The sequence below is a fragment of the Pelobates fuscus genome, chromosome 1, assembly GCF_036172605.1.
Source record: "Pelobates fuscus isolate aPelFus1 chromosome 1, aPelFus1.pri, whole genome shotgun sequence".
Taxonomy (NCBI): domain Eukaryota; kingdom Metazoa; phylum Chordata; class Amphibia; order Anura; family Pelobatidae; genus Pelobates; species Pelobates fuscus.
The window spans coordinates 240,665,075-240,737,163 of NC_086317.1; the positions used below are offsets into that span (position 1 = coordinate 240,665,075).

Consider the following 72,089-nt stretch of genomic DNA (forward strand, 5'->3'; position numbering starts at 1 on the left):
AGACATTTGGGGACACTAAGACACTAGGGACACTGAGAAACATGGGAACACAAACACTGGGAGACTAGAGGACACTGGGAGACATGGGGACACTGAGACACTAGGGACACTGGCTGGGAGGTATGGGGACACAGACACTTGGGAACACCGGGAGACATGGGGACACTGAAACATTTGGGGACACTGGGAGACATGGGGACACTACAGATACTGAGAGACATGGGGAAACTGAGACACTAGGGACACTTGCTGGGAGACATGTGGACATTGGTAAACATGGGGACACTGGGAGCCATGGGGACACTGGAAGACATGGAGGCACTGTGTCATTAGTGTCTCCGTGTCCCAATGTGTCTCTCAATGTCTCTATGTCTCACAGGGTCCCCTAGTGTCTCAGTGTCCCCAGGTCTCCCAGTGTCCCATAGTGTATCAGTGTCCCCATGTGTCCCCTAGTGTCTCAGTGCCCCCATGTTTCTCAGTGTCTCCAAGTGTCTGTGTCCCCAGGTCTCCCAGTGTCCCTTAGTGTCTCAGTGTCCCAATGTCTTCTGCAGCCTTTCCCCTCACCCCCACTTCCCTAAGCTGTAGGCTGTCTCTGCAGGCTGGGAGCTGCTGTCTGAACTCTCTGTGCTGTGTAGCTGCTCCCCCGCGGATCAGTGAGTAGAGAGAGGCAGGGGGGGATATTCTGTAACTTCCTATCCCTGCCTCTCTCCACACACACTGACCCCTATTGGCCGGCGCTGGTATTGCAGAGTAATCTCTGTTTATACTGAGAAAAATATCTGCATTTGTATTGCGATATTACTGCAATACTGGCACGGCCAGGCAGCCTCAAATACCATCTGGGTCAATAAAATACCAGTCAGGAGGAAAACCTAAGAGTAAAAAAAAAAAAAAAAGAAAGAAAAAAATTCTTCAGAATGGGATAAAAAATCTTCAGAATGGGATAAAAGTAGTAGTAATTGGCCAATTACACTTTTGGCGCAATTTTCAAATTAACATAGCCCTATTTAACCCCTTAAGGACACATGACATGTGTGATATGTCATGATTCCCTTTTATTCCAGAAGTTTGGTCCTTAAGGGGTTAAACAACCCCTGCCAGGTTACTACTTTTATCCCATTCTGAAGAAGCCACTTATGGTGAAACGCGTTTATGGTTATTAATTCTGTATTTTATTGTGTATTTTAGATCAATAAAAGTTTTTTGGCTACTTTATTGTACCAATCCTCTTTTTATTGCACTCTCTATGCACTTTAAACTTTTTTTTTACCTATTCCTGGCATTTTAACCTTTCCTGGTTACTTTTACTTCCACTGGCAATTTTAAAGTTCCACTACTCCAAGAAATCCTAGGTGGGGATCATACCACCAGCGCCTATCCATAGAGACCTCTGCTCTATCTTTGTGAGTATTATTTTATTTCCTCTACTACTCTCTTAACCTATCACAATTGAGAGCACTATTGCTGCTTTTTATTTTTCTATATTGGAGCCTTGGATCACCAGACGGTGCTGACGGACGTATCGCCGCTACAAATCCTATAAGCGGGGATTATACCGCTGTACGCCATCCACACCAGAGCTGGCCATAGCTCCCTCAAATGTGAGTTTTTTACCTCTTCTTATCTGCACACTGAACCACATCAAAATTGAGAGCACTATTGTCGCTTTCTGTCTTTCTTTTCCGAGTTCTGGACTACCAGACGGTGTTAACGGAGACCCCCTCCCTACATATCCCATAAGCGGGGATTATACCGCTGTATGCAATCCACACCAGAGCTGGCCATAGCTCTCTTGAATGTGAGTTCTCTACATTTTGTTACCTATCACACCCTGAACTTTCATACTATACCATTAGTCGCCTCTACCTCTCTTGTATTTACATATACGGAACGGTCTACACTAGACGCATCCACAGAGGAACTCTATCAAGTATCCTAGACCATCTATTGGCACCCTAGCAATACTTTACTGGACTATCTACCCTTAATTGGCGCAGCCCTTCCATATCTTTTTGTATCTATCCACCGAAGGACCCGAGGGGTTTTCCTTCATTTGGGTTGCTGCCTACCTTGACTAATTTTGTGATTACTAGCGCTGAATTCTTTTTGTGTTTACACATACATACATACAGACACACACACCAGGGCCGGACTGGGAGAAAAATTCGGCCCGGGCATTTTTTTATCACAGCGGCCCACTAAGAAGGGGCGGGGCAGAGAGGGTGTGTTTCGTCATCACTAATGACAAACACGCCCCCTCTCAAAGTGAGCATGTTGGTTCAATGCTATTCCAGGGCAGACCATGCGCAGAACTCTGCTAAAGAGCTCTAGCATGAGAAAAAATGCCCTGTATTTGTTCTGCACAGTGCAAGCAAATTTAATAAACATGCTTGCACTGTGTTTCCTTGCAACTTGTCTCTGGTATCTCTATAAATTGATACCAGGAGACAAAAGGAAAGAGTATTGTGCATGTGTTTGGAACCTGCTTGTGGGATTGCGTGTGTGTAGAGTGAGCTGATTGTGGTGTGGTATTGTGTAATAAGGTCGGTTTTAGTCGTGTTGTGTTTTTGGTGTAATGTAGTGCATATGTGGCTAGGGGCTGTAGAGAATGTGTGTATAGGGGATGTAGTAAGTGTGTGCATACAGGCTATAGTGTGTCTGTGTGTATATAGGTGATGTAGTGTTTGTAGGGATTGTAGAGAGTGTGTGTTTAGGGGTGTATTATGTGTTTGTTTACAATGAATCTAGTGTGTTTATAAGGGATCCAGAGTGTGTATTTTAAGAATGTAGTGTGTGTGTATACAAGAGTCAAGTGTGTGTTTGAAGGACCCAAAATGTGTAGGAGATCTAGTGAGTGTGTGTATATAACGGATTCAGAGTGTATAAAGGGATCTAGTGTGTGTGTATATGATCCAGAGTTGGGTAAGGGATCTAGTGTGTGTCTGGAACGTAATGTGTTTAGGAGTGCAGTATGTGCGTGAGGGGTGCTGTTGTGTAAATAAATATATATATATATATATATAAAATATATAAATATGTTCGGAAGTATTGTGTGTGTGTGTTTGGCGCAGTGTGTATGTGTGAGGGGTGCAGTGGGTGTCTGTGAGGGATGTAGTGTGTATGTGATGGATGCTGTGTTTGAGGGGTGCTGTGTGTGATGTGTGTGTGGCTGCTGTGTGTGAGGGTGCTGTGTGTGATGTGTGTAAGGGTGCTGTGTGTGAAGGGTGTGAGAGTGCTGTGTGTGATGTGTGTGAGAGTTATGTGTGAGAGGGCTGTGTGTGATGTGTGTGAGAGTGCTATGTGTGAGAGTGTTATGTGTGAGAGTGCTGTGTGTGAGAGTGCTGTGTGTGAGAGTGCTGTGTGTGAGAGTGCTATGTGTGAGAGTTATGTGTGAGAGGGATGTGTATGATGTGTGTGAGAGTGCTGTGTGTGATGGGTATGAGAGTGCTGTGTGTTAAACGGCTGTGTGTGCTGTGTGTGATGGGTGTGAGAGGGCTGTGTGTGATGTGTGTGAGAGTGCTGTGTGGGAGAGTGCTATGTGTGAGAGTGTTATGTGTGAGAGTGTTATGTGTGCGAGGGATGTGTGTGATGTGTGTGAGAGTCCTGTGTGTGATGGGTATGAGAGTGCTGTGTGTTAAAGGGCTGTGTGTGCTGTGTGTGATGGGTGTGAGAGTGCTGTGTGTGATGGGTATGAGAGTGCTGTGTGTTAAAGGGCTGTGTGTGCTGTGTGTGATGGGTGTGAGAGTGCTGTGTGTTAAAGGGCTGTGTGTGCTGTGTGTGATGGGTGTGAGAGTGATGTGTGTTAAAGGGCTGTGTGTGATGGGTGTGAGAGTGCTGTGTGTTAAAGGGCTGTGTGTGCTGTGTGTGATGGGTGTGAGAGTGCTGTGTGTTAAAGAGCTGTGTGTGATGGGTGTGAGAGTGCTGTGTGTTAAAGGGCTGTGTGTGCTGTGTGTGCTGGGTGTGAGAGTGCTGTGTGTTAAAGGGCTGTGTGTGATGGGTGTGAGAGTGCTGTGTGTTAAAGGGCTGTGTGTGATGGGTGTGAGAGTGCTATGTGTTAAAGGGCTGTGTGTGCTGTGTGTGATGGGTGTGAGAGTGCTGTGTGTTAAAGGGCTGTGTGTGATGGTGTGAGAGTGCTGTGTGTTAAAGGGATGTGTGTGCTGTGTGTGATGGGTGTGAGAGTGCTGTGTGTTAAAGGGCTGTGTGTGATGGGTGTGAGAGTGCTGTGTGTTAAAGGGCTGTGTGTGCTGTGTGTTAAAGGACTGTATGTGATGGGTGTGAGAGTGCTGTGTGTTAAAGGGCTGTGTGTGAGAGTGCTGTGTGTTAAAGGGCTGTGTGTGCTGTGTGTGATGGGTGTGAGAGTGCTGTGTGTTAAAGGGCTGTGTGTGATGGGTGTGAGAGTGCTGTGTGTTAAAGGGATGTGTGTGCTGTGTGTGATGGGTGTGAGAGTGCTGTGTGTTAAAGGGCTGTGTGTAATGGGTGTGAGAGTGCTGTGTGTTAAAGGGATGTGTGTGCTGTGTGTGATGGGTGTGAGAGTGCTGTGTGTTAAAGGGCTGTGTGTGATGGGTGTGAGAGTGCTGTGTGTTAAAGGGCTGTGTGTGATGGGTGTGAGAGTGCTGTGTGTTAAAGGGCTGTGTGTGCTGTGTGTTAAAGGACTGTGTGTGAGAGTGCTGTGTGTTAAAGGGCTGTGTGTGCTGTGTGTGCTGGGTGTGAGAGTGCTGTGTGTTAAAGGGCTGTGTGTGATGGGTGTGAGAGTGCTGTGTGTTAAAGGGCTGTGTGTGATGGGTGTGAGAGTGCTATGTGTTAAAGGGCTGTGTGTGCTGTGTGTGATGGGTGTGAGAGTGCTGTGTGTTAAAGGGCTGTGTGTGATGGTGTGAGAGTGCTGTGTGTTAAAGGGATGTGTGTGCTGTGTGTGATGGGTGTGAGAGTGCTGTGTGTTAAAGGGCTGTGTGTGATGGGTGTGAGAGTGCTGTGTGTTAAAGGGCTGTGTGTGCTGTGTGTTAAAGGACTGTATGTGATGGGTGTGAGAGTGCTGTGTGTTAAAGGGCTGTGTGTGAGAGTGCTGTGTGTTAAAGGGCTGTGTGTGCTGTGTGTGATGGGTGTGAGAGTGCTGTGTGTTAAAGGGCTGTGTGTGATGGGTGTGAGAGTGCTGTGTGTTAAAGGGATGTGTGTGCTGTGTGTGATGGGTGTGAGAGTGCTGTGTGTTAAAGGGCTGTGTGTAATGGGTGTGAGAGTGCTGTGTGTTAAAGGGATGTGTGTGCTGTGTGTGATGGGTGTGAGAGTGCTGTGTGTTAAAGGGCTGTGTGTGATGGGTGTGAGAGTGCTGTGTGTTAAAGGGCTGTGTGTGATGGGTGTGAGAGTGCTGTGTGTTAAAGGGCTGTGTGTGCTGTGTGTTAAAGGACTGTGTGTGAGAGTGCTGTGTGTTAAAGGGCTGTGTGTGATGGGTGTGAGAGTGCTGTGTGTTAAAGGGCTGTGTGTGATGGGTGTGAGAGTGCTGTGTGTTAAAGGGCTGTGTGTGATGGGTGTGAGAGTGCTGTGTGTTAAAGGGATGTGTGTGCTGTGTGTGATGGGTGTGAGAGTGCTGTGTGTTAAAGGGCTGTGTGTAATGGGTGTGAGAGTGCTGTGTGTGATGGGTGTGAGAGTGCTGTGTGTTAAAGGGCTGTGTGTGATGGGTGTGAGAGTGCTGTGTGTTAAAGGGCTGTGTGTGATGGGTGTGAGAGTGCTGTGTGTTAAAGGGATGTGTGTGCTGTGTGTGATGGGTGTGAGAGGGCTGTGTTGTGTGAAAAAAAAAAGTAGGCATTATGTCCCCCCCTCCCTTCTTACCTTTAGCCTGGGAGGGGGGGACCGGCACGCTGGTACCTGGGAGAGAGAGGGGGGGGACCGGCAGAATCACACCACAGAATCCCTGGTGGTCCAGTGGTGAGTGAACTCTAGCCTGCGGGCTAGAGTTCACTCTCGCGAGATCCGGTCGTTGCCATGGCAACGCACCGGATCTCGCGAGAGGAACCCGGCGGAGCTGCAAGATAGAGCTCCGCCGGTCCTCTCCCTTCCTCCCCAGCCGCAGGTCTATTAAAGTGGCCCGGTGAGGGAGATCTTTGATCTCCTCACCGGCCCTTCATGGCACACAGCGGGCCGGCGCTCGGATAGTGCCGGCCCTGCATAGACCGGCAGGGGAGATCCTGGGACTTCCCCTGCCGGCCTCGGCCCCACGGCCACCGCGGCCCACCAGGCATTTGCCCGGTGTGCCCGATGGCCAGTCCGGGCCTGACACACACACATACATACACATATACAGGCAGACAGGCACACACATACATACAGACACACAGACAGGCACACATACAGACATACACACACAAGACACATACATACAAACAGACACACACAGACATGCATACAGACACACATAAGACATACATACAAAGGCACATGCACACAGACAGACACAAGACTCCCTGGTCTTCCTCCCGCGCGGCTCTCAGTGTTAGCTGGGAGGAGTGACATGCAGTCACTTCCTCCCAGCTCGGTGATGTAATCACAGGGGGCACGGTCGCGCTGTTAAAGCCCCCAGCGCTGACCGGGCCCCCTTACAATCCACATCCATTGGGTGGCCTTGACAGCATGGGCCACCCGATGGAACCCTCCATATGCGGCCCCGGCGGTTTGCAAATGGTGATGGCAGTACCCGGTCGCAGGGGTACCGCCGGCTCGCACCCGCCCGCCTGGTCTCTCAAAATTAGAAAATCCCTACCGCCCACCTGGAATCCTGAAACGCCCACTAGTGGGCGGTAGGGACCAGGTTGACGACCCATGACTTAGACAATTGGTTTAAATTAGTGAGTTCACCTTTTCCCAACAGATTATGCTATTTATTTAAATAATAAAGTAACAGTATTTTCTGCTCACGGAGTCTCCAGCAAGGAAAGATGGCGTCTTAGAGCTCTAGTAAGCACATTAAACATTTGCCCATCGCAAGATTTATACCTCCTGTATTCATTTCAGATTTTCAAGTCTACCCATAGGTGCTATAGGTTGAGGGGAGGCATATCTATAGGAACAATATGTGACCTCCCCCTTGTGTTTCAGACCAACATCAATCCAAATAGAAACTTTTGATTTTATTTCCTCTTCTGTGCTTGCCACAGAAATAATGATTGCATTCATTTTTTTTGTCAATCTAATTGTTATTGAGTTAAAGAAAAGGTAATTACAGGCATTTATATATTCAAAACAAAGATGTGCATATGTTGCATAACTGGTACAGTCGTTAGGTATTTATTTTTTGATTTAACATATAACATGGCATGGGTGCAGTAGCTTAAGAGCAAAATAATAAAATAGGCTAAACATGCTAGGTTAACTATAGACTGGTAGATCTGATCAGCTAGGAAGGCAGTTAGCCAACGCCCCGGCTGGGCTTATAACTTCCACATTGGTATGAAAAAACAAGAAAAAAAAACAACTTGTTTACTCGTGGAGGCCAAGTTCTTCCCATCTGGGTTAGTGCAGAAGGCCTTGTATGGTGTGCTCTTCGGCCGATTTGGCTGATGCCTTGGGGTTGATTCCCAGTTGGCCCTAGGCCTAGGTGGGCATGGAGTAGGTTAGTCAGGTGCCTTTGAGGTCGACTTGCCTGTAAGAGGCCACATAGGACTCACTACGTGATGTTGCTGTTTCCCTTCCAGGGGCACAGTATCCACCATAGTCATCTTCCTCCTTTCCTCCAATGCAGCCCAATAGGTGTTAAAGATCATCTCTAGTCAGCATGATATGGTGCCAGGCCTTGTGTCTCCGTAGTGAGTGCATCCGCCATCCTGTTTTCACAGCTATTCGGCACCCTCTGTGCAATCATGGATCAGACCAGTGTAGCTTGTGGAATGCAGGTGAGTATCGGCAACAGTGGGTTGTGTGGACTGTGATAAACCCCACCGGTCCTGAGGGGGGATACCCAATATGGCCGTGATACAGCCCGCTGCATACCGATGTGGAGGTCGCCAATCCCAGCCATAACTCAGCTAGGCCTCAATAGTACCGGGCCACTTCTCCGCCACAGTATGACATAAAAATGCACCGACTGGTACCCAAAGTGCTCCTAACACCACTTGTTGTGAGTTAAAGTTGATTGCACCTCGGTATAGGTCAATTAGTGGGTATTAGAGCAAAGTATGTGAGGAGCTCTAGTCCCATGTGTCCGCTCTCCTAGGCAGCCAAGCCCTGCCCCCATAATGATTGTATTTATGAATGTGTTGCAATTTTTCAGTTCCTTACATATGTCACACTTCCTACTTATAACCTAATACAACAGACTTCAAAATTCCTTCCAAACTGCCTAAGCTGAGCTATGTATATATATATATATATATATGTGTATATATATATATATATATTATTATTATTATTTTTTTTGTAAGTTATGCTTTCCCCATTCTTACTATGTACAAAAGAATGCATGATAATTTATCTGTGGGTTATTATTAATGTTTCATTTGAATATGACACTGGAAAACAATTATTCTCCTGAATGCTAATAGTCATCAGCATATCAAAAGAAACCACTATCTATGAGGGGATATAGGCATATGGTAGGTTAGGCAGTTAATTTAAATTGTTGCTTAGAGGCAACTCGTGTGTAACATCTCACACATTGCAGAGGAGCTCTGGTGTCACAGCTTCAAAAGAGAAAAATTCATGTTGTAAACCTTCTGACATCTATTACATTCCTATACATTTCAATTAACCCCTTTTGACATCTACCCTATACAATCAAGTTGACCACACCACCTCTACCAAGTAGCCAATTCATGTATGCACTGCACAAATCACACTAAATAATATTCTATAGTGCAACAATGAGTTATGCACCCTTGGCGTAACAAATGGCATTTATCAAATCCTGGAAGACAGCTGGTATATTACAGAATTCCAATGACAAGACCGTATACTCGCAATGTCCACTTTTGGTTTTAAAGGCTATCTTTAGTTAATGACCATGTTTGATTCTTGATTCTTAACCTATCATATTTTCAGTGATAAGCGGAATGGGATAAACATTACAGATAATTATCTTATTTAATCCACAGTAATCTATGCATGGTGTTAAATCTCCTTCTTTCTTGGAAATAAAAATTAAACCAGCAACTGCAGGTGAGGGAGACACATGGATAAAGCCTTTTATTAAGGCCTCTTAGATGTACTCCTCCACAGTAAGTTTTTTTTTTCTGATAGGACAGAAAATAGGAGGTCACTGTACAATGTGATCTGCTGTCCATCACATTTTACTTTGCCAATTGTTCAGGATTGATTCAGAACAATGTAAATTATTACTTTAGTAAATTATTACTTTACTGAGAGGGTAGGGGATGCATGGAATAGCCTTCCAGCTGAAGTGGTAGAGGTAGGCATAAGGCTATCCTAACTATAAGATAAGGCCAGGGACTAATGAAAGTATTTAGAAAATTGGGCAGACTAGATGGGCCGAATGGTTCTTATCTGCCGTCACATTCTATGTTTCTATGTTTTCGCAGAGATGTCTCTTGTAACCGCAATAATGTCCCTTGGTGCAGACCCTATACAGCAACCCAGTGGCCAAGGTGGTGGGGGGACGTTTCACCTCTGTCCCATTCAACATCTCCAATGGCTCCAGGCAGGGCTGCCCCCTCTCCCCCCTACAGTATTGAGAGTCTAGGTAGACCTGTACGATGTATGAGAAGTGTGTAGTTTAGGACTGGCTAGGCACAAGATGATAAAGAGTAACATGCTTGGCTATTCTTTAGCATAAACAATAATAAAACATACTAAGTATGCATGTATGCACAACTAAAAAATAAACATGATGTGTATGCATGAAAGAATTGCCATAAAGAAGACTAGTTAGGTGTGCATGATTAGATGAAAACTCGCTACACTAATAAAGAAACCTGTGACACTTGAAGAGAGACAGGAGGCAAATAACAGGGGGCACCTCGGGGTAAACAGGTCAGCAACATCTACATGGTCAACATTTAAGTCCTTTTAAAATCAAAATAAGCACACTTCTCTCACTTCTGGTGCATGATTCCATTGATTGAAGGTGGTGTAGTGGGTGAGTACCCACCAATGCTCCTCCAGAAAAGGTTGACGACTGGGACCTCAGAGGCTCCAAATGACCATCATGGTTCCACTGCTTGCTAAGGCTTTGCAGGCTGCTGCAGGGTATGTTTAGAGGGCTCTGGGCTCCTTAATTTTGGTCTGGACCCCAATTTTGCCCAAAATTCGGCACATAGATGGTCAGATGCTTCCATGGAGTCCCTCACAGGGGGTACAGGAGCGCACTGCATTGTGGTCACTGCTGGATTGCATACGGTCGCCATCTTGAGGGTTCCGTCAGCGAGTACAAGGTCTGTAGATCCCCAAAAACGCACAAACTGGAGTGCCACAGGATGAGAATGGGGTTGCCTGGAGTCCGGGGTCCAAGCCAAAGCTCCAAAAGCTGGGTAACGTGTGGAGAGATCGGCCGCTTCTCCGTCACTTACTTCACCCAGTAGACCGCAGCATGGCACATGAGCAAAACTATCAGAGGTGCTCAGGAGTGCCCCTAGATTGATTGCACCTCAGATCCACAAGGTTACTCAGGGTTAGGGTCTCTAACATCCACCAGCTCTGTGATGTCGTCATGGAGGAGTGTCAGAGGACTCCAGTAGCAACCTGTGAAGCTCTGGTGAACTCCATGCCCATTAAGGTTAAGGCAGTGCTGGAAAATAATGGTGGTCACACAAATTATTGACACTTTGGGCCCAGTTTGGACATTTCCACTAAGGGGTGTACTCACGTTTGTTGCCAACGTTTTAGACATTAATGGCTGTGTGTTGTTATTTTAAGGGGACAGCAAATTTACACTGTTATACAGGTTGTACACTTACTACTTTACATTGTAGCATAGTGTCATTTCTTCAGTGTTGTCACATGAAAAGATATAATAAAATATTTACAAAATGTGAGGAGTGTACTCACTTTTGTGAGTTACTGTATATGACATATTTATATTAAAAAATATACTTTTGTGAAAACTGTAACATTAATAAATAATACAAAAATACATACAGGAGATTGAGAATGAAATCGAGAGAAACGAAAACCATGAAATTATAAAACAAAATAATATCAGTATAAAGAAAAAAACAGAGAAATTGGAAGAACAAATTATAGTAAATAAAAGTAAAAAGCTAATAATAGATAAATGTAAACAAAGCTCCGGGGCCTGACCATGAATACTTAACCCCTTAAGACCGCAGCCAAATGTACAAGTTGTGATCCAAAAAAACGTAAACAAAACCTGGCATTTGCGCTATATGTCTGTCCAACCATAATTCACCTCTTTCATATTAAATGCACCCCCCATTATTATATATCATTTTATTCAGGGGAAACGGGGCTTTCGTTTAACATCAAATATTTAGGTATGGAACATAATTTAATATGAAAAAAATATTTAAAAAATGGGAGAAAATAAGAATTTTTTACATTTTTTTAGTTCTACGTGACATTCTAACTGTGAATGTCATAATACTGTTTGCTTTTACTGCAATACAATACACATATTTGTATTCAGCGATGTCTCGCGTGTAAAACAGTACCCCCTATGTACAGGTTTTATGGTGTTTTGGGAAGTTACAGGGTCAAATATAGCGTGTTACATATTTCAGTTTTTTTACATTGAAATTCGCCAGATTGGTTACGTTGCCTTTGAGACCATATGGTAGCCCAGAAATAAGAATTACCCCCATGATGGCATACCATTTGCAAAAGTAGACAACCTAAGGTATTGCAAATTGAGTATGTCCAGTCTTTTTTAGTAGCCACTTGGTCAAAAACACTGGCCAAAGTTAGTGTTAATATTTGAAAATGCAAAAAACTAATTTGAACGCAAATTTTGGCCAGTGTTTGTGACTAAGTGGCTACTAAAAAAACTGAACATACCCTATTTGCAATACCCTGGGTTGTCTACTATTGCAAATGGTATGCCATCATGGGGATAATTTTCATTCCTGGGCTACCATACGATCTCAAAGGCAACCTGGCGAATTTTAATGTGAAAAAACTGAAACGCAAACCTTATATTTGACTCTGTAACTTTTGAAAACACCATAAAACCTGTACATGAGGGGTACTGTTATACTCAGGAGACTTCGCTGAACACAAATATTAGTGTTTCAAAACAGTAAAACGTATCACAACAATTATATCGTCGGTGTAAGTGCCATTTGTGTGTGAAAAATGCAAAAAATGTCACTGTCACTGACGATATCGTCGTTGTAATATATTTTACTGTTTTGAAACACTAATATTTGTGTTCAGCGAAGTCTTCCGAGTAAAACAGTACCCCCCATGTACAGGTTTCATGGTGTCTTGGAAAGTTACAGAGTTAAATATAGTGCTAGACAATGTAATTCCCTGAACTTTTGGCCTGGGTTGGCAGGCAGGTCCTGCAAATTGTAATTAATAAAATGACCTAATTATGTAAAATTATTACATAAATATATGCGTAGAATTATTATATATATATGTGTGTATATATATATGTGTGTATATATATGTATATAATTTTTTTTAATTATTTTTATTTATATATAGGTATATACATAGTGATATATACGTATATACTTATGTATATAGATATATATATTATTTCGTTCTACATGTATTTTGATATCAATATATATATATTAATTTTAAAATACAGTTAGAACGAAATTACGCATGTTTATATATTTTTTTTTCATTATTTTTTTATTATTTTTTTATTTATTTTTTTAACGTATTTATATATTTATTTATTTTTTATTATATATAAATATATATATAATGAAAATTATATATATATTTAATCAATATCATTGTACGTGTATTTTGATATTAATATATATATATAATTATGTATATATTAATATTAAAATACACGTAGACAGTGTATGCATATTTATGTGTATGTGTGTATATGTGTGTATATATATACTTAGATCATATATATAATAAATATATATATGATCTAAGTATATATAATTTATTTTTACACTGTTTTAACATTTTTTATTTGTATTTCAGACAGCAGGGGGAGTACCTGTCATTACAGGCACTCCCCCTGCTGGCAATGCCTTGGACGGCTATGCCGTCCATGTGATCGCGGGGTCCTCGCAAGGACCTCGCGATCACATGGCCCTGGGCGGCTGAAGAGGACGCAGGGGGACTCCCTGGGCTCCCGGGTAAGTCCCCCATACCGCGATCGCCGGCGTGGGATCGCCGGCGACCGGGTAAGTACATAAGATCGCAGGACGTACTATGCCGTCCTGCGGCTTTTAGAGCCACCAAAATAAGGACGGCATAGTACGTCCTGCGGTCTTAAGGGGTTAAAGGACCACTATAATGCCAGGAAAACATACTCGTTTTCCTGGCACTATCCACCCTCAGGGACCCCCTCCCGCCGGGCTCTGGGATGAGGAAAGGGTTAAAACTTACCTTTATTCCAGCGCCGGGCGGGGAGCTCTCCTCCTCCTCTCCGCCTCCGATCCTTCTATTCGGCTGAATGCGCATGCGCGGCAAGAGCTGCGCGCGCATTGAGCAGGTCGCATAGGAAAGCATTTACAATGCTTTCCTATGGACGCTTGCGTGCTCTCACTGTGATTTTCAGTCAGTCAGTGAGACAGCCACTAGAGGATTTGGAGGCTGGATTAACCCTTTTATAAACATAGCAGTTTCTCTGAAACTGCTATGTTTATAAAAAAAAAAGGGTTAATCCTAGAAGGGGTGAAACCTGGCACCCAGACCACTTCATTAAGCTGAAGTGGTCTGGGTGCCTAGAGTGGTCCTTTAACCCCTTAAGGACACATGACATGTGTGACATGTCATGATGCCCATTTATTCCAGAAGTTTGGTCCTTAAGGGGTTAAGGAGCTAAGTATGGAAATAAGTTAACCTCTTTTTTTTTTTTTAAATTCAGGATTCTTTTCTTTCAGGAATTAACACTACATGCATTCTTTTTTGGAACCTGGAGGAATTCCAGTCTACTTGGCAGGACTGATTGTGTGTGTAGATTTGCATGATTTGGACTTTTTGCACATTGACACTTTATACATAGTAGCACTTTTGGTATTTGTTTTCACAAAAAAAAAAAGTGTTGCTTGGGTAAAAAAATATATAGTTATAGGGTGTATATGGTAAAACAATATATACGGTATTTATAATTGTTTTTGCATGTTTTGTGCCATTTTATTCCTTTCTCAATTCCTAAAATAACTTATTTACAGAGGCCTCCTGCTAGCAGATCGGATGCAGAGATAAATGTGGAGTAATCTGTGGAAGGAGTTCTTTGCGATAGGTGTTAATGGCTCTAATTGATCCACTCAGGGCCGGATTAACATAGGGGCTGATGGAGCTGCAGCTCCAGGCCCAGGCCCAGGCCCATGGAATAGGCCCATTGGTTTTTAAAAAAAAAAAAAAAAAAAAAAAAAAAAAAAAATTTTCCCTTTTTTTTACACACTACTCTTAGGGTTGCCAGGTATTTCTAATGTATTTCTTAGGGTTGCCAGGTATTTCTCATAAGTATTTCTCAGGCATTTGAGGCTGCCTAGCCGGTATTGCAGTAATACTGGCAATACAAATGTCTGTCTCAGTATAAACATAGATTATTCTGCAATACCAGCGCCGGCCAGTAGGGGTCTTTCTTTGTGTGGAGAGAGGCAGTGATAAGAAGTTACGGCATCTCCCTCCCTGCCTCTCTCTACTCACTGATCCGCGGGGGAGCAGCTCAGTCCAGACAGCAACTCCGAGACATGGGGACGCTGAGACATTGGGACACTGGGGAACATGGGGACCCTGAGCATGGACGTCCGCAGGAATTTTTCCGATCGGGTGGGGGGGGGGGGCATAATTGTAATGACATCCATGCTTGGCCCCTTTTTGACAGTGTCATGAAAGGGAAGGAGCATAGTCATTTTCACATAAAGCAAGGATGAATAGCGTTTTCACAACTATGGTGTCAGGAATATATGTTTGTATTCCTGACACTATAGTGTTGCTTTCATCAAATTACAGGAACATTCTTGTCACCATAACAACTTTATCTAAATGAAAATGCTGTGATGCAAGGAGGCCCCTGGGTGCTCTTTCTTTGAAGGGGTGAAACCGCTCTCAAATGGTTTACCCCCAAAGGCGTCCTTCAGCTCCAGATCTCCAGGTCGCTCAGTGGTATTCGACTTCTGAAACAGAGTGTCAGGAAGTGCAGATTGACGTTGGGCATGGGTGCCGCTGATTGGCTAGAGTAGTCAGCTGACACTCTAAGCCAATCGCTAGTTCCCGATTCATAAAAAGGTTTTACGTTTTTATGAATGGGGAGCTACTGATTGGCTTAGAGTGCTAGCTGACCCATCTAGCCAATCAGCGGCACCCCTACCCAGCGGCCCTCTGTGTTTCCTGACACTCAGTAAATAAAAGTGAACACATTAACACTGATATTGTTTGTTTTTACCTGGGGAGATGAGAAGGTCCAATGTTTCCCTGCGAGGCCCAGGTACCAACGCCTTATGATGTGGTGTCCAGAATCAAGTGCTCCAATCTCATTTTCTTCTCCTTCATTTGACACAGTCTTCTTTGTCTTCTGAGGCTCCTTCTGCTCCTTTACCTTTCTGCTACTTTCTGCTTATTTTGCGCCCTTCTGCTCCTTTCTCTTTCTGATCCCTTTCTGCTCCTTGGTGGCCCTTCCTGCTTCTTGCAGACCCTTCCTGCTTCTTTCTGCCCCTTCCAGCTTCTTGTGTCTCTGTGCACGTAGTGTCTCTGTGCCCGTAGTGTCTCTGTACCCGTAGTGTCTCAGTGTCCCCTAGTATAAAAGAAAAAAATCTCAGGCACTCACTGTGATAGCTTTAAGCTGGTTTATTGTACACCGCAACATTTTGACCTGTACCCAGGTTTTTATCAAGTCTCCAGTGTCCCCTATATATCACAGTGTCTCAGTGCCCCATGTCTCCCCGTGTCTGTCACCCAGTGTCCCCAAGAGTCTCAGATTTCCCAGATCTCCCAGTGTTCCCTAGTATCTGTGTCCCCATGTCTCCCAGTGGCCCAATGTCTCTCAATGTCCCCTAGTGACATGGGGACACTGGGAGACATGAGGACACAAACACTAAGGGACTGGGAGACATAGGGACACAGACATTCCCCCTTTTTGTGTATGTTCGCCCTTTCGGCCTTTTTGGTTATGTGATTTGTGTCAGTAGCCCACCCTTTTACCGCATCCATAGACTTCCTGCTTTACTGGACACTGCTGTTAGGGGGTATGGGTTTACTTGAAAGATGAAAGCATGAGATTAGCAAAGGGTATGTGTTTTCTCATAGTTGCATCCTATGAGTTTCCCTACAGCATCATCTCCATCAGTTACATGACGCTTAGGAGGTAGGACTGTTTTAGTGTTTTTGGTCAATAAGATTTTGTAATTAGGCCCATCATAATTATCAGCACCAGGCCCACTGGGCTCTTAATCCGGCCCTGGATCCAGTTGTTTCCTTTATAAAGTAGCCCATTGCATTGCGCCATGTAACAAAAGTAGTTCTATGTTTGCAAACAGGTTATATTAATTGCTCCTAGTGTGTGGATTCACTCTTTGTGTTGTTTATTGTAATAATCCCCATTGTGCACACAGCATACAGGAGGAGCTCCCTTTCACACCGGTCTGACTAGTTGGGAGCAGGACACCTCCCAGGGAGGGAGGGAGGGACTGCTATACACTGAAATCCCAATAGGGCACGGGGGCTTGGTGAGAGATTAGAAAGAGAGGGGCCGTGAGGCAGCCGACATCATGTGTGGGAACAGTAAGTAAACTTTAACTGGGCCCATAACATAATATGTGTGATAGAACGTTAAACACTTTGGAAAGCTCAGTACTGTCACCCACTGCAGATTTCAATGGTAGCTAGCGCATGTCTTAGAATGATGTACGTGCTCACTGGCAATGGCAATACACCTTTCTGCACTGCCCCCGGTACAGTTTTGTTTTGTCTAAAACGCAAAACTGCCCCTGTACCTCGTTGGTAAAACCCCTGAACAGGTCATATAGATCTGAGGTCTTGGGGGTTATTCAAAGTGCCTACTTAGCATAGAACACATAATGCAGTTGATTTTTGTTTCTACCACGGAAGAAAATATATATGGCATTAAATGCAAAAATTAATTTATATCATCACCGATTTCTATGTAGTGGCCACGTATTTTAAAATATATCCCCTAGTACAGCACGGCAGCATATGTTGGCGCTATATAAATATGAAAGAGTGTCAGTGCTGAAGCTGCTGCATAGGACTTGTTTAGTATATTTGAATTCTTCTCTCTGACCTTTGACCATCTAGTGATTAAAGTTTGACAAAATAAAAGAAACATGTCGGGTTCCATTAAAAAACAAACAAACCTGGCAGCAATTTGTATGGCAAACTATATAAAATTTTGTTATGAAACACCCTTACAGGGAGACTTGGGTTTTTAACACCTTATATTGTGAAGGAAATCATTTGTATAAAATGATTCATAAGGAGCAGAGAACTGGTTGTTCGAGTTTACAGAAGGCCAAGTGATACTCAGTAATACACTATGCAGCCTGTGACATTCACTTTGATTTACCTTCACTAAAGGAAGAGGTAGCTATTCAGGGATAGTGTCCTATGCCCCCATTATCAAGTGAAATCCCTTTATCGGTCACCAAAGCTATGTGTGGCCTCACTTAAAACAACATTCTGTTAATAATTACAGCCTGTGTATATACTAACGTTGCATCCCATCGAGACCATGAAATGGAAAAGATTGATGCATCCCACACAGTCAGTGCCAAAGCATTGCTGTCCTGCTTAGCTATATCCCCCTCCCCCATTACCACTGGCCCTGGAGTGTTGGTCTGTCCACTAAGCAGGTCTCCCAGTACCTCCCTCATCAATGGCATATCTCTTGCACTGACCTCTTATTTAATGAATAGTTCTTTCCACCCCCACATCTTTATGCGATTATATGCATTGCCACAAACTTCACTCGTCACCATTATACTAATTGCCCTGGAATTCAGCCTTTTCAACTACTTATTAATATATAGGAATCTTTACATCACCTCACCCAACACCAACATCCCAAAATACAGGCCGCTGTGGTTATTTGATGTAGGAATGTCAGAGTTGGTCTACCTACCTTGGTGTGTGTGTGTGTATATGTATGTATTTATGTATGTGTGTGTATATATATATATATTTCAACACTAAATTGGAGATAATTGAAAGCCAAACTGCAAAGATTGCCCAATGGCAGCTGTGACTATAGTAGAGCTGGATATGTTTTTTCAAATCCATTACTTTAGCCTATATTTTGACATTTGGCTTTAATGCAGTACAGTTCAGTATATAGTGAATAAGCACTACTTTGTTTTATCTTTTGCTTCTCTACATCAGTCTTGCACAGTCAGTCACTCTAATTTTATTTTAATTGTAAACCTCATTGAGGGACCAACAGCATGCGTATATGCTGCACCGACTCTAACTAGAACTAAAGAGATGCATTGCTGAGTTGTAATACCCTTTTAATTAAAGGGACACTCCAGGCACCCAGACCACTTCTGCCAATTGGAGTGGTCTGGGTGCCAACTCACACTACCCTTAACCCTGCAAGTGTAATTATTGCAGTTTTTATAAACTGCAATAATTACCTTGCAGGGTTAACTCCTCCTCTAGTGGCTGTCTACTAGACAGCCACTAGAGGGCACTTCCTGATTCATAGCACAGGTTTTCTGTGCTATAGCGTCGCTGGACGTCCTCACGCTGTGTGAGGACCTCCAGCGTCGCTAAAATCCCCATAGGAAAGCATTGAAAGCATTTTTAATGCTTTCCTATGGGAAGGTCTAATGCGTGTGCGCGGCATTGCTGCGCATGCGCATTAAGTCTCCCCCGCCAGCGGGCGTAATCTGTCTCCCCTGCCGGATGACGTAGGGATGGGGTCTTATTTCAGCTACTACCACACCTAGCCATACCTCCCTGGCTGAGATTCACGCAGCATCCTTACACACTTCCTGATACACAATCTACATGTTGTAGCTTTCCTTATTAGTGTGTTTAATTTAGAATGTCTAATTTTTTGCTCTGTTAATTGACTGCTGGAGCCTGAAGGAGACTTATGTGTCTGATGAGTTAAGGAACATGATAGCGTTAGGAATGCAAACATGTCCCCCCTACTTCTTTTGGTTTCTACAAAACTGTAATGTTTTATATTGCAGGGTTAAATCTAAAAGGGCACCTGGACAACATAATTGCTATGAAGTGGTTTGGGTGCTTTTAGTCATCCTTTAACCCCTTAAAGGGACACTCCAGGCACCCAGACCACTTCTGCCCATTGGAGTGGTCTGGGTGCCAACTCCCATTACTCCTAACCCTGCAAGTGTAATTATTGCAGTTTTTTATTAACTGCTATAATTACCTTGCAGGGTTAACTCCACCTCTAGTGGCTGTCTATTATTTTTCAATTCTTTCCTATGGGGAGCGCTAATGGCAATGCGCGGCATTGCCGCGCATGCACATTACGTCTCCTCGGCCGGTGGGAGGGATCAGTCTCGCCAACCGGCCGACGCAATGCAGAGGAGGAGCGGAACGGAGGAGGAGACAGCAACGAGGGACATTGCCGCTGCCTCAGGTAAGTGACTAAAGGGGTTTTCACCCCTTCAGTAACCGGGGATTGGGGGGTGGGAGGGAGAGGGACGGATTGTTTTCCTGGCACTGGAGATTCCCTTTAAGGACCAAACTTCTGAAATAAAAGGGAATCATGACATGTCACACATGTCATGTGTCCTTAAGGGGTTAAAGGTCATTAACAAAGCAGGAGATAAGATCATCTAAAGCAATCAAACTCAAAGTTTGGCAAGGGCCACATAAACAAGGTTTAGGTTTATGTGGGCCGCAAAAAAAATACCTTACATTTTCATAGAAACGTAGGTTTATTTTAAAAAGTACAGTATAAAAAAACCCACAGCACCCCCCTCTACTAAATCCCAGTCCCCTCCCCTACTAAACCACATCATGCCCCTCTACCACCCTGTGCCAAATCTGATCCTCCCGCTGACACACACATATTTACTGACAGACACACACACACTCACACTCACTGACAGATACACCCACACACTCACCGACAGACACACCCACACACTCACCGACAGACACACCCACACACTCACCGACAGACACACCCACACACTCACCGACAGACACACCCACACACTCACCGACAGATACACTCACCGACAGACACACCCACACACTCACCGACAGACACGTACTTGCTGATAGACACACACACACACACACAGAGAGACACTCACACACTTACACATTCTTTTCTATATTGCTCCTTACCTTTTGGAGCCGATGTGGGGCCTCTCCCTGGGGTTCTTCTTTCTGCTCCTCACTGCTCCCTTGCGCGGTTTAGTGATGCCGGGTGCCAGAGTATGAAGTCATAGTCCGGCGCCCGGCTTCACTTCAGACGGCGTGCGCGAGGGAGCAGTGAGGAGCAGGAACACTGAGCTCCCTCGCTGCCGCCAGAGACCTCTCCCCCGGCCGGGTAAATGAGCAGAGTAGGCACCTGCAATGTGGGGAGCGAGTTTGACATGCTTGATCTAAAGTAACCATATTGTGCTGTAAGATCTGATTGAAAATTAAACCCCTTTTTATTCATGTAGGCTGTGTGAGTCACAGCTAGGGTGGGTGTGGCTAGAGCTGCATAAACAGAAACAAAAGTGATGTAATTTTTAAAAGGTAGAGAATTAAGCAGTAAGACATAAGGAGCATAATATATGCATAAAAACTGCTTCATTAAAGAAACCCCCCCCCACCACGGCATTAGGCCTTCCCCACGGGAAAGCAGTAACTCAATGTTGTCTTATGGGGGTTTTTAAGATGCTGGACATCCTAATGCAAAGTGTGAAGACATCCAGCATAGTTTCTCTGAGTCAAAATCCATGTGAATCGAGGAAGTGCCTCTAGACGATGTCTGTGAGACAGCTACTAAAAGCAGTCTTAACCATGTTAGTTTCTCTAAAAGTAGACAGGCACAAGGCACCGAGGCTACTTTAGTGAGATTAAGTTGTCTGGGTGCCTATAGTGTCCTTGTTAGCTAAAGTTGTTTTGGAGCTTAGAGCGTTCCTTTAAACCAGGTTTCAGGCTTGGAAGTTACAGCTTGCTACCCAAACCCTAGTTAATTTCGACGCCAAGTGTAGTATTATTGTGGCACGAGAAGATATTAGCAGTGAACCCCTGCGGCCATTTTTCATGTACTCCAGCATCGCCACAGGCAACAAGTGCTGTGATGCAAATATACCAGTACCTGCTATCTAGTACTGTGCAGCACACTGAAGGGGCCAGGAAGGACACTGTACAAACCAGTGTGCATATCACCAGCTTCCCTGCCAGAGAGGAGGTATACTGCAGCTTCAGCTTTACATCATCTACCCCAGTGTAAGCTTCACCTTTATATGTCGAAAGTTCTCCTGTCTACCTCAGGTCTGTAGTAATACTGTTCCTGAGGAAGTGAGGAAAGCTCTTGAAAACCTGTCTTCTAAATATTATTAGTCCAATAAAAAGGTTTCATTGCATACTGTAACACTCTGGTTATTGTGGCATCTTACAAATAAATACTCTTGTGTAGGGGTTTTGGAATCTGTAACTTCTATTAATTAATGTTATGGGGGAAAATATATCAAGGCAAAAAAACGTGTTATTTGGGGACAAGTGCTAAATAATGTGCAATCACCATGGAAACCAATAAAATATCTTTAAATATTTAGCACTTTACAACCATGAGAACAACATCTTTGATAAATATCCCTAATTGGTTCAAATTTTGAAAATTCTTACCTTTAAAACAGTAATTCACTCCTTACAGTATGTATCATTAGTTTGTACTGTTTGTGTAAACATAATTAGAAGCAAAGCAGTGGAAATATATTTTATTGTTGTATTATGCACACATACATGGTATCAGGAGAAAGACCTATCTATCCTTAAAGGATCACTATAGCGCGCGCATTCAAAGTGTCCATAGGAAAGCATTTCTCAATGCGTCGCAGGTGCGCCTCTAGTGGCTGTCCGGAAGACAGCCACTAGAGGCTGGATTAACCCCAAATGTAAACATAGCAGTTTCTCTGAAACTGTTATGTTTACATGTGAAGGGTTAAAACCCGAGGGATCTGGCACCCAGACCACTTCATTAAACTGAGGTGGTCTGGGTGACTATAGTGTCCCTTTAAACTATTTATAGAATCTGTTTGGCTGCACTCACTAGTAAAGTGGCAAAGTAGAGTTGGAGAAACAATTAGCAATAAAAGGCCTCCGTCACAAACACATCATATTTTGGAAAAACTACCATAAGCATGATAATAACTTGTGTTCTTTGATACCTTACCCAGCAGCTCCTGTGTGTAAATCTCGCGGACAGCGTGCCGCCCGGAGCGTTGCCATGGTAACACTCTGACGGTCGCTGGATTCACGAGATTTAGACAGGGTAGCTGAAGGAAGCTGCTGGGAAGGTAAGTAAGACCTTGCTGGGCCCCCCAGGACCACCGGGCTTGTGATGGGCCCAGCGGTCCTGGTATGTAATATCGGTATCTCTATTGGACGATACCAAGATTGCCGAAAATACAGAATATCGGCTAGACCGATAATCGGTCAATCCCTAGTAACAATGTTAGATTATGAATGTGGTAATTTCTATTGATATCTGCACTTTTTGTAAAATGAAACAAAGACAAATTCTTCACATAAAATGCACTTCAGAGAGCTAAAGTACAGAAAGTAAAGTGTGTGGAGTGTCCATTTAAATACAAGCAGAGTGTGAAAAGAATTAACAGTCATCCTTTATATATGTTGCACAGGTCTTTGGCAAGAAATCATTGTGAGGAGTAAAAGGAAAAAAATATATAAAAAAATCCTTAACCCACACACAGTTTTTGTCTAATTAATTAAAAGAAAAAACAGTTTGCCTGATTCATGATCCAAGCTACTAAACTCTCGCTGCAATACAGTGGTGTATTTTCCCCCATCTAAATTTGCCCCGCCCCTACCTGTTTAAGATGAACTCGAAGTTTAACTGACAGATACACAGTGACATACATTCACTGACTGACACACACGTTCACTGACAGACACACTCACTAACATATACACTCACAGACATACACTGACAGACACACACAATTACTCACAGACAGTGACAGAAACACTCACTCGGACACACAGTGACAGACATGCACACATACACTGACAGACACTTATAGGACCACGCTCCCTCGCACTCCCCTCTGCCAAGGCACTTAGTGGGTGGCTTTTTTTTTGCCACCCAAGGCAAATGCCTTGTTAGCCTCGTGGGAAATACACCACTGCTGCAATAGAGAAATAAAATGCTTAGTGGCAGAGATCGGTGCCACTAACATCATTGTGTCAGAAACTGCCCCAGCATTCTGTTGGTCACAGTAATGGCTATATTGAATGTTAAATTATACTGTGGTACACACTCAGATTATCATGTGACTTACCTACACAACAGAGCAGTTCAGGACAAATATCTGATAGCACAGATCTCTCTTGTACATGTCCCTTGTATTTGATGACTAATGGGATCACCCTTTTCTTACCACTTTAATAAACTAGATTTGCTCTTTGGCTTATTTTTCCTCTTCTTCACATGGACAGTGCTCCATTCTTATGACCAAAATTGATGGTTGTTATGGTTAGGCCTATCTGGGAATATAGGGGTTTATAGAGCATATGTTACATACATATAGTTACATCCATCAAGTTCAGCCTTCCTCACATATGTTTTTTGCTGTTGATCCAAAAGAAGGCAAAAAAACCCAGTTTGAAGCACTTCCAATTTTGCAACAAGCTAGGAAAAAAATTCCTTCTTGACCCCAGAATGGCAGTCAGATTTATCCTTGGATCAAGCAGTTATTACCCTACATTGAAAGATTATACCCTTGAATAATCTGTTTTTGCAAGTATGCATATAGTAGCTGTTTGAACATCTGTATGGACTCTGATAAAACCACTTCTTCAGGCAGAGAATTCCACATCCTGATTGTTCTTACAGTAAAAAAACCTTTCCTTTGCCTTAGACGAAATCTTCTTTCTTCTAGTCTAAACGCATGACCTCGTGTCCTATGTAAAGTCCGGTTTGTGAATAGATTTCCACACAATGGTTTGTATTGGCCTCGAATATATTTGTATAATGTTATCATATCCCCTCTCAGGCGACGTTTTTCTAAACTAAATAGGTTTAAATTTGTTAACCTTTCTTCATAGCTGATATGTTCCATTCCTTTTATTAATTTTGTAGCCCGCCTCTGCACTTTTTCTAGTGCCATAATATCCTTCTTTAGAACAGGTGCCCAAAATTGCACAGCATATTCAATGTGTGGTCTTACCAGTGATTTATAAAGAGGCAAAATTATATTCTCGTCCCGAGAATGAATCCCCTTTTTCATGCATGACAATACCCTACTGGCCTTGGCCACTGCTGATTTACATTGCACATTGTTGCATAGTTTGTTGTCTATAACAATTCCCAAGTCCTTTTCGTGTGTTGTTATCCCTAATTCGCTTCCATTAAGGGTATACGTTGCTTGTGTATTCTTTACGCCGAAGTGCATAACTTTGCATTTTTCAACATTAAATTTCATCTGCCATTTGAGTGCCCAGTCCTCCAGTCTATCTAAATCACTCTGCAGCAAAGTAATATGTTGACTGTTTGTTCCAAGTTCTGCTTTACCCATAGCAAATTGTTTTGCTATTACAGCATAGTCTGTTATAGAGATGTCATATTGTCCACTTATAACTTGAGCTGAGAGTAAAACACATGGTGCACAGGAAACTTGCACAGTTTCAATCCAATTTTTGTTGCACGAAAAACTCAATTCAGGATCATCAAAACTACAAAGGCAATATGTTTCTCACAATTTCCATATGTTTCTTGCATCCAATGTCCATTCTCTGAGTAGTTCTTTAACAATCTATATGTTTTAGTTTGTTTACATTCAGAAAACACTGATACCCAGCATTTTCTCTGTATAAAAAAATAAATATATAGTTAAAAGCCTACACAATATCTTCTACAGTTCAGAGCTTTTGGGGATGTAAAGAATGATTTGCCAGAGAACCTATTTGTAATTAAATTTCTGCTCAAAAGGTGCACCATGGTTTACAATTCATATAAATATGTCCATTTTTCATGGGTCCCTACTCTGTTTATATTCATGGATATCATCAAGATTTGCTGAGACGAGCAACATTCTTAACGAAAGAGTAACTACGTGTCTGCAGCAAGGGAATACAAATCAATAGAATATATCTAATGATAATAAACCTTTGTTTTATAACTTGCAATAACATAGGACAACATTACACTATGGTGCATTTAAAAAAAGCTAAATAAAGGCACCTAATCTTCTCATTAATGTATTTGTCTAATTCCATTTGATTTTCCCTCCTTATCCAACAGAGGGGCTGGACTCCCCCCCATTTGGAAAGATTCTAATGAAATTAGGTCTGGCACTGATTGTGGTTGGACACCTCAATTTTATATTTGGAGCCATTGTGCACGGCTTAGTCCTGAGACATGTATCACAGATAAAGGACAATGAATCATGGCATTATTCCATAGCCAACATTACTGCTGTAGCTTCTGCTATCTTGGTAAGTGTTTATGTATAGTAACAAATAAAACTCATATATTTGCTTCTACATATATCTGTAGATCACAGGCTTACAGACTCTCATTATACCCTAGACTTACCTAAATAGGGTGCTTTAGGCTTGGCTGGCAGTTAACACTTCTAAGTGTCTGGGTGATAAATGGCAACGGAAAGCTATACTTACCGGTACATTTTCATTAGCCAATGCTGGTTTAGAGCTCCAAAACTTGTATTGGCTAACACAGTCCCTTTAATGTCAAATTTGGAGCTCTGCTATTTATTGGCAAAGCTGTAACCATAGCATTTCATGGATGGTAAAATATGCTGCCTTCTGCAGAAAATGGGCCGTGTATGTAATTAAATTATTATTCATAAAGCGCCAACAAATTCCAAAACACTGTAAATATAAACCGGGTTATTTACTAAAGTAGCAATCCATCGTAAATGCAAAGTGAATTTCAAATTTAAGGTAAAAATAGTTATACTGGAAAAGTTCTCTAATTCAGTTTGCTGTCAGTTGAATTACTCTGGCCTTGAATTTGAAACACACTTTGAATACTCACTCTAGCAAATAACCCTGATAGAGTGATATAAATGCCTGCATCCCAATATCATGTTCTCTTCTTTCAAGATCTTGCCTAGGCCATATTTATGATCTCTTACTACAGTAGGATTTGTGTATGAAATCTAATCTCTCAATTCAGTATTCATTTTAGTTTGCCACCATGTTATTTCTGTATGATGGGTGCACTTGAATTATTTATCTGTTGTGTTATATTTTTCTTCTTGTCCCTCAGAGCATCTCTTGTGGGATTATGGCAATTGTCTTTTCTCGGTACCTTGAACGTACATCTTTGGTAAGAATTGGTTTATATCTCCTGAACAGAGACATTCAGACATTTCTTAAACTCCGTTGCCTTACAGTTTTGATGTGTGTTAAAAATGTATTGTGACTGTATGTCTTGTTTTGCAGCGATGGGCATTGTTGATTCTCAGCATATTGAATGCAGTGCTATCTGTTGCCTGCACTGTGGGTACTGCTGTTTCTGTTATAATCACCATAGCGAACCAGGGCCGCACATTGTTATCTTCTTGCACATTCACCGACCTGGAACTCATTCAGATCTCGCATGAATGTCCTTTCGACCCAACAAGAATCTATGTAAGTTTTAATATCCTAATATACACACAAATATAAGTGTGAATCTTCTCATAGTCGTAGCAGAGAACATTGAGGTATCTTGAGTTAATTATGCAATTTCACTACCTGTATAGGGGAATGTCCCACTTTTACAACCTCTGACTTCCTTCTCTGTCTTGGATTCTCTGACAGTTCAGAATATGTTGTATGCACGAGTTTTATTTAGAGTTACACAGCAATAAAACACACAGTAATATGAAGGGTAAATTAATTATATTGCATTACCAAGATAAAATACACACTATTGTGCTTTGTATAGAAATGAGGGAGCTTCACAGCAAAATAACTTCAAGTGGTGTGCAGTGTTTTAATGATTCACAGAGCTCCACAGCAGTAAACCAGTAATGTCCTGTGTCACAGAGCACCTCAAGAGTAAAACTCACAGTAAGGTGCAGTGTATTAATGTATCACAAGCTTACAATCTATAAATTAGTATTGTGCTGTATCTGAGGGTATAACAAAGCTCCACAACCTGAATCACAGGGTTATACAGCATATAAAACCCCAAGTTAATTGTGTATGTAAATCCACACATTTAAAACTACTGTCCAGTTACCACAAATGGTGTTAGTATGTGTGTTTATTAGGTATTTATGTGGAGACAGATCATATCATGCAGATAATACTGCTTATCTCTACATCTGCCTTACATGTAGGGTAGAGATGACATTTTAATTTAAGGACACTGCTGAGGTTCCTACTTATCTACTCTCACTCTGTTTTTGTAGAGCACATCTTTATGTCTCTGGGTAATCTCTCTCTTACTGGATGCGACAGAGGTTTATTTTAGCACAAGGTGCTTTTTCACCGTCCTTCAGCTAATGGATGTCCGACTGTGTCATAAACGGAGGCGGAGGAAGGTGAGTGTCTAGAAGATATGAATAGTTGAGCTTTTCACCTTTATACCAATCCCATGTGGCCGCCAAGGGAGAAACTCTTTCACGCAATATTCTTAATGTCATTAAAACAAAAAAAACCAAAAAAAAACCCAGTAGATAAAACACCGCCTTATCAAAGGTAAAATTTCACATCCTCAAACTAAAGTATAATTTAATGTCCGTTTGTGTCCTTACATTTTCCATTCTCATTGTTCTTAGGTCAGGATCCAAATTCCAAAGATGGAAGAAGGTGTTAATGCAGAACATGAGGAGCTAAATGCAGATGAAGGGTATAGTGTATTGTGACCATGTGACACAATAACACACAGTTTTGGACATGTGTGGAATCATTCTACGAGTGATTTTGGACATCATTCATTTGGTGTTGAGTGATCTATAAGTGTTCTACTAGGAGACGTGAACTCCAAACACAGGGTACTTATTATGTGCAAAATAGTGTTCTGCTGATATATATGATGTACAATGAGCCTTTTTGTCTGTATGTGTGTGTATGTGTATATATACCTCTGCTTACTTGAGACTACATTGTCCGATTGAGAATCCATCTTGCTCACCATAGAACCCCACCACCTCCTCAAAACCCTACAGGTTTTATTCTGTACTACAGTTCTAGCACAGCCAACCTTAAACCCTACTTCCCACATCTAAAAGCTGTATCCAAGTTAAAATGTCTCTACCCGCTTTATCATTTTTAGATGCCTCTGCCAAATTCTGAGTATATTTACAATTGTCATGGAATTGTAGCTTCTATGGTACATGGTTCTGTTGTCATTAATATTACTGGTCAGGCAATTCCACTGTATATTTGCATAGAATTTTGCAGTTAGCTGGAAAGTGCTTTGTTTACAGATGCCATGGAAATATTTTCTCTTAACTACAGCATTTTTATATAATAAAAAGATGTATATATGTTTATGGAAATAAGGCTTGTAATTACCCTTCAGGTACTTAAAAGTATTTTGTTTTGTTACACTACAAAATACATTGGGGTTTGGCTTAATCATGCTTGTGGTGGAAAACAAGATGTGTTTGTTAGGATTAGGTCTGCTATTTCATCCCTCTACCCTCATTTATTGGATAAAAATGCTCCTGAAACGCCAAGAAACTAATCATATGAAGCTTTTGAGAATTGTTGGGATATACACTCTACTCTAACAGGTTTTTTTACATTACCCATTGGCTCCGCACTGGCTCATCAGTATCTGGATGGCCTGAAAGACATATTGTCCTGTCTTCTACAGCTATTATTGTAACAGTATCAGCAGGTGGTCCCTTTTTAAAGTGGTGGTTGTTTCCCAAATATGTTCATCTATAGCAGTGGTTCCCAACCCAGTCCTCAAATACCCCCTAACAGTCCATGATTTAGGGATTACCCAGCTGTGTTTAACCCCTTAAGGACCAAACTTCTGGAATAAAATAGAATCATAACATGTCACACATGTCATGTGTCCTTAAGGGGTTAAGGTGTTTTTAGAAAAATAAATAAAAATCATTTTAGACACAACAGGGTAATCCCTAAATCCTTGACTGGTACGGGGTACTTGAGGACTGGGTTGGGAACCCCTGATCTATAGGACTGTGGTGTTGAACAAAGAATGGAATCTCATAATTCCTGAGGTTGAGTACATTTGGTTAAGGTGGTACAGCCTAACAAGTCAAGTGGAAGAGTCACATTCCGGGGGTAGAAGAGTCCCTCATGTCACAATCTTTAAACACACCACTGAATAGTACAGTACCATCCTCTGAAAATATTGAATGAAAAGCATTTTATGTAAACCGTAAGATCCCATTAATCAAATGGGAAGACAAAGAAACATTAAACTGACCTTGTCACCAACTATGTTGCACATTCTGCTAGTACAGGCAGGGAAAAATGGAGGGTAGGCTGTATAAAACCGTATTCCACTTCCCCCCGATCCATAGACTTCTTGCTGTTCCTGTCACATTTCCTCTCACATCATGACTTATATTCTTGAAAGACCAAAAAACCGCGATGCATCAAAGGCTGACCTTATTGGTCTCTTCCTGCTTGTACATATTAAATATACATTAAATTCAGTGCTCGTTGTAATAGAATATCCCTTTGTCACCAACTGACATGTAAGGAGTGTTTACAAAGCATTCCAGGAACTTAAACATTTCTGCCTAGTTTTATTTTCCTTTTCAGAGCTATATATTAAACAAAATTATCTCCTCCTGCATTGTCAAAATCTCACTAGAAGAAACTCAAAATGAAAAAGAAAAAAGCAGTGTTGCTGATTTGCTTTACGGGTTAAGAGCATGTCCACATGTCCTTTTTTTTTTTAAAGAGTAATTGGCACTTGTATAAACTCTATTGGTAACATCTCCTGATTATGGCAGGTCCCACACATGCACCTTGTTTCCCAGTGCTTTTCTATGAAAAGCATTGGATTGGCAAGCAATCCCCAAGGGGAATAGCAACCTGTGGCAAGGAGTAAATGTATTTACTTGCAACAGAGTTTTACTTACATCACATCAGATGCGCAGGCAGCTTGTTGTGTCTTCCACTGCCTTTTCTGTTTTACGTTTGTCCAGTTTCTTACATTTCTTATTTAATTTGCACATTCTTAAAGATACTTAACAAACCATCGGCTTGTGTCTTTACTTTAAATTCGTCAGGACGATATAAGACTTTTGCACTTTACTATACAAATGTTCAACCACTGCAACACATACTGGTGATGTGATATAGAATCCCATCAGTAGCTGTCCAGGAAATATACAAACATGTATTCTTGACAATATAGTTTTAAAAGTGCTGTTTAGGTCCCCAGCCCTGCTCTCCTTACTTTAAAAAGGTGTTAAATTTCACTTTTTTTTTTTCCCCCCAGACAGTTTCATTACAACTGGCCCCTCGGAAAAGGCAGTGTTTACATTAAAAAGCCAGCAGGGACATGCTATGGACACCAAAACAACTACATTTAGCGGTAGTTGTTCTGGTGACTATAGTGTCACTTTTAGTGGATGCACTGTGGAAGGGTGCTGTTTCCGATGGGTGTAGTGTGCTGCACAATTTACCATTCAAAACAATGATACAAGACTTTATTTGTGATATAAAATCATATGGTGGACTGTTCTAGCCTAGGTTAGTTACAGATGTGAAGTACATTGTGAGTGTATGGTGCCAACAATATAAATATGACAGGTATGCAATGTAGCCCTCTAAGAGATTGTGCATTTATTACAAGTTGCATTCCTAGTGCAGGCAGAACTTGGGTTATCACCTGGACATATAGGAGAACATTTATCAAATCAAAATGTGCTGTTCTGGGACAAAGAGCCATTCTACTGGTTTCCCATGGTGATTGCTCCTTATTTAGCACTTCTTTAGCACTATGTCTTAATTAGCTTTCTTTTAACATTGATAAAGCTCACCCATAGTACCTATGTTTTACTACAGACATCAGCTGGTTGCATTGTGCACTGTGGTTCCTGTTGAAACTTACACGCAATTGCACATTCTTCAGAGCAAGATAAGCCTATATGGTGAATGAATATATATATATATATATATATATATATATACCTTTTTATATTTGAGATGAAAAGAATTATGCACTTTAATACTCTCAGATACATCTGTGGGTTTCTTTTTGGTGATGCATGTATATGGAAATTGCCCTGTCTATACATGTAATAAGTAGATAAACTATACAGTATATTAGTGTGAGGGATACATTGGCAGTGAAAGGTTAGGGACACCACCTTTCCATGCAGATGGTCTAATATGATGTTTAGCAGCTGATGCTGCAATAAAACCTATTGAAACATGATCAGAATATCCCTTACAGAGCCTCCACCCATACTGGGAAATGACTGCCATGCTCCTCCCTCTAATGAGATGAAAGATGAATGGGATCAATAGAGTGCAAATCTAGACAAGGTACTTGTAAGCTAAAAGTCTGCCCCTATCACATATAGTAAAAAGTACGTGCATAGATTTTCCCTGCATTAGTGCAACCAAACATACTGCAGATCACATCAAGGTGACTGTCGAGCAACATGTAACCAGGACTCAAAGAATACAGCTGTATCCCTAGTTGGCAGCATCTCTAACCCTTGCGGGAATGTGTCACTGGTCCCTTTCAGTCACTTTAATACCCCCACCCACCCCTAGAGCCCAAGAATTCCATGCACCCGAGTTGTCCCATTGTATCATATATAGAATAGCAAGATTTAGAGTAATAATTAAATAGGGGGTGGGTACTGGGCTGACTGGTTGGCAGTGCATTCATGTCCATCTAATGCCCAAGAGGATTCTGGGACAGGCTGCTGTGCAGAGAGGAGGGAAATCTCTCCTTGTTGCAACCTCAGGAAGAAGTGGATAATTTCAGAGTGCGTAGTAGGGCTCAGAACTGGGAGGCCGTGCTGGGATCACATTGCAGTAGTCGCACAATAGATGGGTCACTCTTGGCACCTTTAATAAACTCCTCCAGGGAGAGCTTACCTGAATTAGAAAATAAACTATAAGAGCAGGAAATAGTTGCAGGAAGAGATAACCAGCATAAAAATACATGACAAGAGCATAGAGCCACAACGAACAAGTAGATAATAAAATATGGTAAAATAATGCCAAATAAACATTAAGCATACCAAGCCGGTAAACCATCAAGGAAGCTAATTTCCAGGTGGATAATGTTTCCGGTCTAAAATTTGCAGTTCCTAGGCCAATTCTCGACAATTCCCAGTTTCGGGAATAATCCATATATTAAGCAAGAATTGGGAAATACCCTCTTCCACAATGGTGCCTTTGGCTTTGATATGCTGTATTATTACTACTCACCATCATTATTTGTGTCCATCTGTCGGAAGATTTTCTCTGTGCGTTTCTCTGGTGTAGACTCGTCCTCTGGCATCTTCATTACTGAAGAAACCATTTTATAGATAGCCTAGAAAACCAATGAGTTATCAGTCCATAATAATCAATAACAGAATAGCCAATATACTGCCATATAAGTGTACACAGCCTAATTGGAAAAATGTTCCTGCTTGACTTTTCCCATCTCAGCTATTTTGGCCTAAAATCTGAAATTCTCAGAGCAATTTCCTACATTTTTGGTTTAGTAAATATTTCTGAACATCTTGTTAAATCAGTGTCACAAGCCATGGAGATTAACGGAAAAAGAGGTCAAATTGAATTTAACATTTTCTTCTTCAACTCGGGACATCCCTACAGCATACTATTTAGTGAATAACTCCATATGAAATAAATAGTTACATTTTCATTGTTCACCAGGTTCACCAGCGTTGCAACAAAAAAAAAAAAGTCTGGATATTCTTTTCCAGATGCTTCAAAACCAAGGATCTGGAAAACATTCTCTCGGCGGACTTTCTCTGTTTAGAAAATCGTTCTGAAGTTATTGCTGATATCAGATATTTTTCCAGTAATCTTTTGAGAGTGCACTACTGCATTGTTCTATATTTAAAGTGGAAAGTTCTTCTTGCACCGAAGATGCTCCTTGTATACTTTGCTTTTCTTTTGACATCACCAGTACACTTAAAGAAATGGCTGTCAGAGGAAAATTAAGTTAAGGTCTGAAGTATTTGCAGTGTCATCAGTCACCTTTCTGGAATCAAAACTGATTCCATGTGGGGGGGGCGTGGCTAGCTGAGCTACTGAGCGGTCGCATACTTGCAGAGCTCCCGCTCCAGAGACCCCAAATCTGACTTTATCACGCCAGAGCCCCAAAACCTACCTTCTAGACACCTAGAACACCCTTCCGAGAGAGATGGGCAAAAAACACAGAAAAACGGCCCCAGCGGAGAGTCAGAAACACTGAGACATCAGGCTGTCCTTCTGCAGGCCGCCGCAGCAAGCCCGAACAAACATGGCGCCTGTGGAGCCACGCAGCTCAAGTGACTCGGAGCTTTCATGGGAGGATGAGACCCATAAAACTCATAAGACCCACAGCGGAGTGCACCAGAGAGCGGAATCCGACTCCGATCAGTCCCCATCCACTAAGGGGGACATAAAAAACCTCCTGCGGGACCTAAGAGAGGTGTGGAAAGCGGACCTCGCAGGAGTCCAGGAGGAAATAGGAGGCCTGAACCACCGCATGGGAGCAATAGAATCCCGAGAGGAGGAGAGAGGGAAACAGATTACTAACACCGACTCCCGGGTCACTGCCCTCACACACCAAGTACAACTACTTACACGCACGGTGACCTCGCTGGAAACGCGCCACCGACGAAAAAATATCAAAATCCGGGGGGCCCCAGAATCGATAGCCCAAGAAGCCTTACTCGAGTATGCCACTAAAGTCCTGCAGGCACTGGGAATCCGGACAGAAGGTGAACGGCCACCACTAGTGTCGGCCTTCAGGATTAGGAAGGCCCCCACAGCACCCGCGGACGCACCCCGTGACATCATTGTAGTCTCAAGGGACATTGCAGTGAAAACCGCAATCATGGCACGATCTAGGCAGAACCCTAATCTGGTGATCGCACACAATAGGATTTTGCTATACGAAGACCTGCCTTTCACTGTCCTACTCGAACGGCGTAAATTCGCACCCATCACCCGGTCACTCCGGGATCATGGCATAAAATACCGCTGGGGACTGTCAGGAACCTTGGTGGTATCGCAGGGGGATGCAATACACACCCTGTCGGCCACTGAAGACCATACAGAGTTTTTAAAAGGACTCAATATACTAGCACCGACCCCCCCGGAGCAGCACACGCTGGGGGACCAGAACACAGTGAACACCGCTGCACAGCAGAAACGAAGAAACAGGCCTACGGGAGACGCACACCAGAAGGGGCGGGAGGACCCCCCATAAAGAGACTCTCGTGCTCACACAGCCTACTTTATCATCGAAGCTCCAGAGTTCCACGAAACCACGGCGGAGTAATGAGGACTCATGGGGACGATATAAACTCTCCGGTTAACCCAACCCCCTTGTTCTTGTTTTTGTTTTTTTGTTTTTCCTCTTTTTGGTTCTGTTATGCTTCAACCCGTAAGAGACTCAAACGAGCCCTACCAATGGGCCGATAGTGACTGTCTCGATGCCGCACGGCACCAAAATGTCTATATTAACCCCTCAGGGACCATCAACAGTTTTTGTCACTCAGTCTCATTTAACCCACGACCCTCGCCCACACACTTAGTCAATAGGCTTATACTCATCCCACTGGGGAGGCCAGCCAATGCTACCGGGGTGCCGGCCATACCCCACATGTATGCATCATGACTCCATAAGAGTCACTAGCAAGCCCTACCAGGACAAGAACCTTAGCGGCACACAAGCCGCTATACAGTCCGACCAGTAGGGACCGCCATAGGCCCCGCAAACGGTGACTCACCCCGACACTCACTAAAATTCCAGATTAAGACCGCTCAACCATATAATGTCATTTATACTCGTTTATTACCTCTTTGGATAAACTGGTGGCAAGGCAACGGGAGATATTAATTAATATGATTGCTCACAACGTTTTAATTTTGCACTGTCTTTTTTTTTTTTTTTTTAGCTCCGTAAAGCTAGGCTTTTGTATAATATGTCCCTTCTTATGTAGAGTTACCTAAAGTTCTCCTATGCTCAGACGGTTCGACCTACAGATACCCTACCTTACTGACAGCCCAAAACGTTTAGATTTTAAATAACGCTAACTAAATTGCGTACCAAGTACTTTTCCTACAGGCTCATCTTGTTATCTACCACCGCGGATATTTACCACAGAACTTTATAGCTTACTATATAGTGCATTGTGTAGACATGTCATGCCCTTGCAAACTGATGTCCCCTGTTAGAATGTGAATATCTGCCTATGGGGCACGACACACGCATCCGTAACCGCTCAGTATGTATGCACCCAAACGCACTAACAGTCTACCCCACTATTCATGTCCAACCTGTATCATACCAAACACATTACAATATATAAACAGAGCAATGCTTGCACATCCTTAAACACCACTACGGCACACACAGCACTTGTCCCAACATCACGATATCACTCTTTTCTTATAAAAATGTGTATGTTATTTATGTTTATCACAACAGCAAAATAGACAGTTACCAAATGACTTCCTTTTACCAATAGGCTTCTGCGTAAGCCATGAAGTGAACCAAAACTGCATTGTAACTGTCTATGCTAAAATAAAGAATTAAAAAAAAAAACCTGATTCCATGTGGACACCTATCAGTGTTAATGTCATGGTAATCTGTTACATGCAGGGTTGCCACACCCACCTTATTTTCCTGGACCCGCATCACTTTAACACAATGATGCACACAGCACATGATGAGTGCTACTCTGCAGTACATAAGGAAAGAAGCCATTAATCATCGAGGAGTCCTGCAGAATATGAATTCTACATGCTGCAGGCAGCACTTTTCAGGTACTGCCCAAAGTGATATGTGTTTTGTAAAACACATGGTGAATCTGGCTCCCAAGTCCAACATCAGAAAAATAACAGACAACAAAGCCAGGGACTAGTTGACAGTTCTCTCTAAACCATGACAAAAAAAACAAAACGTACTAGGTTATTCATTAAACTGAGAATTGCCAGAAATGTATAGTAAATTTAAAATGTAAGGGCAAAATAGTAAAGCGGCAAAATTAAGCAATTGTTTGCCTTATATTTGAAGTTCACTTTGAATTTCCAACAATTCTCACTTTCACTTTAGTGAATAATCATTTTAGTGGATTCCTATATCGCCATGTGTTTGTAGGACATGTCTGACTGTTTCAGACTGTAAGGATGGCTTTGAACAGTGCTCTTGGCTATAGGCAATATTCATCATATTGTGCAGAGTGAAAACAATTAATTAATCACAGCAAGTGTCCTAAACTGAGAGTTGTGTTTAACTGAGCTCAGTCCTGCAACATATGAAGGATATTTACTGCCAAGAGAGCTTTTCAACCACAGTCATGAATCATTTCTTGCAATCCTAACTGTATTGGACAAATGTGATCACTGTATATGTATAATTAATAACCATTTTTGGGACACAATGTAAAACAAAGGCATTGTGCATGGATGTAATTTGACTGCAGCATAAACGTAAATGTATTTTAAATATTACATGATTTTTTTTTTTCGTTGCAACCCTTAAGTAAGTTGTCAAACCATTCAGAAATGGTGGGGGGCACTTTTTATAGGTACCAGGACTCGGAGTGTTCCTTTAATACTTACTGCATCTCCAGCACTGAAGCTGCTTGATCTAGGGTGTATAGGCACTGCAGTTCTCTCCTACCATCTACCCCATTGCTAAAACAATTAGCCCTGCTTGAAAACACTTCCCAAAGCAGTGTACGTGCCCCCTGTGTCACTAACACTCTGGCTTTACTGCCAGTACATCAGTGTCAGAACTAAAAGACACTTTGTTCCTATATTCCTTTAGAGTAGTGCCACACTTGCTTGCCAGAGGAATAATATCAACAACTACAGCACATACATTGCAGTTGCTGTGACAAAGATCAGATGAACTGCATGTAGTTCTTCTGCACCCCATCACCATTTTCTCAGCACATATGCTGTGTTGTCTATATAGACCTCTGTGGTGAGGAAATAATTGACAGGTAAGGAAAGGGACACTTGATTGAAAATGCAAATGTGTTAGCATAATATATAGATAGACTTTAATCATCTTAAATTTAAAATAAAGTTATTTGTACTGTGGCAGGTACATTTTTACTACCGTCTACAACATTTATATTTAGAATTCTTTCTACAGACATACCAGGTATTTTTATCTGCATGTCCTTTGCCATCACTGCCTGATTCTTTGTAACAGTTGTAATACTGCTGATCTATGGCTTGTATAATTTCATGTGAATGTCATTTGTATTAATGCTGTCTACATCACTGCTGGAATATCTTTTAACTCTATAATGCATATTCCTTCAGTAGAAATTACACTTCACGGGCAAATCAGACATGAAGGGTTATTCACTAATTTAAAATTGAAGTTGATGAAATACCAATACAAAATATAAAATTACACAATATCTGAATTGCAAAATCCATGCTAAAATAACCAAGTGATCACCATTGCTGAATTGAAGAATTTTTGAGATCAGCTTTCCTTAATTACGACATTCTATTGTTTAATAAATGATCCTGCTAGTGTTTAATTAACTGTGATCAAGTTCCTCATTGATGGGTAACATCATTAAAAAAAAAATTTTTTATATGTTGCAGCACATATTAACTTAGGAAACACTACAAAGTTGTAATGGTCGTAGTCTTATTAGATTAGTGTCAGGAATACAAACAAAAGACTATTTTGGTGACCAGCCCCCCTCCGACCGCATGGGAAAGGTGTTTTTACTCACCTGTTTTCCCACGCCGTACCAGTCTCGGCGTGTCTGGCCCTGCCTCCATGACTGATATCACTAATCTAGTTGTTTTCCAATAGGAAATATAATTAATGCATCTCTATGGGGAACGTTCAGCACCTCCATGCAGGGTGTTGAGCCGCTGAATGACTGTGCAGCACTGACACAGGAAGCACTTCTAGTGGCCACCTGAGTGCCACTAGAGGTGTTGCTAAGCATCTATGTCAACACTGCCTTTTATTTGAAGAGGCAGTGTTTACATTGAAAGGCCTGCAGGGACTGACTATATACAACAAAACCACTACATTTGGCTGTTGTCATTCTGACTATAATGTCCCTTTAAAGGGGCACTTTAGGTGGTATGACCACTTTATCTCATTGGTTGTAGTGCCTGGAGTTCACTGGAGCTGGCCCTCCATTTAGTGTTATACCATTGTTAAACAATTTGACACTAAATAAGTGTCATTGGCCACCCGGCCCCAATAAGAGGTATGGCTAAGGCAGAGACTACACACTTCTTTCTAGCCATACCAACTCATACCAGTAATTGGCACTGTGATATGATGAAAGCAGTCACCTAACATTCTCAGCCAATCATAGCCAGGGCTGTCCTTAACACGGGGCAAAAGGGGCAGCTGACCAGGGCCCAGTCAGGGCTCAGAGCAGCTGCCCCTTTAACCCTCTAGCCGCTGTGGTGTGTGCGGCCCGCGTGGAACTACGCGATGTGGAGGCTCATTGGGTGGCCAATGCTCTAAGGGCCACCCGATGGAGATGGATTTTTAGGGGCCCGGCCGCTTTGAGATTGCGACCGGCCCCCTGTGATGATGTCAGGATGCTGGGAGGAATTGACAGCTGGTCACTTCCTCCCAGCATTCACAGAGCGCCGCGCGGGAGGAGGAGAAGAAAAGGAGGGAGTCAGAGTGGGAGCTCTTACTCCCATCAGCCTGAGCCAGCCTCCTGCACTCCAAAGGTAGGAAACACATAAAAAATGTGCATGCATGTATGTCTGTTTGTATGTATGTATGCATGTGTGTATCTGTGTACCTGTTTGTATGTGTGTGTGTTTCTGTATCTGCATGTGTCCCTATGTGACCCTGTGAATCAGTATGTGTTTATGTGCGTCTTTGTATATGTGTGTCTCTGTGTCTGTTTGTATATGTGTATGTGTATGTCTATATGTGTATGTGTATCTGTGTGTGTCTGCATGTCTTTGTATCTGCATGTGTGTCAGTGTGTATCTGCATGTGTGTCTGTGTTTGTATCTGTGTGAGTGTCATTCTGTGTATTTGAATGTGTATCATTCTGTGTGTATGTGTAGCTGCATCTGTGTCTGTGTATCTGTGTGTGTGTCTGTATCTGCATGTATGTCAGTGTGTTTGTGTGTTGGTGTTTCTGTTTATCTGCATGTTTATCAGTGAATGTATCTGTGCATCAGTTAACTTGTGATATAGGTAGGGAGAGTGTGTCAGGTTGCTAGTTAGAGATGGGGGTAACCTCTAGAGGAAATATATGAGACCGCAAAAAGAAAGGTAAGATTGGAGGCAAATAGTATTTCATACCTCTCAACCTAAGCCTTCCAAGAATAGAAGCAACCCATCCACAGGTGATAAAAATAAAACATAACCTTTAATATACACATCTAAAAAGAACTAAAGTCTAATAATAAAAATGAATATAAATAAATTAATGGCTAATGTTGCTATAAGCGAGGAGAGGGGTATAAACTTTAACATACAGAGTGGTAGCTGGAAGGGGAATAAATTAATAAGAAAACTGAACAAGATCCAGTGAGGTGCCTAAAAAGCCCCCTTATATATTAACATAAAAAATCCCCCAAACAGGCTCCGATCCCCAACTCCTAATGCTGAATTCTCAGAGAGTTAGACCCCTACCCCTCACTTAACCATTAGTAACTAGTAGCTAAATATCGCTAGCCGATACTAGCTAGATAGAGCAATATAGATAAATAGGATCCACTAAGTTAAAGGGACACTATAGTCACCAGAACAACTACAGCTTATTGAATTTGTTCTGGTGAGTAAAAGCATTACCTTCAGGCTTTTTGCTTTAAACACTGTCTTTTCAGAGAAAAATGTAGTGTTTACATTACAGCCTAGTGCTAACTTCACTGCCACTCCTCAGATGGCTGTTAGCGATCCTTCCTGGGTCATGACTACCTAAAATGCATCCAAACATTTAGTATCTCCTCCCTCTGCATGCAGACACTGAACTTTCCTCATAGAGATTAATTGATTCAATTCATCTCTATGAGGAGATGGTGATTGGCCAGAGCTGTGTTTGAATTGTGCTGGCTCTGCCCCTGATCTGCCTCCTTGTCAGTCTGAGCCAATCCTATGGGGAAGCATTGCGATTGGATCAGGCTGCCACTTCTGATGATGTCAGAGGAAGTTCACAAGCAGAGGCAGCAGCTTCAGACTTGAATACGAGTAAGATTTTACTATCTTTAGGGAGGAAAAGGGGGCTTGATAGTGGTTTTAACACTATAGGGTCAGGAATACATGTTTGTGTTCCTGACCCTATAGTGCTCCTTTAAAATAATAGTGTGGTGGCTAATCTTAGATATATAAATATATTCTGCTGCAGCATCATCCCGTATCTGATAAAGCCACCCACTGCTCCAGTCTGTCCCCAATACCGGCTCTTCCAGGGGAGCATCAGTGTATGTAGGTGTGTCAGTGTGTATCTGTATGTGTGTCTATGTATGCATTTGCGTGTCTCAGTATCTCTCTATGTACGTCTGTACCTGTGCATGTGTGCATCTCTATGTATGTCAGTGTTTGCATCTGTATGTGTGTTAGTGTGTGTATTTTGTCTCAGTAATAAATGAGAGGGCTAAGTGTGTGTTTTTTTGTGTAGGCGTTGATGGCGTGATTGCATGCTAGCAAGGGGAAGGGCTAGGTCAAGGGGCCCCAATCAAATACCTGCCCAGGGTCCAATCAATATTAAAGACAGCCATGATCACAGCCACCTATTGCTGCTCATGCTAATACTTCCTCATTCGCTCAAGCAGCACAGAGGGGATGATGGTCTGCTGATGACTGATTCATTCACTCATTCATTTAGCATTAAAACATTAAAAGCAGTTTTACATTCAAAGGAAGGATGGTGCCAGGGACGCTAGACACAATAACCTCTTCAATGAGATGAAGCAGTTACAGTGCATACAGTGTCCCTTTAAGGCCTCCCTTGATAACATGAGTGAATAAACAAATCTTCAGCAAGCATAGATTGACAGAAAGGGTAAGAGATGTAGAGTGCAGAGAGTACTGTGTTACCCATTGTCTCCATATACACACAAACTGCATGAATGATCTAATGATATATACACTCTCTAACAAAAACCTGAATATATTCTAATAATAGATAATTATAATAATAAAATAATTGCTATGAAGATTTCAAGTAGATCATATTTAAAGACATTTTGCAAGGTAGTTCACTATAAAGCAGAAGTGTACCTGGCTAAATACATTGTGGATTTCCTTAAGTCGTACAGCAGAGTTCATGTGGGTAGCTTCTATCTGTGTAATGCAAGCTGTTACACTGTATTTAAAAAAAAAAATAGTGCCAGCAGAAAATGAGACATGTTGGCTAGATTACTGGATCTAGCAAAAGACATTGGGCCAACCAAACATGCTTGGGATTTGTGTTACAAAACACATAAAAAGTGTTTGTGTCTGTGCAGAGACTTTCTGCTCACTTTAGACATTCTGTACCTAATTTAGATTCCTTAAAGGATCACTATAGCGTCAGGAAAACAAAGCGGTTTTCCTGACACTATAGTGCCCTAAGAGTGCCTCCACCCTCAGGGTCCCCCTCCTGTGGCGCCTTCAGCAGCTTACCTTATTCCAGCGCTGGTGACCTCTCCTCCCCATCCGATGTCAGCACCCCCGTTCGACGTCACTGGAGCCGAATGTGCATGCGCGGCAAGTGCTGTGCGCGCATTCAAAGTGACCATAGGAAAGCATTTCTCAATGCTTTTTCTATGGACGCTCTGCACGATGGAGGCGAAATTCGCCTCTAGTGGCTGCCCAGAAGACTGCCACTAGAGGCTAGATTAACCCCAAATGTAAACATAGCAGTTTCTCTGAAATTGTTATGTTTACATGTGAAGGGTTAAAACCTGCGGGACCTGGCACCCAGACCACTTCATTGAGCTGAAGTGGTCTTGGTGACTATAGTGTCCCTTTAACCCAGTCCCTTTCCCTTCACTCAATATAAATCCTTCAGACCTCTCCCATTTCAGATCAGCCCTATTGCTTGTCTCAGATACTTTTAACTATACCACTCCTTCAGAAATGACTGCTTACTTCACACAAAGCAAGGAAATAGATAGCTACGCTGTATCTCCTTCCTTGCTCAAAAACAAAGGTTATTGATGTTTGCTCCAAAAGATGGTTATCTGTATTCAATATTCTAAAAAAGTGTACAGTTCTCCATGCACTTGCCTTTACTTTTTAAACCCTTGCTTATACCAAAAAAATGAAATTTGTCATCCAGTTTTTTACCATTCCCGTTTTGCATAAAATTTGTGTTGTTGTTATGTGCCTACTGTGTTCAAGAAAAAAAATGAAAGAACATGATATATTTATAACTCTGTTATTTTGTACTGCAACTGACATATGAAAGGTTCAATGTCAATTGTGATTGTAAGTCACTCACGTCAACACTGCATGTACACACACTGTTTATCTCCCCTCCTTTCTTTACCTGCACAATCTCCAGCATTTCATCCCGGCTGATGTAGCCATTTCCATCTAAGTCATACATGCTGAATGCCCACTTCAGTTTCTGCTCCAGCTTTCCTCTTGATGTGACACTTAGGGCAATGATAAACTCCCGAAAGTCTATGGTTCCATCACCATTGGTATCAAATGTGCGAAACACATGCTCTGCAAACTTTGAAGCATCTCCATATGGGAAGAAGTTGGCATAGATTTTCTTGAACTCTTCCACATTGAGAATGCCAGATGGACAATCCTTCAGGAAGCCCTTATACCACTCCTGTAGCTCGTGATCCGAGAATTCTGTGTTTTCGCGCAGGTCCTGCAGCATCTCGGGGCGGAGCTTGCTGTTCTGCTTCCCCATGATCTGCAAAGCCCCAAAACACGGCCATTTGCTCATAAGCCCTATAAATTCAATACTTAAGGTAGCAATTCACTATATTGGTTCATTGTAGGAAATCGACAACCAAAATGCAAAATCTAGACCAAAATGACTAAGTACTATAATATTTTCCTGTTTGGCTATTTTATACATTTTGCAGTCTGAAAGATTACTACCTACTCACTTATATTCACAACTCATAGCTTTTCCTCCAAAATCTGCAGATTAGATTTTTAGTTCACCACGATTCACTGTTGAGCAAATAAATCCAAAAGACTTGAAACCAAGTTTTAGGAACCAATACGCAACCTGTCAATGTTGATATCCAGTTATATAATTTACTAATCTTTTCCACACAATAGAACCGTTTGAAAAGGTGAATCTACAAATTACTGACTTGTAGCTCAAGCGTAAACAGAATAAACACTGGTAGGTATATTCAATAAACAGCAAACTGTAGTGAATTGAAAATATCGGATTAAAACAGCCAGCACGTCTCTAAAGCTCCAATGGTGATATATTTTACAAATCTTCTATTATGGCCTAGAGTCCCAGGCATAGGCAAACTTCAGCACTCCAGATGTTTTGGACTACACCTCCCATGATGCTTTGCTAGCATTATGGGTGTAAGAGCATTATGGGGGATGTAGTCCACAACATCTGGAGTGCCAAAGGTTGCCTATCCTTGGCCTAGACTTTGTTTTCAATTCACTGCAATGTGCAGTATAGTTATTAAATCACTGTGCAATGTTTAATCCCGAGGTGTCAAATTGTGACCTGTCAGTTGTTCCGACACTGCCATTTCCATAATTTTAAACAAACGCTAGCCTGGTTTTGGCTGGTTTTAGTGTATCCCCAATTATGTACTCTAGTAAATAGGTAAACTGTCTTCAGCTTGGATATTTAATCGCAGCTTTAACCCCTTAAGGACACATGACATGTGTGACATGTCATGATTCCCTTTTATTCCAGAAGTTTGGTCCTTAAGGGGTTAAGCGATTAAATGCATATTTATATGGCGTTCTTCTCTGACACGTTTTAACAATTCAAGTCCAATAATATGCACAATGCGAGTACTGTTTCAATTTCCTGTAAGTAAAATGGAAATTAAGAATGATCAATTAAGAGTACTTAGTGCGATTCTATTTAATGGCATTATCTATCCTGGTAATGTAACTAGTCTCTCCTATTGTAATGTTCATCCCACAGATTTATAATGCTAAATGTGTAAGCGGATTCACTTGTATGTAGGATAAAGGGGTCTATAATATGGGGCTTGTGCCCCCACTCTTGAGACACTGGTGTTTGCCTGTGTGTTCAACACACGTGTGTCATCTCCTCCTTGTGTGAAAGGGGAATTCATTACCGGCTGGCTGATCTCAGATTATCCCAGGGTCGGTTGCAGCTGTTCAGCACAGCTGGCGTGTGCAGACTCTTTGTGCACACCAAACTCAGCAGATGTGACCCTCTAGGGGGAGAGAGGCTCATGTGGGAACATTACGAGGCTTCCCTCTTGTTTAGTTGAGGGTGCACAGAGAAGCTGTCTAGTAAACGGTCACACTTACCCTTGAGAAACAAGGGATGCTCGCTTTTTGCTCCATGTGTAATCATGTGCAAATATAGTGGGCATCTAAAGTTGACGTGATCAATAAAGTATAAATAGCTATGGATAGGGTGACCTTATTGAGCAAAAGGCTCAATAAATGGTCTGCAGAGAATGTAGTGAGTTCAGGAGAAAATAGCGTGTGTTTTACAATGCTAAATCATTGATGCATAAGTACTTGGGCACACTTCCCATATGCAGATACAGAGATGTAAATAGATTAGAAAATATACGATTACGTTGTCTTTAGCTTTTGAATGTGGCACAGTCTGTATATAGGGCAGATGCTAAGGATTGCTTAATAGAAGTGACCACATGTGCATAATATTCTAACCTAGAATGCAATTGCATCTCTAATGGAAGAGGAAATCCATTAACCGTGTGTGTACTACTACGCTAATATCTCTGGTATAGGGAAAAAAGTTAGAATGATGACAGGCAGGTAATGCTATTTGTTTAACCCTTTGAGTAACAGATTGGCGAAGCAATTTGTTGGATTCATTTTTATAACCCATTTAAAGCTCAAATGTTGACTGGTGGCTGGAAGAAAAAATATAACATTTTATTTGAAAAGTAAGGTCAAAGCTATTGCTTTATTTAAGAAATGCATTTAAGATTTAATTACCATCTATATGTGCATACATGTATACGTATATATATATATATATATTACCGTGTCCCAATGTCCTGTGCCCGGATCAGGCTGTAATCTTCCAGTGCCGGTATAAACAGGTATATAAATGCCAGGAATACCCCTGTATGTCCAGTATCTGCTTTTAGGTGGTGCTGTGAAAATAAAGCTATATTGAAATGAAATATTACTTAAATCCTGTGCTGTTAGGCATAAGATGCTACCACAAGATTTGTTATGCATAGATAGACTGCCAGTGACATACTGCTCTCTATATGACATACAATTAAATATGAATGTGATTTGTGAGGGGACACACACACATTATATAGAGAAAGAGAGATGCAGAACTCTTTTTGTATATATATATTCACAGAGTTCTGACTCTCAGTATGTCTATAGGTATATGGATATAGTATTACCTTGTCCCAGTGTCTTGTGCCCGGATCAGTGTTCTCTCCCAGTGTCCCGGTAGAAACAGGTAAATAAAAGCCAGGTATAGCCGGCTATGTCCGGTGCCCGGTTTGGGTGTCCCTGTGTTTCCGGTGCCGGTTGGTGTCTGTCTCCTTGTATGACAGCCCCGGTATATCTGTATTGCTCTCTCCCTCCCTGGAGTAGTTGAGCGGATTGTGCAGCTTACACACCGGCCGGGATCTAACACTTGCAGCAACCAGGGGGGCGACTACTACACACAGATATGTATGGACACCGGGCTCTGGGATCAGATTGGATTACAGCACAGAAGATACGTACCGATTACTGAACAAATTTACAAAAATAAACAAAACACATGACCTAAACCCGATCGGAGACATAACAGCCATAGAGCTGGAAGATGGTCCTTACCCTCAGTGCCAAATGGAACAGGCCAGCTCTCAGCACGGAATGAACGAGTCCATACACTGACAGTGTAGAGGTACAGCGCTGTGTGTCTTGTGTGTAGCTCGGCCAAGCATCCCGGGTAATCATCAGCACCCAGGACAACACCTGATTCCAAGCTGATAGACATCTGTGCATCTGGCCTTCTTTTTATCTCATACTATACAGTCTGACTCTGTGTATTGTATACTGTAGAGATCTAAAAATAATGTCACTTCTCACTTGGAACCCTGCAATATCCAGTTCTTTTCGAATGTTCTGTAAAGATGGGATGAGCATAGGTCAATATCAGTTCTTTTCATTAGAATGTTCTGTAAAGATGGGGTGAGCATATGCCAATATTAGTTCTTTTCATTAGAATGTTCTGTAAAGATGGGGTGAGCATATGCCAATATTAGTTTTTTTCATTAGAATGTTCTGTAAAGATGGGGTGAGCATATGCCAATATTAGTTATTTTCATTAGAATGTTCTGTAAAGATGGGATGAGCATATGCCAATATTAGTTTTTTTCATTAGAATGTTCTGTAGAGATGGGATGAGCATATGTCAATATCAGTTCTTTTCATTAGAATGTTCTGTAAAGATGGGGTGAGCATATGTCAATATCAGTTCTTTTCATTAGAATGTTCTGTAGAGATGGGATGAGCATATGTCAATATCAGTTCTTTTCATTAGAATGTTCTGTAAAGATGGGGTGAGCATATGTCAATATCAGTTCTTTTCATTAGAATGTTCTGTAAAGAAGGGGTGAACAAATGTCAATAACAGTTGTGGGGAGAGAAGAAACAGACAGTAATAATTGACTGTTGGGTCAGCTATGCATGCTTTTGCAAATCTGCCCCAAGTAGTTGGTTGCCAGTGAATAACTGTTATGCTTCCGTCAAAAAATGTTTCTCCATATATGCAAATGTTCTCATCCATCTAAGCATTTGGTTCCTTTAGTAATTCAGCTATGTGGCGGTGATTAAAGGTTTTCAATCAGCTGTGCTAGTGTAGCTAGCAACAAACAACTTTAGCTGAATGGTACATGGTGACATTGGCATCCCTGGACTCGGTTCCAGACTGCCAAATGTCAATTCTGTGCAAATATTATATCAATCGTCAGTCCGCTGTGAGCGTAAGCAACTGATGTAATGATCTCCCGTGGATGGAGTGCTCCTGCAAGGGGAAGTTTCCTCTTCCTCCCTCTTTGCGATCCATCTGCTTCCCTCCATTAACAAAATATACAAAAAAATAATTAACTAAAAGAAGGGCGCTAAAATCAGATAATCTACCTAATAAAAATAATATATAACTACCGTGTAAACTCAAACACTAAACTACTTAAACCCCCTCCTCCTTTTTAAAAAAAATGTTTTCTCTCCCCTCCTTTTCCTTTATCTCTTCCCTCTTTGCCATCTACTTTCTATCCCTTAACACTCCATCTCCACACCTCACTTCCAAAAGATAACCACCTGATTTCCTTACCCAAAGGCCCTCTTTAAAACACGATTACCTAAACACTCTGTACGCAATAGGACATCATCAGTTCGAACACAATTGTTCACTATCACACCAACCATCACGGCCCTGAAGAGGCCCCTAGCGCTGGGAGACCCGAGGCACACAGCCGCACTTCCACAACTTAAGGCCCAGACCAAATTCTCGCAAATTATGGCTCAACTCAGATATAATGTAATAATATAAATTGTTTACTGTACCCCCACAAGACATTCAAACTAACTGTGAGAAAATTGTTAAATAGTTCACGTGATCTATGTAACACGCTCTAGTTTTCCCTTTTCTGTTTACCAACCTAAAAAAAAAAATCAAATAAAGATTGTAAAAAAAAAACCACCAAAACATTTATAAAAGAAATATAATCAGAGCTGCACCTTAAAATGTGTAATAAGCTCAAAACAAATACAATTATGCTCAAATGTTTGCATACCCTTGGAGAATTGGTAATAAGTGTACCATTATTAAAGCAGCACTGTCATGCCGAATCCCGTTTTTTTTTTTTAACCCCTTTCCCGTCTCCACTACATCTAACTGACCCCCTAGTCACCCCCAAATGCCCCTAAACCCCCCAGATTACCTATTTATTAATCTGTATTTTCTGCCCTGATCTATATTCAGGGCGCCGCCATCTTTGTGTGGGTAGGTGAAGTCCCGGTGGGACACGTCATCTGCCCACACTAGAGAGCACTGAGATTCCCGCACATGCCCAGTGAAACACCTGGACATGCGAACGGGAATTTAATCTATTCATTCATTCATCAGACAGACGAATGAATGAATAGAAAAAATCAGACGAACAAACTAACACTGAGTATCAGTGTTCGTTTGCTCGTTCGGTTTATTACAAGGAGGGAGCTACCGGCACGCAGCTCCCTCCTTGTAATAAGTACAGATAGAAGCGGTGGGGAGCAGTGCTCCCCACCACTTCATAAGCCCCCCCAGGTCCCCCCTCACTCTATAGGGGTCAATATGACCCCCATAATAGCATGAGGGAGATTAAAATCTCCCGAATGCCCCTACTCGCTATACCGTGAGTAGGGGCATGTCTACTAAACAGTGAGCCGCCTGTGGCTGCTCAATGTAAAATAAAATCCCTACCATCCGGCCCCACCCCTGCGTGGCGGGTGGGGGCCATAAATTACAATGGGGGGACGGGGACCTACTGTCCTCCCCCCCCGGCCCCCACCCTTGAGCGGCGGGTGGGGGCCATAATGACAATGAGGGGGGGACCTACTGTCCTCCCCCCCAGGCCCCCACCCCTGTGCGGCGGGTGGGGGCCAGAATGATAATGGGGGGGCCTACTGTCCTCCCCCCCGCCCCCACCCCTGGGCGGAGGGTGGGGGCCCTAAATCAAATAAGCCCCCCCCACCCAAATAAAAAAGCCCCTACCTACCCCCCTCACCCTAAAAAATAGTGAGGGGGGAATAAAATTACTACCCTGTAAATAAAATTAAACTTACCATTCGACGTCTTCTTTTTTCTGAAATCTTAATTTTTCAGCCCCAAAAAAGGCCAAATAAAAATCCATTATACCCGTCGAACTTAAAATAAAAGAAAAAACCCGAGCGCAAAAAAATTATCCATCTTCACCCATGGAGGGCTCCGCGCAGACTGAGCTCCGCAGGGCGGGGGAAGGCTTATAAAGCCTTCCCCCGCCCTGCAATTAGGCTAAGAGCACTCTGATTGGTGGGTTTAAGCCAATCAGAGTGCTCTTTGTCATTTTACACAGCCATCCAATCACAGTGCTCTGTGTCATTTTACACAGCGTGGGAAAATTCCAAAGAACTTTCCCACGCTGTGTAAAATGACAGAGCACTGTGATTGGATGGCTTGAAATCCATCCAATCACAGTGCTCTGTGTCATTTTACACAGCATGGGAAAATTCCAAAGAACTTGACAGTGACACAGAGCACTGTGATTGGATGGATTTGGGGTGGGGGCCGGAGAGGGGGAGGACAGTAGGTCCCCCCTCGTTATCTTTAAGGCCCCCACCCGCCGCCCAGGGTGGGGGCCGGTGGGGGAGGACAGTAGGTCCCCCCCTCATTATCATTATGGCCCCCACCCGCCGCCCAGTGGTGGGGGCCGGAGAGGCGGAGGACAGTAGGTCCCCCCATTGTAATTTATGGCCCCCAACCACCGCGCTGGGGTGGGGGCCTGGGGGGGAAGACAGTAGGTCCCCCCCCTTCAATATCGTTATTGGCCCTCACCCACCGCCCAGGGGAGGGGGCGGGGGGGGAAGAGTAGGTCCCCCCCCCTCATTATCATTATGGCCCCCACCCAACGCGCAGGGGTGGGGGCCGGGGGGAGGACAGTAGGTCCCCCCCTCATTATCTTTATGGCTCCACCCACCGCTCAGGGGTGGGGGCGGGGGGGGGACAATAGGTCTCCCCTCTTATTTTACTTTAGGGCCCCCACCCATCGTTTAGGGGTGGGGGCCAATAGGTTTTTATTTTTTTTTACAGTGAGCAGCCACAGGCTGCTCACTGTTTACTAGACATGCCCCTACTCGCGGTATAGCGAGTAGGGGCATATTATTTACTAATACTAAGTAATTTTTACTTAGTATTAGTAAATGTAGCTGAAAGACCAATTTAGGTCTTTCAGCCTTTTAGTAGATAGCTCCCTGATACCGTGGAAATTAGGGAGCTATCTACTAAGCGGCTGCAAAATGCAGCCACGGCACGAATAGAATCGGAGTTTCATTCATTCGAATGAAATTGCGATCCGAACAAAGTGCCGAATTGCGTTCTAAAACAAATGAACATACTGTTCTCATTCAGTTAGAACGCAATTCGGCAGTTTCGGCTAAAATGACAGGAAGCATCGTGGGAACAGGGAGGAAAGGTAAGAATTATGGGAAAATTGCTCTGACCAGCGGAAATGAAGCACACTTTGCTCCTCCGCTGGTCAGAGCTGGTCAAGCGGAGGAATCCTCCATAAGGCAAAGAGTCCCTACTTTGTCTTATGATTTTAAAGAAAACTAAAGAAGACAGGAAGAAACGGAGAACAGATCTTGAGAGGGGAGGAGAAGAGGAAGAGATTGAGGAAAGGTAAGTTCGGCATGACAGTGCCGCTTTAAAGAAAACATGAGTGAGTGGCAAAACACATTTATTTTATTTCTTATGGGATTCATTTTCAACTGTAGATTATAACAGAATGGCACAATCATAAAACAAAACATTTAGCATCAGTGAAAGCATGCAGTCTTTTGTAATAGTTGTCTATGAGACCCCTAATTCTTGCAGGTGGTATAGCTGCCCATTCGTCTTAGCAAAATGCCTCCAGGTCATGCAAAGTCTTTGGTCGTCTTGCATGAACCGCACGTTTGAGATCTCCCCAGAGTGGCTCGACGATATTAAGGTCGGTAGACTGTAACGGTGGCCACTCCAGAACCTTCACCTTTTTCTGCTGTAACCACTGGAGTGTCAACTTGGCCTTGTGCTTAGGGTCATTGTCATGCTGGAATGGCCCATGCGCAGTCTTTGTACAGAAAATGCTAATTGTCTGCCACTTTTCTGATAACATGCTGCATTCATCTTTCCATCAATTTTCACAAGATTCCATGTGCCTTTAGAGCTTATACCCCTCCCCCCCAAAGAAAAATCAATGAGCCACCACTATCCTTCACAGGGGCGATGGTATTCTTTTCACTATAGGCCTTGTTGAACCCTCTCCAAACATAGCGCTTATGGTTGTGACCATAAACCTCTATTTTGGTCTTGTCACTCTAAATTGCAGTGTGCCTGAAGCTGTGAGTTGCGTCAAGATGCTGTCGGGCATATTGTAACTGGGCTTTTTTGAGGCATTTGCTCAGTAAAGGCTTCTTTCTAGCAAAGCGATCATGCAGCTTATTTTTTATTCAAATATTGTCGTATGGTGCTCCTTGAAACAAACACCTTTTTTTCCCAGAGCAGCCTGTATTTCTCCTGAGGTTACCTGTGGGTTTTACTTTGTATCCCGAACAATTCTTTTAGCAGTTGTGGATGAAATCTTTCTTGGTTTACCTGACCATGGCTTGGTATCAATAGAATTTTCTACTTCTTAATAAGTGATTGAAGAGTATTGATGGCATTTTCAAGGCTTTGGATATCTTTTTAAATCCTTTTCCAAAGTTCTATTACCTTGTTACACCGGTCTTTTGACAGTTCTTTTCTGCTCCCCATGGCTCAGTCTCTAGCCTGCTCAGTGCATCCACATGAGAGCTAACAAACTCATTGACTATTTATACACAGACACTAATTGCAATTTACAAAGCTACAGATGTGGGAAATGAACCTTTAATTGCCATTTTAACCTGTGTGTGTCACCTTGTGTGTCTGTAACAAGGCCAAACATTCAAGGGTGTCATAAGTACTCACCTGTCCCAGGGCATTCACATCGCCCTGGAGGTCAGTCTGCAGTGGTTATAGTGCCTGTGTGGCTGCTGCACCCTAGTCTCCATACTCTGATCACAGCCAGGAAACTCAGAGTGATTGCTCCAGCATTCCAAGATGGCAGCGCTGCCTGAGGAGACGGGCCTGCAGGTCAGAGGTTGAAGGAGGTGTGGCTGAGGGGCAGAGCCAGGACAATGATGCATCCAAATGGAACTGAGTCCCACATTCAGTCACATTGACCTCCGGTAACCCCTCCTACAGTTGAGACCTGGTGATTGAGACAAGCAGAGCACACCTTTCAGTGAGTGCTTGGTGGTTTTGTTGCCTGCCTCAGAACTCCTAGTTCTTGCCGTTTTTTCTGATTTTGTTCCTGTTCTTGCTTGGTTCCTGATTTTGCCTGCTCTCTGGATTTTGCTGATTGCCACCTGCCCTGATCTCTGGACTGTCTGACTCTGATTTCTGCCTGACGCTTCTTCGGATACCTTTGCCTTGGATTTTTTTCTGTTATTTTTATTAAAGCCCCCATGCCATCACTGAACCAACAGAATCCTGTTCTCAACTGCAGGATCTCTGTGGATCGTGCTTGTAAGGGAGAGCTGTTACTGCAGGACTGAACATGACCAGTGGCATTAATTCATTGGGGGCATATCTACTAAACAGTGATTTTATGGGGGAGGTTTGCCCATTTGGGCAGAGTGTTCCTTTAAATAATTATTGCTACTGAAGCGCTTCAGTATATTTAACTTTTTATTGGTGTGAAAAGCAGGGCCGGATTGGCCCACCAGGAAATTTCACGGTGGGCCGACACACTATCGGGCCGGTGCGTGGCCACTTGGTACACAGCGGCCAACGGGTCACACGGCGAAATTACACAGTCATAGAGCATAGCGTGCCGAGCAGGCAGACCATGGTAGAGAAGCTTCTGTTCCCCTACCCAGTCTGATAGGAAGTGCTCACAGAGAGCACATGAGTTCTTCCTGTCAGACCGGGTAAGGAAACAGAAACTCCTCTACCGCGGTCTGCCTACGCGGTCACGCTACAGCAAGGTACGGGAATGGGGGCTATAATGGGACACATGGGCGGTATAATGGGACACATGGGGCTGAGGGGGCTATAATGGGACACCTGGGGGGCTATAATGGGACACATGGGGGCTGGGGAGGGGGCTATAATGGGACACATGGGGCTGGGGAGAGGCTATAATGAGACACATGGGGGCTGTGTTGCTATAGGGACACATGGGGGCTGAGTATGGGGCTATAATGGGACACATAGGGACTGGAGGGCTATAGGGACACATGGGGCTGGGGAGGGGGCTATAATAGGATATATGGGGGCTGAGGAGGGGGATTTTATAGAATCTATTTTTTCTGTAGTCGTCTCCAAAGGGGCCTCTGAAACTGGGGGGCTGATTCCAGACTTAGAAAAATAAAATATGATTATAATAGAAAAGGTATTGTGGGAACACCCAGAACATGCATTTTTGTATATAATCTTAATTTGCAGATGATATATGCCTCAAAGACATATAACAGATATTTAATTAAAAATGCAGGTATCTTTAAAGGTAAATCCAATGTAAAAAGTAAAGAATTTTTAAATTTTTTATTTTTAACCCCAATATAAACAGCTTTGTTAAACAGATTCAAGTACAAGTACTTATGGCATGAGCTTTATAGAATCCGTTTACAACAGGCAGGTTTAGTATAAATGCAAATTTTTTTTGCATTGATTTTTTGGGGGGCTGGGGAAGGGGCTATAATGGGACACATGGGGGCTGGGGGGGTATAGGGACACATGAGGGGATGCTGCTGAGACACATGTAAGGGCTAATAAGACATACAGGGCTGGGAGGGGGCTAATGGGATGCATGGAGGGCTGGGACACGTGGAGGGCTGGGATGGAGAACTAATAGGACACATGGAGGGCTATGGGGCACATGTGGGGGCTCATGGGACACGTGGGGATGCTGCTGAGACACATGGGAGGGCTAATGAGACACATACATGGCTGGGAGGGAGCTAATGGGACAAATGGGGGGCTGGAAGGGAGAACTAATTGGGGGGCTAATAAGACACATAGAGGGGCTGGGGGGTAATGAGACACATGGAGGGGCAGGGGAGTAAAAGGACACACGGAGAGTCTGTGGAGAAAAAAATACACGTAGGGGTCGGGGAGAAAGAGACAGAGGGGCTGAGAAAGACGAACAAAAGACACACAGAGGGACTGGGGAAGGGGAGAATGAGACACAAATAGGAGCTGTGGGGAAAGAGACACACAGAGGTGCTGCAGCCTGGGAAAGAGACTAACAGAAGGGCTGGGGAAGGGGAGAAAGAGACAACGGGGCAGGTGGGAGAAAGACACAAAAAAGTGCACCTTCACTTGTGTCTCCTACTCAAAATTGTGTTATGGGCAAATGGAATTATTACAAGTTTTAGAATGAAATGTTGTATTTCTTAAACTGTGTACTTTGCCTGTAAGAGATATTGCAAACTGACAAGGTGTCAGAAATTAAACATATTGTTTATCATACATGTTTCTTTAAGCAATAACCTCTTACCTACTTTCAGTGCATAATATGTTTACACCAATTTGTCTTAGCTTAATACAATAACAAGTAATGCCATAACATCTGCAAGGCTATGCTACGTCATCAGACTTTAAGACGCCATCTTGTCCAAAGTCAGGGAATTTTCCATGACGTGTGCACTTACGTTTTGGTTATGGCCTTGTATCTATGCCAAGTTAAGGGAGGTCCTAAAATGAACATTTAAGATATAGATATGTGTATCTTTTAAATGTTATGGGACTGAGGAGAGATTTGGAGACAGAGACACTGTTGCTCCATGTTATAATGACTGAGAGATGTTGACATGTTCAAGAGGGTATGTTATTCTATTATTGATATTGCAAGCATATAGTTTAATCTTATAAACCCCGCTATAAATTATTGTAATGGATTTTACATGTCTATACATGTCTGCCTTGACGTTGGCAGGCGGGCATCCCTCCAATGGCCATTGGAGCAACTAAATGACCTCCATTTGTCTAAATATACATAGGGATTAAGGAGAAAGCACCATTAACATTTTCTTTTCTTTGGTTTTTACTATATATTGGGGCTGATGTGTGTTGTAGTCCTTGCTGCTTAAGCGCAGGACTTCTCTTTTTGTATTTGTATTTACTTTGTATCACACAGCCTGGTTACAATGCTGCTACCCATCCCATGTGTTCCCTATTAAGGGTTAATAAGTAAAGGGGTGTATATAAAAAATACCCCTTTCTGTCTCATTAGAGATATCTTTGCCAGAAGCTCAAGGAAGCAGGCTGAAGGGTCAGTGTTAGGACCCGCTTAGGGGGGTCTGCCTTGACGCTGGCAGGCGGGCATCCCTCCAATGGCCATTGGAGCAACTAAATGACCTCCATTTGTCTAAATATACATAGGGATTAAGGAGAAAGCGCAAGTAACATTTTCTTTTCTTTGGTTTTTACTATATATTGGGGCTGATGTGTGTTGTAGTCCTTGCTGCTTAAGCGCAGGACTTCTCTTTTTGTATTTGTATTTACTTTGTATCACACAGCCTGGTTACAATGCTGCTACCCATCCCATGTGTTCCCTATTAAGGGTTAATAAGTAAAGGGGTGTATATAAAAAATACCCCTTTCTGTCTCATTAGAGATATCTTTGCCAGAAGCTCAAGGAAGCAGGCTGAAGGGTCAGTGTTAGGACCCGCTTAGGGGGGTCTGCCTTGACGCTGGCAGGCGGGCATCCCTCCAATGGCCATTGGAGCAACTAAATGACCTCCATTTGTCTAAATATACATAGGGATTAAGGAGAAAGCGCAAGTAACATTTTCTTTTCTTTGGTTTTTACTATATATTGGGGCTGATGTGTGTTGTAGTCCTTGCTGCTTAAGCGCAGGACTTCTCTTTTTGTATTTGTATTTACTTTGTATCACACAGCCTGGTTACAATGCTGCTATCCATCCCATGTGTTCCCTATTAAGGGTTAATAAGTAAAGGGGTGTATATAAAAAATACCCCTTTCTGTCTCATTAGAGATATCTTTGCCAGAAGCTCAAGGAAGCAGGCTGAAGGGTCAGTGTTAGGACCCGCTTAGGGGGGTCTGCCTTGACGTTGGCAGGCGGGCATCCCTCCAATGGCCATTGGAGCAACTAAATGACCTCCATTTGTCTAAATATACATAGGGATTAAGGAGAAAGCGCAAGTAACATTTTCTTTTCTTTGGTTTTTACTATATATTGGGGCTGATGTGTGTTGTAGTCCTTGCTGCTTAAGCGCAGGACTTCTCTTTTTGTATTTGTATTTACTTTGTATCACACAGCCTGGTTACAATGCTGCTACCCATCCCATGTGTTCCCTATTAAGGGTTAATAAGTAAAGGGGTGTATATAAAAAATACCCCTTTCTGTCTCATTAGAGATATCTTTGCCAGAAGCTCAAGGAAGCAGGCTGAAGGGTCAGTGTTAGGACCCGCTTAGGGGGGTCTGCCTTGACGTTGGCAGGCGGGCATCCCTCCAATGGCCATTGGAGCAACTAAATGACCTCCATTTGTCTAAATATACATAGGGATTAAGGAGAAAGCGCAAGTAACATTTTCTTTTCTTTGGTTTTTACTATATATTGGGGCTGATGTGTGTTGTAGTCCTTGCTGCTTAAGCGCAGGACTTCTCTTTTTGTATTTGTATTTACTTTGTATCACACAGCCTGGTTACAATGCTGCTACCCATCCCATGTGTTCCCTATTAAGGGTTAATAAGTAAAGGGGTGTATATAAAAAATACCCCTTTCTGTCTCATTAGAGATATCTTTGCCAGAAGCTCAAGGAAGCAGGCTGAAGGGTCAGTGTTAGGACCCGCTTAGGGGGGTCTGCCTTGACGTTGGCAGGCGGGCATCCCTCCAATGGCCATTGGAGCAACTAAATGACCTCCATTTGTCTAAATATACATAGGGATTAAGGAGAAAGCACAAGTAACATTTTCTTTTCTTTGGTTTTTACTATATATTGGGGCTGATGTGTGTTGTAGTCCTTGCTGCTTAAGCGCAGGACTTCTCTTTTTGTATATATATATATATGTGTATATATATATATATATATATATATATATATATATATATCTAAAAAGACTAAACTTTATTGTTTCCAAGACAATCCTTATTTTATATTGTATTCTCAATTATTTATATATTTTAAAAAGAGGATCTCTTACTGACTATATAAAATTAAAAGATATCTGTATGGTTAGCCATGCTAAGTTCTATACTTTAAGACGTTATAGTGGTAAATAGGGGAATCAGCTGCGGTTACAATTGGCGCCCAATGTGGGGCTTGTACTTGGAAGCTTTAACTATAAAATAATAAATACCTAGGTAACCTCTTATACGTAAGAGACGACACAATACTTTGTCATGGTACAGGTCTTGAAATATCAAGAATTTAATGAGCTATTTGTAGCCCAGGCTCAGAGAGAGATCTTCATCATGAAGAGATGATTTTAATGTGAACTTGTACAAGGCACTTGGAGTTCAGGTGCATTGTAATTAGCATACAATGCTGAAATTGTGTATCTTAATTAATATCATAAGAGAACAAATGTACATATTTGTTAAACTCCCTAAAATGCACCAGCACAGCATGTTCCATTAGTTCCAGGACAGTGGGCTGTAGGCAGGGGGCCATGTTCTCTCTATAGCTGCATAGTTTGCATGCGCAGAAAAAAAAGATTTATGCAAGATGTTGTCAAGAGAAAAGTGATAAGACAAAGTGATGAAAGCAACACTTGCTATTATATTACTAATAGATTTCGAAGTCAGATTCCAAGAATGCAAAGAAAATTGCATTATGGCTTAATGAAAACATTCATGCCACAGAAGCAACAGACAGACAGGATTTTTAAAGGGACACTATAGTCACCAGAACAACTACAGCTTATTGCATTTGTTCTGGTAAGTAGAATCATTCCCTTCAGGCTTTTTGCTGTAAACACTGTCTTTTCAGAGAAAATGCAGTGTTTACATTACAGCCTAGTGATAACTGCACTGGCCCCTCCTCAGATGGCTGTTAGAGATCCTTCCTGGGTCATGGCTGCCTAAAATGCATCCAAACATTCAGTGTCTCCACCCTCTGCATGCAGACACTGAACTTTCCTCATAGAGATTCATTGATTCAATTCATCTCTATGAGGAAATGCTGATTGGCCAAGGCTGTGTTTGAATCATGCTGGCTCTGCCCAGTATCTGCCTCTTTGTCAGTCTCAGCCAATCCTATGGGGAAGCATTGTGATTGGATCAGGCCACCACTTCTGATGGTGTCAGCAGACAGCTTGATTTTCTGAGGCAAACAGCATGCAGATCTACAGCTTCAGGCTTCAATACAGTAAGATTTTGCTATATTTATAAAGGCATGAGGGGCCCAAGGGGGCTAGATAGTGGTTTTAACACTATAGGGTCAGGAATACATGTTTGTGTTCCTGATCCTATTGTGATCCTTTAATTAAAGAAAAACTTATCTGCAGTCTCTCCTAAATCCCTTTGTATATTTAAAAAAAAAAAATATTGCATTACTGCCTTCTGAATTGTAATAGCCACTATATATAAAACTATAAAACATTTTATAAAACAGTGATATTTTCCATATAGTCAGTTACACTTGCTGTTGATTAAAAAATTAGGAATTATAACAGCATATTATTTTGGATTCTGGAATTTCTAAGCAAAGGTTGCGGAGCAGCCTTGACGCCCAGCGAGTTATAAAGACAGATAAACATACTTCCATTCCAAGGAATTGATAAGTCATTTTTTTTTATATTGCTTTTAAAAAAAATAATTGCAGTAAAATGCAGTACACTGCAACATATCTTTTCTATTATATATGCTAACTAGATTATATTTTTACATAAACAGAGTTAAAAATTATACTCCCGGGGGGCGGGGCCTGACCGCTGAGCAGACTGGTCGCACTGAACAGGAGCTCCGTGAGAAAGCCCTGCAAACAAGCGACTGTTAACCACAAACTCACGGTGAACCTCATAAACAGGCACAGCAGACCAACGGTGACACCCGGGGACTTACCTGACCGGTTCATCAGACTCAAAGTGGCACTCTGAAGCAGAATCAGATCTGCGGCCTACCAGCGTGCGCTGGTGTGGGAGAGGCGGCCGACCTCCCCGCCAGCGGACCAGCGGGAAGACACTGCAACGCTACAGATCCCGATTACCCCCCCCTGCCGGTGAGGGATATCCCGGCACACGCAACCGACCAAACGACGAACACATTACTAAACCCCACATGGGGATGAATAAGCCTACAACACAACGAGACCTACTGGGCCCAAACAAAATGGCGGCGTGGACGCAGCATAAGCCCAGGCCCACATTAATTGAACCGCCCAAGCACGCACTGGAATACATCAACCGTCTCAGCACCTACCTGTGGGCAAGATTCAAGACCCAGAGACAGGTATACCACGCAGCTATGAGAGAGGTGACGGCATGGCTTAGACCGGCCACCCGGCGGAGTCTGCAAGGGACCCCACACTGTGCCCCAAGAGCGCCCTCCAGAATGAAGCGGAGCCGAAACTCTAAAGGGCGGGCTCAAGCAACGGGTCTCCCACACGAAGCAACAGAAGATTTCAACCAACGCAACAAGAACCAACTTGCCCAGCACTCAGTGGCCCCAACGACAAACAACCAACACTTAGCAGCGGTACAGCCACACACTCCTGCAGAAAGCAGCCCGCAACGGGATCTCACCGGCGGAGGACGAGTCCGCACTCACAAGCCGCCCGATCAAATGGCATATCCCTGGTGGCAACGCTCACGAGCACCAGAAATACTGAGAAGCCCGGGTCCGGTTAAGAGACTTTGCTACTTGTCCGTGGAGGAGTTGCAGGAGCATGCAGGCAAGCAAAGATGGCGGCGACACCGTATTCTGAAAGGTGGACTTACGAGATCTGGGGCTAGCAGCCTGCCATCCTTAGGTATCGGCTAGGCAAGCCTAAGCGCTGGACTATTCAATGCATAGTATGTTAGCCTTAGCCTTAGCATTAATAGATACCCTGCTATTAGAACACATCACTATATGCCAGACAAGTTTCAAAGCGTTATTGTTCTATTTTTTTTTTTCTTTTGTTTTCTTATTGTATTTTAATTTAAAGCGTATTTTAAGCAAGCGTCTTTTAAGCTTACTTAGGCAATATTATGCATATTATACTAGGATGTAACGGCTAGGGGCAATTACATATGGTAATAGTACAGTTGATTCACAAAATATAATCTGTGCCCGTCATGAAAACTGACCCATATTGTAACACACGCGCCAGAATTTCCGCTAGGTTACTCCTTAACGCGTGCTGTGATGCCTTAATCAGCAATAGCCATACTTGGAGAGTGCATGAAAACCCTCCCCTCTAGGAGTATATGTACAATGCATGAGAAATGCTTACGGTTAGCCAGTTTAACGCCATGTTGTGTGCATTTTAGTCATATGCTCGCTCTCACTACAGACGCTATTATACAATGTGATACACTAATGGTCAAGCAGCCTACTCTGATACCCAGTCAGGACTATGGTGCCTCCTAGGCAAACTAACTACGTGCTCTGAGACAGCTGTAAAAGCTTAGTTTCAGCACCCCACTTTGCACTCATCCTGCCATGGTCTGAATTGATGCTTAGCTCAGCCTGATATTATGTGCATCCAACATGGGGTCCACATGACCTACACTTGCCTAAGCCAAGAAGACGGCTCCACAGGACACTTAACCGCACCTTACACATAGCCTGGACTACTGACACAACTCACTTACACTACACTCCCCCCACATGAACATTGAACACTTTAACGTTACTCTGGAAACTCATTTACTTTAAAAAACTGTTCAGTTAATCTTGTTTTATGTATCCTAATATAAAAACGTGCATTTACCCTTGCCACTGTTCGCCTTGTATAAAACGTGTACGCTGTTGTGGCGTTTAATCTTGTAATGTACTCACCTGCACGACAAAAATAAATAATAATAAAAAAAAAAAAATTATACTCCCCCTAGAAAATCTGTTAATATGCTGCGTAATTCTAAGTTACACCATTTTTGTCTTAGCTTAATACAATAACAATTAATGCGTAAACAAATTCAGGGCTATACTGCGTAGTTCTAACTTACGCCATTTTGTTGCAGACGAAATGCTATAACATATTCAAGGCCATAATTACAACATAATTATTGAAAGGTTTTATTTAAATAAAAAGTTAAACACATTTACAGATTTAAATGTGACCAAAAGATACTAAATGATGTCTTAAGCCACGTTGGCCCAATTCATTAGAATAGCATAAGTATTCTATTATTTAAAGTGCACATTTCCTAGGATCCACTCGGTGAAAATGAACATTCTCCCCAGGATTTTGTTCCTATTTCAGGCTCTCCCGGTCAGGCTGACCAAGTCTGATCTGGGGACTCTCCAGCACGCCATAGGAAAATTTATCTGGCAAAATAGGAAACAGAGTTTCGCGCAACGTTCTTTACAGGGCAAAGACATAGGTTAAAAGGGACTTACTCACAGGGACTGTCCCACTCTTCTATCCCTTAATAGGAATATATGTTACCTAGAAATGTTTAGCCTGACATAACTGATATTAGTAGTTAAATGAGCTGGTTGCAGCATGGATGTAACACTATCCCAACTCTTCATGTCAAGATAATCCTTACTCTAGCAAATTTATTTTCAGTTCTTCTTTTAGACATGCAAACAAAGCTTGAATGTGCTTTAATACAAAATAACCCTATGTTTTAGCTAAGATACTAGCCTAATGAGAATCTATATACCTGCCTGTTCTTTTAGCTTGATCTCTGTTATTAATATAAAATAGTGCAGCATCTATGACATATCGCTTTAAATGTGTCTTATGATATATCTTCTCCTACTATGTCATTTATCCTACTATGTGTATTTAACTGCACTACAAAAATAAAGAATTAAAAAAAAGAGCATTTACATACTGTACCAGGCTGCATTCAGCAGCCTGCTGTCTCAGAGCCAGGAACTTCTTTTTTTATTTTAAAAAACAAAAAAAGGTTTACAATTCTAGAGAAAAGCCCACAGTGATGGGTATACCACAACCACACATGATAGGTAAATTAATTGTTTTTATAAAAGCTATATGGTACCGAAATTATGTATATAAATACAAATTAAGGAACAGCACACAAATAAAAATACAGTTTTACATTTTACTTCGGATCGCCCATCTCAATTCATATATGACTAATTTTAATAATATGTTGTAAGAGCATTGTGAAGATATATATGAAATTAATCTCATATTGCATACATTAAACATACATTAACATTTTGAAGAAAAATAAATAAAAATGCAGTGTCGAAGTGATAATGCTCTGATATATAAAATCAGATTGCATATCAAATATCTGCTATATGAAAGGTATAATTAAAGTGACATTACTGTCCAAAGCCCCCTCATATCTATTTTATAGAATCTGTACTTTTCTGTAGTCGCCTCCAAAGGGGCCTCTGAAACTGGGGGGCTGATTCCAGACTTAAAAAAATAAAATAAAATAAAATATGATAATAATAGAAAAGATATTGTGGGAACACCCAGAACATGCATTTTTGTATATAATCTTAATTTGCAGATTATATATGCCTCAAAGACATATAACAGATATTTAATTAAAAATGTAGGTATCTTTAAAGGTAAATCCAATGTAAAAAGTAAAGAATTTTTGCTTTGTTAAACAGATTCCAGTACAAGTACTTATGGCATGAACTTTATAGAATCCGTTTACAACAGGCAGGTTTAGTATAAATGCAAATGTTTGGTTTTTTTTTTTGCATTGATTATTGCCCAAGAAATCTCTGAACATATTCAGAATTTTTGGGAGCAGCAGAACTTTATTTATCTAACAAGTAAAGACAGCAAATTGCAATGGACACCATTACAATATTGCTTTGCCGATTGAGGTCAGAGCTTTAAAGAATAAATAAATAAATATTCTATTGTTTGCTATACCACTAGCTTTTAATGAACAGTTGTCACAACACTTGTAAAATAGTTTGTTATACCGCACATTATAGCTGTGACAACATGATATACAGGGTAAAAATGCTATTTCACTATTTCATAGACTTACTCAGTATTAAAGGACGATATGTTTCTTGCAAAGTCATCGGGACTTTGAGGGAGGTTCTAACTAGGTTTAATTAATTTACTAAGGGGGAAAAAAGGTGGGGTTTTTTTGCAAGTGAAATTTCAGTGCAAGGTCATTTTGTGTTCACAGACTATTCGGTTTTACAAAGCTGTTCTTTATCTCAGATTATGAACACGCTTGTAATTCCTATGCACACCAAACGTTGGCTTTTAAATGTTATTATTTTAACTTTTATATTTCATAGTTAATACAGAGAATAAAGTAATTTGCAGAAAGTATATTATTTGTAAAAGATTTCATTTATCTATCTGGGTCCACTGTTCACGGATCTCTTAATTTTCTGTCTGGTGTTTAAACAGATTTTCTTACGATACGTTGTGAGTTTATAGCCACAACTGCAATTAAAAGTCTGGCATTGTAATACGTGTATGGACATGCCTTTAACAAAGCTTGGTCCCTCTCCTCACATAGTTGGTCATTAACAGGCACTTTGATGCAATTTGTCTACCAACGCTATTCTGCTAAAGTGGTCACTGGATCACAAAAACATACCCTATCTCTCAGTCATGATGCAGAGTTTATGCTTGCAAGGATAACCACACCTAATCCACTTGGTTATCCACATTAATACTCCTATCATTAGAGGGGTTAATTATATAATAACCATTGAATGTAATAAGTTGGTTGTTCTTCCTGTAAAGGAAAGAGAGACTTGCCCTCAAAGCCTATTCATGGCTAGGACAAGCTCATATAAATAGAGGTAATGTACTTCTAACTCCTGAAAAGGAATATTGGTGGCTCAACATGGAAAATTCTGTAGTTCATGTGATTAGTAATTGTAAGCATTTGCTTACTGACAACTAGGTCACATTACTGATGTATTGTTTATTGAAATATTAATACCTAACGTACTTTTTGAATTACTATATATTGGAAGTTTGCCACCATCTCATGGTTATAAATATGTGTTGATGCATGTACCAGGTTTACTTGGTTATACCCTGTGTAAAGTGCGACCTCTGATACCATGTTTGCTAGTCTCACTTCCTTAGTATGAATTTGGCAATCCCAGGACCATCCACTCAGATGGTGGTCCTGCAGTTAATGCAAAGGAAACCCAAAACTGGGCAACCACATTTGGGTTACTTTGGGAATTCAGTGTGCCCAACCACCCCCAAAGTAGCGGGGTTGTGGTATGGGAAAAATGCTGAGGTTAAATGAAAATTAACCAAGTTACTAGTTGCTTGTCCCTACACAGTGGTATCCACCTATTCCTATGGTACAGATGAGCGTTAACAACCTGATAATACAGATGGTGAGACACCATATGGAATGTTTTATGGTGTACCTTGTAACACATTTTTAGCTGACAAATTACATTTATGCACCAGGGAGAGATTAGAACAATTGGTTCTATTAGAGAAATTTAGGGATTTTTTTTCCAGCCCACCACACCATGAACCACCACCTACTTTCTATTGTTGGCCAGTTTGTCCTGGAGAGGGTGACTCTAAGAACTTTTATTACAGAGAATAATCAGAACCAACAGAGAAAAGTAAGTTTTGATATTTTAAAACCTGTCGAATACTTCCAGGATGTTCACAGAACCACTGACTGACACAATGGATGCTGTTAAAGAAGGGAAAACAAACAAACAGAAGATGACCGAAATGCCACCAGAATCACAGCCACATAACAGACTGAATCATGATCTGACATCTGAACCTGCAAATGTGAAGGAGAAGGATGATCAGACAGACGTGATACATTTACAGTTAACACGAAATATATGAAAAATTAATCATCAACATCATTATCAGAAAGATTCTGGAGAAAACAGACTGTACCTGAATTATCTTATATGGTAAGAAAGAAATGCAAAGATGGAAGCAAAAGGATGCTAGAAAATTGGTTATAGTATCTCCTTTTTACAATCCTACTCCTAACCCTAACCCTACTCCTAACCCAATTCTAACCCTACTCCTAACCCAATCCTAACGCTACTCCTAACCCTACCCTAACCCCTACTCCTAACCCAACCCTAACCCTACTCCCAACACAACCCTAACCCTACTCCTAACCCTACTCCTAACCCAACACTAACCCTAACCCTACTCCTAACCCTACTCCTAACACTCACCCTACTCCTATTATTATTATTATTATTATTGCCATTTATATAGCGCCAACATATTCCGTAACGCTTTACAATATTATGAGAGGGGATTTAACTATAAATAGGACAATTACAAATAAACTTACGGGAACAATAGGTTGAAGAGGACCCTGCTCAATCGTGCTTACATTCTATAGGACCCCTAACACTACTCCAAACCCAACCCTGACCCTACTCCTAACCCAACCCTAACTCTACTCCTAACCCTAACCCTACTCCTAACTCTAATCTTACTCCTAACCCAACCCTAACCCTACTCCTATCTCTACCCCTAAGCCAACCCTAACCCTACCCCCAACCCAAGTGCAGGAGCTCCGAAGTCCCGAATTTCGGAAGTGCCGAACCGAAGTGCAGAATTGCCGAATTTCGGATGTGCCGAACCGAATTGCCAAAGTGCTGAATTGCTGAAGTCCCGAATTGCCGAAGTGCCAAATTTCGGAATGCCGAACCACATTTTTTGCCCATGCACATCCCTAATATTATGTACATACCTGCAAAGCAAGGAACTCCTGTAAACATAAACATAGATCCATTGATACAACAAAGCATCTGTAATGGTTCTATTGCAGATGTGATCTACCAATGCACTCCTTGCTCTTTTGGTATAACTATACCAATCAAATGTTAAATGGCTCTCTAGAAACATAGGCAAAGGATTATTGCTATATTCTGGACTTCCAGGAACATAGTTTGCATGGACAGAAAAAATTATAATTACTAAAGCAATAATGCTACTTTGTATCCTGTATCAGAAATGTGTCGGTCACAGATATGTAATATAATACACATACTATAATTAAAGGTATAACAAAAAACACATAATGTGTAAATAGCAAAGGTGGATAGACTTTGTGAATATCTAAAATGTAATTTTAAATATTGCTAAAATGCCATATGTAGCTGCAGTCTGGCCTACAAACAATATCTGTTAGACATAAAGTTTAAGAGTATAATAGCTGATTATCCAGATGAATGTACATTAATGCCTGTGTCTTGCAGCAAAAGGAAATAGCTAAACAATGCAGATTCCTTTATATCTACTGGAAATTTACTTATTGGTTAAATCCAAGCAGTGGCCAGATTATCTGATTTTAACAATGTATCTTTACATAATTGAATCATGATAGTTGAAGGAACACTACAGTCACCTAAATTACTTTAGCTAAATAAAGCAGTTTTAGTCTATGGATCATTCCCCTGCAATTTCACTGCTCAATTCACTGTCATTTAGGAGTTAAATCACTTTGTTTCTGTTTATGCAGCCCTAGCCACACCTCCCCTGGCTATGATTGACAAAAAAAAACTGGTTTCACTTTCAAACAGATGTAATTTACCTTAAGTAATTGTATCTCAATCTCTAAATTGAACTTTAATCACATACAGGAGGCTCTTGCAGGGTCTAGCAAGCTATTAACATAGCAGGGGATAGGACAATCTTAATTAAACAGAACTTGCAATAAATAAAGCCTAAATAGGGCTCTCTTTACAGTGTTTATGGAAGGCTGTGCAAGTCACATGCAGGGAGGTGTGACTAGGGTTCATAAATAAAAGGAATTAACTCCTAAATGGCAGAGGATTGAGCAGTGAGGCTGCAGGGGCATGTTCTATACACCAAAACTGCTTAACCCCTTAACGACGCACGACGGTTCAGGACCGTCATCGGCATTTTTCCCTTGCCGACCGACGACGGTCCTGAACCGTCCTAAATTTAAGAGGTACTTACCCGATCGCCGTCGTTCCCCCGGCGGCGATCGGCGGTGCTCCCGGTGTGGGGAGACTGCCTGCAGCCCAGACAGTCTCCCCATGGCGGATTAGGACCCCTGTGGCCATGTGATCGCCCAACAGGGCGACCACATGGTCACAATAGGTGTCCATGTGTCTGCCTGCAGGGGGACTGTCTGTGCTGACAGGCAGTCTCCCTGCAAGTGTAAAATAAAAAAAATATTAAAGTTATAGTTAATAAAAAAAATGATTATTATATATGTGTATATATATATATATGATATATAGACATATATTATACCTATATAATATGTCTATATATCATATATATAATGTCATACTAAGTGTATTTTTATATTACGTAATATGTACATATATTAATATAAAAATACACTTATAATTAAATTACACACGTGTATATATATAATATATATAATAACTATATATATTGTATATATATATATTATTATAAAATACAAATAAAAAGTAATTTAAATTAAATTAAACATGTAAAAATAATAATAAAAATTTAAAAAAAAATTATATATCTATACGAAATTTTATTCTAACTGTATTTTGATATTAATATATATATATATTTATATCAAAATACACTTAGAATGAAATTGTATATATATCTATGTATATATAAATAAATAAAAAGAATACGAACTATTCATATGTCCATATACAAAATTACATAAATAATTATATAAATATACACGTAGACTTCAAATATATAAATATGCATATATATTTAAATTCTACGTGCGTATTTATGTAATATTTTTACATAATTAAGTTATTTTATTGATTGCAATTTAAGGGACCTGCCTGCCAACCCAAGCCGAAAGTCCAGAGAATTTTATTTGCTGTCACTGTATTTTACCCTGTAACGTTCTACGACACCCTAAAACCTGTACATGGGGGGAACTGTTTTACTCGGGAGACTTTGCTGAACACAAATATTAGTGATTCAAAACAGTAAAACATATCACAGCGATGATATTGTCAGTGAAAGTGACTTTTTTTTGCATTTTTCACACACAAACTGCACTTTTACTGATGATATAATTGTTGTGATACATTTTCCAGTTTTGAAACACTAATATTTGTGTTCAGCAAAGTCTCCTGAGTATAAAAGTACCCCCCATGTACAGGTTTTATAGCGTTTTTGAAAGTTACAGGGTCAAATATATGGGTCAAATATTTTTACATTGAAAATGGCCAGGTTGGTTACGTTGCCTTTGAGAGCGTATGGTAGCCCAGGAATGAGAATTACCCCCATGATGGCATACCATTTGCAAAAGAAGACAACCCAAGGTATTGCAAATGGGGTATGTCCAGTCTTTTTTAGTAACCACTTCACAAACACTGTCCAAAATTAGCGTTCAATTTAGTTTTTTACTTTTTTCACACAAAAAAAAATATGAACGCTAACTTTGGCCAGTGTTTGCGACTAAGTGGCTACTAAAAAAGTCTGGACATACCCCATATTGAATACCCTGGGTTGTCTACTTTAAAAAAAATATGTACATGTGGGGTGTTATTCAGCGATTTATGACAGATAATAGTGTTACAATGTCACTATTGATACATTTTAAAAATGTATGTTTTGAAACCGCAATATCCTACTTGTACTTATAGCCCTATAACATGCAAAAAAGTAGCAAAAAGCATGTAAACACTGGGTATTTTTAAACTCAGGACAAAATTTTGAATCTATTTAGCAGTTTTTTTCATTCGCTTTTGTAGATGAGTAAAAGATTTTTCACATAACGGTCAAAAAACAAGTTTTTTTTTTCAATTTTTCATCATATTTTTTCATTTTTAAAAAATTAAATTACATGAGATTATATAAATAATGGTATGTAAAGAAAGCCCCTTTTGTCCTGAAAAAAACCCAATATATAATTTGTATGGGAACAGTAAATGAGAGAGCGGAAAATTACAGCTAAACACAAACACCACAAAAGTGTAAAAAGATGCCTGGTCGCAAATGTACAACATCGCAAAAATAGTCCGGTCCTTAAGGGTTTAATTAAGCTAAAGTTGTTCAGGTGACTATAGTGTCCCTTTAAAGATCATATGATTACAATAACAACTGCAATAATTAATAATGTTTTAACCTTAAAATGTTTTTACTAAATCAGAAACTACTCGATATTCGTTTAAGTTTGCAGAGTGGTATGATTAATATAATATAATTAATATAAGTGAAGTACTTCAACAGTTAAAATGTAACTGAAAGGCAGGCAGAAACTTTACTTCACTTATCACAAACCTATATTTAGAATGATAAACATGTTCAGACTGCCAGAGCTAAGGTTAGTCAATGTAAGGTAAAATAGTTTTATGGATTAACCCTTCCAGGTGATGTACATGATGAATTTGGAAATTGATAATTTAGGTCACCTATTGCAAACAGGGGAAAAGATGTCAAAGATATAAATTCAACATCCATACCACTGTATGTATATATATTAAAATACATGTGAGCAAATATTTTATTTATCTGTTTTCCAAATACCAAGAAAATGTTATTTGGTTTGTGATGATTTTTTTTTTTTTTTTTAATTCTTTATTTTTGTACTCTACAGCGAGGGCAAGGTTAACATAGTCACAGGGCTTGCGCAGAAGCCAGATTCAATATAAATCAGAGTAAGAAATACCAGTAATATACATCGGTCTGAATAACACATCTGTACACAGCTTTGTAAGGAATCTACCCGAAATCGATGATCTCGGGCTATCAATTGTCAGATGTGTACATCTCGCAGTGCATATATATTCTGGCCAGTGTTGCAAATGCAAGGATTATCTCCATGTATGCGATCATTATATATTTGAAACTTAGGCCAATCTGGCATAATGGCAAACCCTTCCACTACCCGATCCCGGGTCTCTCATGGGTCGCCCCGCTATCGAGGAAGATTTTCTTTTTATATAAGCCCAGTATCAGGGTCGTCAGAGCCCCTTGACAGCTAATTTAAGTTAGCCATATGGCTCCGCTGCTCCTTCCGGCCCGTCAATCAGACTAGGGAGAAAAAGGAAAAAAGACGAAACAGAAGGACAATAGAAATGGAGAAAAAGGGAGAGAGAGAGAGGAGAGTAAGTGGGGAGGGGGGGGGAGAACCCCTCACCTGAGCAGAAAAAAGAAAAGGACGGATCGAGTTCTAGCTACTAGGAATGCATAGAGGGAGTAAAAAGGGACGGAGAGGAGGAGGAGGGGGGAAAGAAAAAGGGGGAGCCCACCGTACAACAAGCCATACTCCGTCTCCATTCCTGCCCTCACCTGGCTACCGGTCAGGGGCCTACCCATCTCCATCTCTATTTGAACCTAGGACGCAATTGTCCCAGGGTTCCCAGAGTTTTGTGAACTTCTCCTTTCACCCTGGCCGTCAGGTCATCCATCAATCTGCAATCTTTTATTTTCGGGATCACTGTTTGTATATCTGGGCCCTCTGGTGACAGCCATGCTGTAGCAATTGCTCTGCGAGCACTTAGGGTCACTTTGTGTATCAACGTCTGTTCTCTTCTGGTCCATCCCTCAGCAGATCGGTTAAGTAAATATGTCCAAGGATCTAGGGGCAACGGTCTGCCGAAGACCTGTAACAGTATGTCTTTGACTGCTGTCCAAAGGGTTTGGACCTTCGGGCATTCCCACCACATATGTAGATATGTGCCACGCTCACCACAGCCTCTCCAGCAGTCGTCTGTTTCCGTTTTGTGCATGTGGTAAAGTTGTATGGGTGTAGTGTACCAGCGCAGCATGGTCTTCCACGACTGTTTCTGAAAAGTGGTGCAAATGGAGGCTTTCGTGTTTGCTTCCCAGATTTCTTGCCACTCGTCCCCTTCTAGAACCTCACCCAGATCAGATTCCCATTTATCCGTATACGGCAAGTCTCCCCATTCCTTGTTCTTCTCACTTAAGTGGGCGTATAACAGTGTGATCGATCCTTTGGGAGTTACTCCGTTCAGGCACATCGTCTCGTAGAATGTCATCCGTTTCATAGCTGCAGCTTTGACGTGAGCCCGTCTGGCATAATCCCGAATTTGAAGGTATCGAAAGAAATCAGCGGGGGTCAAGTGGACTCCCTGCTGAAGGTCTGCGAACTGAATTATGTTTCCATTCGGATACAACTGGTGGATCCTTTGTAGTCCTGCCCTCTCTATATGTTTAAAATCCCTCGGCGCCATTCCTGGGGGAAAATCACGGTTCCGCAAGATTGGAGTGAGAGGGGACGGCGTGGATGCAAGGTCATATCTGGATCTACTACGGTCCCAGATGTGGATGGAGTTCAGAACAGCCGGGGACGTCATCCGTATTATGGGTCTGCAGTCAGCGGAGGTCCACATAGTGAATTGGGGGACATCTGAACCAATCATCAGAGATTCAATGTCCACCCACCTCCTCTCAGCGGGTGGTGAGTGCCACATTGCAATCTGCGTCAGCTGTGCAGCCAGGTAATAAAAGTATAGATTCGGGAGGCCGAGTCCCCCTCTATCTTTGCGCCTGTAAAGCACCTGTCTGGATATTCTGTGCCTCTTATTATGCCAGATGAAATCTCCAATTGACTTTTGTAACGGAGCCAGCTGAGATTTAGCAACTTGGATTGGTAGGGCCTGGAATAGGAAAAGGATACGCGGAAGGATGTTCATTTTTACCGCGTTTATTCTGCCTATCCAAGATATTGGTTTGTCGTCCCACTTCTCCAGGTCGCCGATCAATGATCGGATCAAGGGGGTATAATTGGCAGTGTA

At 41.8% G+C, this 72,089-nt stretch overlaps 2 protein-coding genes across 2 annotated transcripts; one reads left to right on the forward strand and one right to left on the reverse strand.

Moving 5' to 3' along the window:
- The first annotated feature begins 16,733 nt into the window (after positions 1 to 16,733).
- TMEM54 (transmembrane protein 54) lies at positions 16,734 to 28,716 on the forward strand. Its single transcript, XM_063444531.1, has 6 exons — positions 16,734 to 16,827; positions 25,526 to 25,719; positions 26,516 to 26,575; positions 26,692 to 26,880; positions 27,648 to 27,779; positions 28,017 to 28,716. The coding sequence occupies exons 1-6, from the start codon at positions 16,815 to 16,817 to the stop codon at positions 28,101 to 28,103; spliced, it is 675 nt and encodes a 224-aa protein (XP_063300601.1). The 5' UTR covers positions 16,734 to 16,814; the 3' UTR covers positions 28,104 to 28,716.
- A 2,632-nt stretch (positions 28,717 to 31,348) lies between these two features.
- Positions 31,349 to 46,346, reverse strand: HPCA (hippocalcin). The gene is made up of 5 exons (XM_063455845.1): positions 45,910 to 46,346; positions 45,530 to 45,642; positions 42,858 to 43,238; positions 32,623 to 32,728; positions 31,349 to 32,286 (listed from the first exon to the last, which is right to left on the reverse strand). Exons 3-5 carry the CDS (start codon positions 43,233 to 43,235, stop codon positions 32,189 to 32,191), a joined length of 582 nt encoding a protein of 193 aa, XP_063311915.1. The 5' UTR covers positions 43,236 to 43,238; positions 45,530 to 45,642; positions 45,910 to 46,346; the 3' UTR covers positions 31,349 to 32,188.
- Positions 46,347 to 72,089: the final 25,743 nt, after the last annotated feature.

What these genes read in the sequence shown, in the direction of transcription:
- TMEM54 (XM_063444531.1), top strand. An exon ending in ACCTTGAACGTACATCTTTG is followed by an intron (nt 26,576 to 26,691) that starts GTAAGAATTGGT and finishes CTTGTTTTGCAG; the next exon opens with CGATGGGCATTGTTGATTCT. An exon ending in ATAAACGGAGGCGGAGGAAG is followed by an intron (nt 27,780 to 28,016) that starts GTGAGTGTCTAG and finishes CATTGTTCTTAG; the next exon opens with GTCAGGATCCAAATTCCAAA.
- HPCA (XM_063455845.1), bottom strand. Translation starts at nt 43,235, where the DNA reads ATGGGGAAGCAGAACAGCAAGCTCCGCCCCGAGATGCTGCAGGACCTG. An exon ending in AAATGCTGGAGATTGTGCAG is followed by an intron (nt 32,729 to 42,857) that starts GTAAAGAAAGGA and finishes TTGGTTTTCTAG; the next exon opens with GCTATCTATAAAATGGTTTC. An exon ending in GATGGACACAAATAATGATG is followed by an intron (nt 32,287 to 32,622) that starts GTGAGTAGTAAT and finishes TTTCTAATTCAG; the next exon opens with GTAAGCTCTCCCTGGAGGAG.